This window comes from Zosterops lateralis (assembly GCF_965231275.1).
Source record: "Zosterops lateralis genome assembly, chromosome: Z".
NCBI classification, from domain to species: domain Eukaryota; kingdom Metazoa; phylum Chordata; class Aves; order Passeriformes; family Zosteropidae; genus Zosterops; species Zosterops lateralis.
In genome coordinates this window covers 79,515,660-79,586,537 of record NC_139800.1, presented here as the reverse complement: position 1 = coordinate 79,586,537, position 70,878 = coordinate 79,515,660, and the positions used below count along the sequence as shown (strand labels likewise).

The following is a 70,878-nucleotide window of genomic DNA, read 5'->3' as shown; positions in this document are numbered from 1 at the left end:
GGTGGTGGATGCTACTGGTGCAGTGAAGCCTCAGTGCTGTGTTGATATGTGAGTAGAAATTGAGTTTTTTCCTAATAGACAACATTTTATTACCTTAATTTCTTTCATTATTTAGGAGGCTGTAAATGACAGCATGCATGTTATAATGTATAAGTTGGATAAATATATGTTTTCCTAATCTCCCGTATACTTGTGGCTCTGATTTTTGCTGTTCTTTCCATCTAGAGCAGCAGTATTATAATGTTGGAGATATATCTTTCTTTAATTTTGCCTTTGGGCATAAATAAAATGCCAGTAAATGCATCTTGTAAGGCACGTTTGTAAACCAGAGCAGGAGTAATATGAGCCTCCTGTGAGCACCTTTTTGTTAGAAATAACAAGAAAAGCAAACCCCCCAGGGCTGAGATTTGTTTGTGGGAAATACTTGTTTGCAGATTGGCAAAATGGAAAATGTATACTCAGTTCTACTGAGCACATTTTCCTGGGCCATGTTAATAATGGTAGTTTTGCCTACCTTTCACCCTGACCTCCTGTCTCAGATCTCTGTGCCTCCCCTTTGTCCCTGTGCTGTCAGGTGTCCCCCCAGTCACTCAGGACAGGAGGAGGCTGCTTAAGTGACCACAGCAATGTACAGGGTCTGTAGACTGCTGAGAGCTGGAGCAGTGTAGGTGTATCAACTAAAATGTAACCGTAAAATGCAACTCTTTTTATCTTCTATTTGCCACATTATTTCTGTGCTGCTGTACAGATATCTGAAGTACCTAAAAGAGCAGACTGAACTTTTCGAATATACATTTTCCAAACTGTAAAACACCACCTGGAGTCTCTGGTTAACAAATGGCCATATACAGAAACCTTTTGTCAGATTAATAATAACTTTTCTTGGGTAATGGCTCTTTATTCCTATAGACTGTTTTCCTTAGGTGCAATTTGAAAATGCCAAGGACTCGCCAAATGAAAGGAAGTTTAGAATGTGAAATTAGAAGGTTTCAGTAAGCAGGGGCAATAATGCTAAAAATGAAACTAAACAAGTCAGAATATATCACTGTACCACTGAGCTATTCCATTCTTTAGCAGACATTTACACAAGCTTGATTACATTTGGTTAAACAAATGGGTTTTATTAGATAAAGAAAAATAAGACATGCACATGTTCCAAGGGGATTTTTTTGTGCAGCAAAACCCCCCCATCCCATTCCAGTGGTTGCTGTCTAAGGACAGAAGTATTTACTGCTGGGATATGAGCAGTACTATGCAAGTGTGGCCATTTGCCAGATAAACAGATATTCTACAGAGCTTCCAATTATGCAATGATCTCTAAAAAGAAACAGGAGAATGTGTCTGTTTATAAGGGTCTGCAGAAAATATCTCCTTGCTTGGCAGCAGATACATGTTCTCCTAGCACAGTGTTATGTAAAGATTCTGTTTAGGTTGGTAGTTGAAAGGACTAGGAGTAGGGACACCAATTTAAAAGGAAGTGTTAAAGGAAGAAATCAGAGTTGATCTGCTGTGCTGATATGCTGAGGGCTGTGTGAATTAGGGCTGTGGGGGGAAAAAGCCTTTTGTTTTGGTGAAGGCAGTTGCCCAGCCAACACTCCACTTGCTGAAAGCCTGTCATAGGCACACTCCTTTGCCTCTGAAGTGATGTAAAACATCACTGCAGCCTCTGCTGAGGGGATGACTTGGTCTCTGTGTTCTGTGTTGAATAGTCTATTCAAACCAGACACCAGTTGCAAGCACTGGCTACGTGCTAATGCTTGTAGATGTCTTGGTGTGATATAGTTCCTTTATATGAAGACTGAAAAACAAAAATCCGTTACTTGCAGCATTTTAATGTATATGGTATCACAAAGATTGGTTTCTTGAAGCAATTTTAGGACTACTATGCTATGTTACTAAGGGTGCAGTCATTTCCCCTCATGAGATGGCAACCTTCTTATCTGTACCTATGTTCTTCAGATAAGCTGCTGTTATCTTGGAAATTTAGAACAGCCTCTCACAAAAAACATCTGGAAAAATAGCTGAAATCGTTATTTACACTAAGAGCTGGTACCACTTCAAAACCTAAATGTTGTAGCTTTTCAATGCTAGATATGTATTCTAATGATGAATCATGAATGCAGGGAGGAGGCAGTTGAGCACAGCACTGCTCAGAGGTCTGTTTTGCTGTTGATCAGTGCTATTTTAAAGCTGTGCTTTTTATAGCTTCCAAACATGCTGTCAATGGTGGGTTTCTGATTTTGAAAATCCCTAGCTGACTCTTGTCTGTAGAGGGAACGTGTTTTGCTTCGAGAAGAGTAGAATTGTAAAGCTTTGGGCCTGGTTTCCTTGAGAAGCTGGGCTATTGCTTGCCAAACACCTGTCCAACTCCTTTCCTTCCCTGCCCACTCCACTCCCCTCAATACCTTTAAAATAAATCATTGGCCAGCATCACACAACTTTGATACATGAAGAGGAGGCATCTTTCAGATAATTGATGTCTCATCAACTGGCAGCTGGGCCTCAGACTGAGGCAGAGATGGGCTTGAGACGAAGACTGAACTGTCCTGTTTGGCCAGGAGCATTTATATTTGGGAATTAAAGCAAACATAAGAAGGGGAGGGAGGAGGTAAGATCAAGTCTTCAAGAATATTGAGTAATGGAGGAGGTAATGGAGGTCTGGATTATTCCAGTTTATCTGGAGGAGGAGAGACAGAGGCCAGACTTTGTGATATAGGATATAATTCCACAGCAGACATTCTCCTTAGTAGTTCATCTGTTTGAAAATGTTGTTTTTCTCTGCAGTGTGATTCGTCACAGAGACGTTCGGGCTGCTTACTATGGTGTCATAGATAAATTCCGCCTCCAAGTGTCTGAGCAGAGCCAGAGGAAAGCTTTAGGGAAAAAGGAGATTATTGCTACTCTGCTCCCATCTGCAAAGGAACAACAACAACAAAAGGAAGAGGAGGAAAAACGAATAAAAGAACACCTGGCTGAAAGTGTCTTTTTTGAGCAGACTTTGTGTCAACCAGGTAGCTGATATTTTTACCCCTCCTATGTTCTGAATCAGTTTTGAATAGCCCAAGTGAACAGACTTAAAACATTTTTAAAATATAAACAGAAATAAATTTTAAAATAATTAATTTTACTTACCTGTAAGACTGCTGTCTTTAGCACTTGAGGGTGACAGTATACAAGAACCCAAACTGTGGCTATTCTGTTTATGCTGTCTTGATCAATCAAGACCCTTTGCTGCCCTGTGTTTGCATGTCATACCTTGGAGAGTGTATCCCCTGTACCTGTGGAGCAGGAGTTCTTATACAGACAGTGGGAATTTATCTGTGAAAGGATGGTACTGATTTTTTCCCTTGGGCTCTTTCAAAACGTATGCCCCTTCTGAGTTTGTTCCAAACTGTTAATCCCCCATTTCCTGATGAGCAGGAAATATTGCCAGAACATCTTCTGAAGTGCTCCTTGTTCTGTGCCCTGTCCTTTGTCTGTCCCACAAGAACAGAAGAGCACAGTTGGTGGCTGAAAACTCTTCGTGTTTCATGCACACAGTGAGGAAGTGAATCAACAGTCTTGAAAACCTAGGCCAGACAGTTAAATTGAGGGGGTAGGATATAAAGTGTCAAGTTGTACCTGAAATTAATCTAAACTGATTCTTGATGGTCTACATTCTTCCTACTTTTACTGATTTATACTGAAATGTTCTTGTCACAGTTACATTTTTTAGGACAACAAAAATCAATTCCAGAAAATAGATGAACCTCCTTGAGAGTGTTCATGTTAAAATTAATCTGTTTCACTATTTATACTGAGTTTGTTGGCTGGTAAAACACTGTATTAAAAAAAAACCCCTCATAATAGATATTAGTAGGAAACACAGTTAAAGCAAACCAACAAAGGTGCCTGGGCTCACAGAACAAAATGTGGTAGTTGCTCCAGGACAGAGGGCCTGAGCCATCTTGAACAATCTGATACTGGTCTTATTCCAAATGCTGTTTCTCTCCTTAGAAACCTTGTTGACTACATTATATTGCTTACTTAAAGAAAAGTAGTAAACAAAGAAACCACAGTTTTGCATGTAACCTGCAACCTGGAAATCAGAGATTTATGGAATTAAAATAGAGCACATATTGCTAGTCACTGAGGATAGGAGAAGTTGATAAAAACATTGGCTACTTTCCAGTGGGTCTTAAGGATTTGATTAGAGGTATTCAACTAACACGTTAACAGCTCTTTTCAAAGATGACACAGTGGGCCTTTGAGTAGGTTCCAGCTGTTAAAGTGCAGAGCAATAAAGACTATGAAGGACTCTTTATTGTCTGTGCTTTGCATTTCCTTATTCTGGTAGTACTGGTCTGTCAGCGTAGTTCACTCTCACAGTTTTTAAAGATTCAAATTTTACCATTTTGTGGCATCTAAACTGACTCTGGCTCAAGTGTAGCCCTTGAATCCTGTAAAGAATGAAGGGGAGCTGATCTGGCCCAAGAACTTGTGCTCCTGCTGCAGGCAGGTTTGTTTAAGAGGTGCGAGCAGTTACTGCCTGTGCATGGTCTCTTAACTGATTGTTTACTGATCACTGAAGGAACATATCGAGGAATGGAGTCAGGATGCACAGGGAAACCTCAAGCATTTCTGAGACATCCAGCTGTCCTGAGTGTGTGTATATAGCAACTGGGCCTGGCAGGCTCTGTTCCTCCAGAAGGGAGAGGTTTGGGAAGTCATGTGAAAACAAGTTCCAGCATCAGAACAGGGAGCAGCCTCCTCCACTGCAGAATGCAGAAGGTTTAGAAGGGTGGCTTTAAGAGTTGTCTTCCACCCCCTGCAAACTCCAGAGCAAATAGGAAAATCTGAGGCTATTTCAGCTCCAATATACTGCAGACATTTTTTGCAGGATATTTAATGTTTATATTGTTTAGATCTTCCTGACAACTGGTGCTGTCTTGCTTTTTCAGAAAACAGAACTGCCTCGTCGGGACCTAGTTTACTCACAGTCTTCCTTGGGGTGGTGTGTGTCGCAGCACTAATGCTACCTACATTGGGGGAAATGGAATCCCTGGTGCCTCTCTACCTCCACTTAAGTGTGAATCAAAAGCTAGTAGCTGCTTATGTTTTAGGTAAGTACTTTGGATTTTATAAACATTCTCCTGCAACGTTTTTGTGTGTGGAAAACTTCACCTGTCTTTGCCAGTGGCCTCGGGAAACTGGATGGAGACAAAGCACCACAATACATTTTGATTTGCATTTTGGCTTACATCTTTATTTGTAGCCATGGTGATAGCAGGCTAAATTAGTTATTGTGTTTTAGACCAGATTTGAGTTGATACCTATTGCACACAGGCCCCTACATGCTAATTTCAGGTTTATTTGATGATGGTCCAACAGCAGTCATCTGCCGACACACCTGAACGGAATGTGCTGTTTCTTACTCCTGCATTGCAATAGTTACTCTGTTGCAGAATGTAGAATGTGTTATTGTGTTTCTCCCTCCAACCCCCCCGGGCTGTTTTCTATACCTTCATTCTCTGTACTGTTCAATAAGCAGTTGATACGTGTAGCAGTAAATTGTTGCAAACCCAGTCTGAGACCGCTACCATCCGCAGTTCTTCCTGATTTGTAACTTGCTCCTGCAGTAGCATAGATGAGTTCAGCACTTCATTTGTTATGACTATTTCTCTGTAACTATTTCAGATTTGAAGAACAGTCACACTAAACTCAATTCTCCTGTCCCACTACCTGGCAGAAATGAGGATTTAAAGGAAAAGAGCTAGGCAGCTCCAAACTGATAGCTAGAGGTGAGGTAGTGATGGGGAAAGGTGCGAGTTCTTGATGGTTCGTGCACACTCTGCTGACTCTCGAAGGTCCATCTGCTGGAGTGGTTTGAAATCTCACTTGTGGCTCTTTGCCCAAGCTGATGGATTCTCAGACCAGGACCTTGCAGTAATCCTCACTTTGTTTTTATCTCTGCTTTTGAAAATTACTCTGGGTTCTGCTGGTGCTAGCTAGAGTTCTAAGCCTTTTGACTTCATACATTTGCAACAACTGAACCTGTCTGTAGATTGCCTATGATGTTTTTACTTCTTTGCTGGCAGCATTTTTAGTGCTCATGGACAGATTCTTTTTGTGTGCAGCTCTTGCTCATGTAGAAAGTCAATTGCTCTTGAGAAGTTGAAACCACTTTGCTCCACAAGGAATTACAAGTGGATTGTGGAGCATTTAATGGAAAGGGTTGTTATACCACACCAACAGGAGTATATGATATTTGAGAAGTATTTGATTTACAGAAATGGGTTAGACCCTTTATTGTCTGTAAGTCCCAGTACAAGTGGTGCAGGCTGTTCTCCAGAAGCCTCTGCTGTTCCTCTGTGATGATGGAATTGATCCAAGCTAAAGATCCAGCACCTGTGGCAGCTGGATTGTCTGAACCAATACAGACCTTAATAAATAGCTGAGCTGTAGTTCCTCTTTAAGGGATAATTTGCTGATCTAATGGAAGGCAGTGTTGCAGCTCTGTTCTGTTGTGCTTCTGCCTTTATCACCTTCATAAAGGAGCCAAGTTCCATCAGGATGGAGTGGCAGGGGACAAAATAGTCTCAGAGATGTCTTTATCCATAGTGAGATCTGTAGGCTTTAGCTGAGCTTTCTGCAGTGAAAGGCTGTTACAGTGACATCATCTGAGCCTGCAAGACAGTGAGATTGCCCAAGAACTGATAAATTGTTATTTTGGTGTTGCATAAGGCTGGAATTCAAGGAGCTCCTATGTCCTTCCATCTACCTCCCTTACCTTGTGCAATATAACCTATGGTTAAGAACTGCAGATTTGTACCTTTTCCTGTATCAGCACATAATTAAAATGAACTTTTCAGTGTGTCATGAGTAGGTTTATTAGCCCCTAGTTCCTGTTTTCATCTGATTTTAATTGTTTTTAACCTCTGTCAGAGCAGTCATTTTTTTCCTCCCTCTTTAAAGGTCACAACAAAGAGTCTGTTGAAAGCTCCCTCTGCAGACTGACAAGGAAGCTTAACATCTTTGTCTAAAACTGGTCTTTGATCAGTTATTATTCACAGAGCAGGAAAAAAAGCCTTGGAGCCTTCAACTGATCTGCCTTAGTGATGATTCAGCATTCAAATGACACTGCCCATAACTGGCTCCCATGAGAAATGGGGTTTGGGTGCTAGTGTTACACTTACACAAGTCACAAGTTCAATGTTAAGATTTTCCAGTAGAGAAATCAGTAATTGTTTGGAGTATTTTTATCTTCTTTGACATTCAGTTATTACATGCACCACACATCAGTGTTGATTTTTGACTATATTAAAGTTTGGAGCTATACTTATAGTATTTAAGTGTTTATATAAATGCATTCTGCATGTATTTATGCACTTTTCCCATTTTTCTGGCCTGTGACGGGGTAAACTCTTTATTTTAAATGTTTTATTTTGAGTGAAATAGAAGTGTTTAGTTCTTCATTCTTGTCTTTCAGGTCTCATCACCATGGTTATTTTAAGAACATGAGCAATGAGTTCATAGGATGTCAAACACCTTACTGTATATTCACATCATGAATGTGGACTGCCTTTTACTCCCATTTGGCTCATTAAGATGCTAGCAAAACTGTTCAGTGATTTAAGAAACCTTCAGAAGTGTAATATATTTTAACTGTGTATAATAAATGAAAGACTCAAAGCACTTTGCGGTGCTTCTGTAACAGACAGCTATGAAATGTTCAGTGATACCTGTGAAAATAATTTGAAAAAAAAAAACTTTTATATCTATGCCTACTGTAAAAAAAAAATCCTTATTAAAACAACATTTGTTATTTTTAGTCTATGTTCACATCAGTGCGTGATCACTATAAAAGCAAACTGTTTTCTGTAAAAACACTCATTTTTTTTTTGTGGTTGTACCTGCCGAGGCTGGCACATAGCACTTGTGTATATACATACCAGAGGGCTGAGAGTCCTGGCTGATCATTGAGGAAAATGAAAAATTCCATCACTGGAACTATGAAATAAACCATGAATTTTAGGTGAAGAAGTAATTCTCAAATTTCTTACTTCATCATTACCAATATATCGTTGAATGCTCATTTTCTTACCTGGGGAAATAATTCCTTGCAACAGCCATTTTGTACCACAATTGTTAGACAATAAAAACAAGTCTTATAATCAGATCCTTTCATTTCTTAGGGATGCATGGAAGTGGCATTAAGGAAGCTGAACTTGTACTAATACAAAATACACAATTTTTTCTATTTTAGAGACCAAACCAAGTGAAATAGCAAAAGCATTTCTCTACATCCCTCCCCCTACAGCTACCACAGAGACTTTTCTATAAGAAGCTCCTGCTTAAATGCCAGTTTCATATTTGAGGTGAACATTAATCTTGTTTCATACAACAAGTATTTCCCTTCATTTGACATTTCATTGTCGAGATGTTAATTTTAAAAGGGCAGCTATTACTGCGTTGGATTCATACAGACAAATCTTTGTTTGTAAGAGATCTATAGAGTATGCTCTGATATGAATAATAAAATTTGGAAATCAAACCTTCTTTCCCCTGCATGTTATGGGTCACTTTTCTGCTTGCTCGTGAAAATACAAAGAAACCGTGCAAAAAAGTGTTTCTTAAAAAAAAAATAAGAAAAAAAGAAGGAGAAAGAGAAGTTGAAAAAAGTTGTTAACCACTACATTTTTTCTTATATAACGCTATTTCAGTTTGATTCTTGGAAGAACTGGGATTGTGTCATCCATCGATCAGCATCAGATGATAAAGTCAAACATTAACATTCACTAAGAAAAAAACCAAAAAAGGTTCCCAGCTGGTTTAGAAGGCTGTGTGCCAGAGCCTGCTGCAGGCACAGCACTTCCCTCTAGCACTGAGCTCCTGCCTGGTCAGTGTTTTCCTGCCACTGCAGGGCTCTGTTCCTGTAGATTCACTGTCCCTCAGTGAACTCTGATTTTCACCAGGTGGTTTAGTTCAACCTGCTACTCCCTGGGGAAGGGTGAGGGAATGGAGCAGAAGTTGGGCAGATAAAAGTGCCGTGTGGTATCTCATCTTAGCACCCAAAAGCCAGGCTGAACATTTTGCCCAAGCTGATTAAAAAAGCCCAACACAAACCTTTTTTTTCCCCCTGTATCCTGGCATTCCGGTCATGGACTGGGATCATGTTTTGCCAGACAGCTGGAGAAGTGCAGAAGTGATAATCTCACCTGTAGGAACTCAGAGTCACTGAGTGACTGTAACCAGGTCTGACACCTGCAGCTGCCTCAGTCCTGCAAATGATTGGTCTAGAAAAACACCTTGACCAAAGAAATCAGGAACAAAAAGGCATCATCAACCAAAAAGACTAAAAACATTGGACCAGTACTTTGTCAAGGCAACAGAGGAGCAATACACAGGGAAAAAAAAAAAAAAGAAAAAAAAAAAAGAAAAAAAAAAAAGAAGGAAAGGAAAAAAAAAGAAGAAATGCACAGAGGAGTAACTCAGCAGATGCAGATAAAACTGGTGCTTGGGTGAAATAAGGATGACAAGTGTGAATTCTGACTTCTTTCTCCTTCAGGGAGGTTGCAGCACACTGCAGAACGACAGATTTATCCCAGTTTGGAAAACAAGACCTGAGGACTGTTTCAGTTCAGCACTGAGAGAGAACATATCAAATTATGTTACAGCATAGTCATAGGGTGCAGTAGTAAAATTTTACCAGGTGGATACACAAGATTTGGAAGATATTTCCTGATTTTATGTATATTTATGTGCATGCACATACCTCTAGTATTTCTGAAACTTAAGAGTTTCAGAAAACACTGAATGCCTTTGGAAACAAGACCTGAGACACTGAATACACCTCTTAGAAACACCAGGAAAAACAGTTAAGTGTTCACGTCATTTCCCGTATTTCCTGACTCCTAACACAAACAGTCATTTCCTTGCAGTGGGCAAGTATTTTCAGCAGACAGTTGGGAGGGCTTTGAGATCATCCAGCAGAAACAATCCTGGTGTTTACCCAGCCCTTGCTGTGGCACTGATATCCCAGAGGAGCCGTGCTGGCAGCAGGAAGTGGGAACGCTGCTGAGATCATTTTGGGGAGCGTCACTCCCAGTCGCTTGGTACATGATCTTCTCTAGGTGTTTGCACTTGTCTGGATCAGAAAATCCTGAGGTGATCATGTTTCTCCAGAGGGGTAAATCACGGAGTGCTTGAAACTTCAGGAGACCCAGTGCACTGTTACAGAGCTCCAGGGATTGAAGGGGCTGCCAGGGAATCAGTTAATTGCACCAGGGATTGCAGCTGATAATGGAGCCCCAGGGAGCTGGGCCATCACCTGGAAAGAAATCAGCCCCTGCAAAGGGAAAAGCTGAGCTGCTGCTGCTGCTGCTGCTGCTGACATGTCTCAAGACACGCCCCAGGAAGACAATGGGGCGTTGCTGTCAGATGAGAACAGTCACTGCTCCTCTTGAAACTGTTCCACAGGGATGTCTGAGCAGCTCCAAGAGGAGCCCATGCACAGAACTATGCCTTCAATAAAAAAAAGCAGAGAAATCCTGCAATCAGCTAATTAAGAACTGTCAAAGCCAATCATATGTTATTTCGTCTTATGCTCATATGTGCAAGTATCTGATAACCAGCAAGCCTAAACTGGAAAGAGGCTGCCAAATAGGTTTGGCAATAAATCATTTTATTTTAGTCCTCATTTGTCAATGTACATTTAAGACACTTCACTTTCCTTACAACAGCTTTCCTTATAAATGCCAGGTTCCATTGCCCCTTTCCTTTTTCAGGACTGTGAACCTCACACTTCAAACTTACACTCAGGGAAACATCAAATGTAAGGGTCAGGTCTTTAAAAACCACTTGTACAGGCAGCCTTAAAAAACCCCAAACGTTGAATCATCTTTGCCAGGTGGGTTTTGAGTTGTTGGGTTGGAACAGCTCAGGTGCTTTGCCCTCTGACTTGCATGAGCCCCTTTGGCAGTGAAAAGAAGGGAACACACTTTCCCTACAAGGCATGCAGGGCTGAGCAATCCTGGTATTGACCCTCCTGCCAGCTGTGTGCAGATAGAGGGGCCAAGTGGCTGTGGAAAACAGGTTCCCTCCTGTGTCCCCGGGAAACAGGGCACTCTCTGCTTGCTGCAGTGTGGGGAAGGCACCACCTCTCACTAGAGCTGGAGGAGAAACATCCAAAGTTAATAGTGCTGGAGTCTCTTTCCCTCAGGCATAATGTGCTGCCTGAGGAAATTAAATTAAGACTGAAACCACTGAAGGAGAGTGAAGTTCACTGCTGCCAGCAGCCCATCACTCACTCTTTACTGCCCCGCAGGAGCTGGTGAGGATTGGGAAACCATCGCCTTGCAGTGAGCAAGAGCATTTACAGATAACGACCTCAGTGAAAGGAGCCGGGAGAACAAGTGAATCCTCCCAAAAGCAGAGCTGGAGGAATGAACACAGGCAGGCGACACTTGCAGCATCACAGCTAAAGCTGAGTAAGGGTATGCACTCACTCGCTTTTGTGTGTATTTTTGTCTTGTTTAGAAGATCTCCACTGAATGCTAACGAGCTGTTGACTTTGGATAATGAGCTGTAGCTAATGCACAATCAGTTCTAGGAAATCGGCAGAGCTGTATGACCTCACTGACAATATAATGTGGAATTACATGCAGGCAAAGCTACCACACTGGTCCTGAAAACATCAGAGACTGCATGCAAAGAAATAATTTAAGGAAGAGCACAACCACAATTACAGCTATGGGTGTCTCCTCACTGTGAGGAAAAAGATTGGTAAGAAGGTCCACCTGAGTAACAGGCACCATGTAATGCAACTTAAATCCATCTTTCCAGTTTAAAAAAAAATAATAAATTAGCCATAAAATTTTCAATAGCAAAATATGATTTACAGTAACAAAGTGAGACTGTTTTTCTGTAGAAAACTGCACACTCGGTGGCTTGAGGTATAAACATTAGATCAATTAGATGAACATTTGCTTTGACAAACAAAAAACCACCATCAAGAGACAAAACTGCAGTGGGGCTCTGGAAACACGTGTTCCATCAACATCACCAAACCCATTTGTGCCTTTCCCTCAGGAATCGGCCAGGAATCTCCACAATCCAAACCGACTGCTGAAGTGAATGCACTTAAAATGAAAGGATGTTGATGTATTTTTAGCAGGAAGCTTCTTGGAGTGATTTCAGTGCCAGCTGTATTTAAACTGGCTTAAAAGACAACACAGTGCCCGATTTCTGTGCCACAAACCCCGACACGTGCTATGCACGTCATGGGTTTGACTTTTCTCCACACAAGAACAAAATTAACCAGGAGAACCACATTTCCCAAGATTAGTCCCTGCAGCAAAACCTACTTCCTCTTGAGCAGCTCTTCCTACCTGGGTTGACATTCAACAAAATTCTAAACATTTAAATACAATTATTTGTCATGGCAGGAAGTCTTAAAATAGCAAGTATTTTCTAAGGCTCTTACAAAGCAAATAAAAGAACAAGAAAACAAACTAAGAGAAGAATTTTATTGATAAATGCCAGATTTGTCTGAGGAATCTCTGTGGCACTGGGGATGTCTCAGCAGTTCCTTGAGAGACACAGGGGAGCCAGCACAAAGGCATGTGGAGACTGTGTTGGGTTTTGGTTTGAATGCACCCGACTCCTCCCCCCGTCTGAAATTTCTGCTCCCCAGCCAGCTACTGAAAGTCAAACGAGGTTATTCTCCTTCAGTGGCTACATTTTTTTTTTTGCCTCCTCTCCCATGGTTCTACCACAACGCCTCAGTGGTGGAAGCAGTCTCAGCATGTGTGTGAGGTCTGAGTCTTTGGGATGCAGGGTGTCTGCCTCGAGTGCTCCATGCCAGAGGAAAGGAATCTCCAGAGCGAGGCCTGGGATGGCTGGAAACTGCTGTCAAGTTTATCAAACAAGGATGCTCCCACCAGATATGCAGAAATGGGAAGGTTCCACTGGTACAGGTAAAACAATCACCCCTAAAAAATGCACCTGAGGTGACAATTTTTACATCCAGTTACTGAAAAGGATTCTTGCCCAATACTCCTCTCTGTGTCAGTAAGGTTTTAATTACTGTACTGTGGTTGTAAACATTCAGTTGCATTTACAAATATTTCAACTTGTTGCTTCCAGGAGAAGAGGGATCAACTTAAACTCCATCTGCCTGTTGGTGATGAGAAAGGTTGCTTAAAACAGGATAGGAAGAGCTCACACAGTTTAATTATGACTCCTGAAGCTCTCTATTTTAAGTAAATGAGTTACGACTCCAGCATATGCAAGAGTACAACAGCATAAAGTGAACATTTCTGAAATGACGACTGCTAAGAGAGGCACAAGCTGTTCTCAAGCTCATGGGAGTGCTGGAGGTCCCCCCAGTCACTTCACTGGCAAATCATTGCACAATAGCAGGGCTGGACTCACAAACAGCACTGATACTGGAACCACAGCACACATCTATAAATGGAAATATCTCAGTCTCACCAAACTTTGGAGACTTGTTTTGTTTCTATGGGTTGGTGATCATTTACATTCAAGCTTTCTGAAAAAAAAAAAAAACGGTGAGAAGTAAGAATTTAGGATTAAGTTCTTACACTGATCTCAGGAGGACCTTGGGCAGCTGCTCAGCTGAGCACTCAGGTCACCTGCCTCACTGGCAACACACAGAAGTTCCTGCAAGTCAATCTAGCTGAGGCAGAGGCTCATTTTTCCTGGCATTTGTATCTCTCTTCCAGAGGGAAGTATCTATCCCTCTGCTAAATGCAGCAACCACTGAGGGGTTCATTCCAAAAATACAGCCCCCTGAGCACTGGCACAGTTACCAGTGTTCCCTCAGCAACTGTGCTGCTCTGGAGAAGGTGGAAGGAAGAAAAACACGCATCACTTGTCAAGGAAGACACAGAGGCCCAAGATCTGATTTAACTGCCAACAAATCCTACAGGATAATTTTCTACCAGACCAAGCAAGTGCTGAACCCAAGTGTGATTTTTGGAAGGTCCCTTTCATGGCAGAATCCCAGAGAGAAGCAGAGGCAGTATTAAAAGCATGGGTTACTAGACAAGTACAGGGTTGATTATGTGCATTGTATAACATCCTGATTTCCTGAATCCAGATACACATTCTATAGTATAACTGGTTCCAAAACCTTTCATTTCAGTGGAAAAAAACCCCTGTATGTGTCACCAAGACTCCAGGGAGCAAAACTGCAGCTTCTTGGTGATGTGGAGATAACACACTGAGATGCTTGCCCACAATTTCAATGCAATTTCTGTTTTGCAAAAGCAGGGAAAGGAACAGATACAGATAAATAACTATTTCACTCTTGTCCAAGAGCAAGAATTGACCCAGAGAAGTTGTGGACTCCCCATCCCTGGGACTGTTCGAAGCTGGGTTGGATGGGACTTGGAGCAACCTGGTCTGGTGGAACATATCCCTGCCCATGACAGGGGGTGGAATGAGATAATTTTTAAGGTCCCTTCCAACACAACCCATTCCATAATTCCATTATTAATTGGCCTATTAAAGCAAACCACAAAGACTCCCCACTGCTTCCCAAGAGTTAAGACCTTCAGTGCTTCCCACCAGCCAGCAGAAGCTTCTGTCTTCCAAACTATTTCAGCACGACTTCCTCTAGGTACAAACTAGGGACACACATAACTTGTATTCAAAAATGTTTGGGTTTATTCTTCTTTATTCCTAGAGTTGTCACAGACCTGCGAGACAGTATTGCACAGGGGAAACACGGTAACTCTGCTGCAGATTTTAATATCTACTTGCCTGTTAACTAGACTGGGTGGAAGCAAATTACAACAGATATTCTGATTTTAAAAGAAAGCATTTAATCCCATAAGGAAACAAGAACATGGTTATCTAAAAAAGTGCAGAAACAGCAAAACACATTTATTTTTCCATTTATTGGCACTTATTTGAAAAATAGCATAAATATCCAACAGAAAAGAGACAAGTTGACCCACACTCAGCTATTAAACCCCCCTATACTGATGTGTCTTCTAACAGAGACTGGAAGAGACACCAGGAGGTTCATTCTTAAGAAATAAGCAAGATGTAAAATAAAAATAAAATAAAAAATAAAAATAAAAGAGTCTTGCTCTCACCACAGAAGAGTGAATGCACAGCAACTCTTTGGCACAAACCTGAAACTGCAAAGCCAAACTTTGCCTCAGCAGAGAGAGCAAACAGAGCCCGGCACTCCCGTGTGCATCTGCTCAGGGACAAAGGGCAGCTGGACTTGGGGAGGGACTGCAACCAGGAGGGTGATTATCACAATAATTTAAGAGGAATGATACCAGAAGTAAACCATGTCGTATCTTAACTAGAACAGTCAGACTATTAAATACATTCTATTTCCTCTCTACAATAAGGACACACAGAAATGGGTCACTGGCCCTTGGGTCGCCAGGTCTTTGCACTCCCAGTCATCCCTTTCTCGTTTTGATGGCTGCTGTCAGTCAAAGCTTCATCCATGTGAATCTTCCACAGCAGAGTTCAGGGCAGGTTCTTCTCTTACTTGAGGAAGTTTCCACACTTTTCTCACTTTATGGCACGCTACAAAGGCTTAGCATTTAAAAATTAAACGTTTTGCTTCATTCTTAACCTCTCTGGAGAGAAGGTTTGAAACCACACAGCACAGATGCACAGACATGTACAAAGAGGGACTCAGCTGGGGGAGCTCAGCTGCACAACCCCAATGAGGGTGTCACTGCAAAATCCCAGACAGCTGTCCAGAGCGGGGGGGTCTGCAAATTCTTCCTCCTCGCTGGGGAATTTCAGAGTTGAGATCAGGATGTGCCTCAACACACTGACTTTTCAAGCATCTCAGATTACCAGATTCCAGGCTTCCAATCAGCATCTGAAGTTTTCAACAGCAGAAATGACTTGATGTCACTGTTTGAGGAAGCAACATCAGGAAATTAAATACATATTAAATATATTTTATGGCCTCAGGCTGTTAAAAGGCATTTAAGATTCCTCACCGTACCTGTCATATATGATGACAAATACTGACTTAAAATAATGCATTTCTGAAGTACTAAATACTAAAATTTCAGGATTTAATGTATTGTCACTATTTTTCCTATTAAAAGACATTTAACAGAGCATCTACCACTCCTATACATCATCTAAATGGGGAAGAAAGAGAAAGAAATGCCAGATACAAAAACCCAGAATAATGTTCCGCACCTAATTTAGATTTAGTCACAACAGCAGTCATGATCATGAACAAAATCCAACATATAAATTTGACAATTCACCAATTTGTTCTTTTCTGACATCCACTGGAACACAGAATTGATTAAGAGCCAATCAATAACAGAACACAGTAATATTAATAATAATCAATTTCCTCCCTGCAATATTCTCCGTATTTCATATGAAGAAGAAGAAAAAAATATAAATATCTAACACTCTGGGAATAGAAACAATTAGTAAGCTGTTTCATTGGTTTTAGGCTGAGGACAAATGTGAGTTTTCTGCTCCTCCACAGGCAGGGAGGACACAGGCAAGCCAAATCCTCCAGAAGCAGGACGTGTGCAGTGTGTGTAACTCATGCCAAGGAGATCACAACCACTGCAAACCAGCAGCCTGCTGACTGACGTGAGCACCCGGCGTGTCTGCAGCCCAAATGCTTCTGTATCGTAGTAAACGTCATACAAATCACTAGAAAGGTGAATTCCTCCTCAAGGAACTATTCTGGAAGTTTTCTAGAAGCAATGACATTGCTGGAAGTTCCTATGAGGAACAGAATGGGTTACACACAACAGAAAGTCTGGGCAATATCCCGGTGTCCATCGGCAGATTCCTGCTCTCAGTTCATTGGTAACTTGGCCATGAGATCCACGGGCAAAAATGGGGATCTGGAGTCAGAGAGTGACACTGGAGAGTCTGTGCTGGTGCCAACTTCAGCTGGGGAGTCACAGGAGGAGCCTGCACTGCTCCTGTTGTCATCCAGGGCGTGTGAGGACAGACTGAAAGCACAGCGACACCGGGGCATGAGAAACGAGGGGCTGGCCCAGGGAAGTGCCCCAAACCAGCCCCAATCATCACAAAGCCACTCTAAACACACAGGTGCATCTCTGAAGGAGCAACAAGCCCTCTGATCTGAAATACACCTGCAGCTACACACACAGTCACTTCCAGACCCACACAGGACACTCGGCCCATTTGCTCCTTTGCTCAGCCAAAAATGGGGCACAGATCAGAAGTTCCAGACCTAACAATCCACTGCCAGCTTTGCTCCATCCTCAAAGCCCTGGGCCAGCACAACAGCCAGAGGCCTTTTTGCCAAGAGAGACACTGATAAACTATCCATCCTCCATTGTACAATGTATTTCACATGACACAAATTCATAAGTACAGCTGATCTATCATCAGCAATAGCAGCAAAGTGATTTTTTTTAAATTACCATCTCCTACACCAAGAGGCAGCAATTGAACCCACACTGCTATCCCCACTGTAAACAGGGTGTGCAAAAAACCATATGATTTTAAAGTACCTTTAAAACATCTATTTTGCTATTGCCACTCAAAGCTTCTGCATGACTTGTACATCAGCTGAGAGGCAAAAAGACAGAAATACTTTGAACAACCCTTGACAGCTGTGTGAGCACACTCTATATATAATTAACCTTTTGACTAAAACACTAGATCGAAATCCCTTGCCATTACCAATCACTACAATTTTCAACAAAGTACTTTTTTATCTCCTCCCTGCTCCTCTGACCCTCCAGGGAGGATCAGACAGACTCATGTTCCTCTGTGACTAAGAACAAGGGAAAAGAAGAATAACCCTATTCACTCAAAAAAGATCAGTGTTCACATTTGATTGCAATTTGAATCAGACTCCAAAAGCCATCATCCATGAGGTATCTCTTCCTAAACATGCTCAACACCTCAGTCAGGCCTAGAGTCTGCAGAATTGCAGGGAATATTGCTGTCTGTTTACTGTGATAATTTCAGTGCTTGTAACATTATGAGATCTCTATTAAAAACAGAGAAAAACAAGCAAAAAGACCCTTCAAGCATTATCACTGCTAGGAAAAAAAAATTTGTAATGCTTCTGCTGAAAGGGATAATAAACATTTACCATGCCCCAAGGTCCACCTGATGTGCAGCCTCGGGGGTTAGCATGTTGGTGGATCCTTGGAATAATCTTTTTGGGTGATCTTCCATCTCTGTCACACCTTTGGGAAGAGATACCAATAAAAATTACAACTCACTTAAACTAAAATCCACTTTCAATGTACTTCTACAGAGCGAACAGAGCAGAGGTTCAAACTTCCAATATTTCATATGTAGAACATAGAATTTAGATGCTGGAATTTTAAAGACTTTCTGTTTCCCGGAACCATTTTGTCCAAGTTTCAGTGCAGTTTAGTGAATAATTAACTAAGGCTTAGGTATCAGATATTTATTCTTCAGTAGTGAAGAAATAATCCTTTTGTTTCAATTTATCCAGCTATCAGTTCACTGACCAGCTCCACCAGAGCAGAGAAGCTGGAAATAAGGAAAAGGAAGAAGCCCCAGGATTATCATAAAACCTTTCTATTGACTGATTTCCAAACACTCTACAAGAGAAAAGGATAGATATATGCTTAAATAGACTATGACAGAACTTAGATGAAAGTGTTTTAAAAGTTGTCCCAGAGACAGAGGTGTTCTGTAATAAAGGTGAAGCTTGAAGATATAAAAATAGGTGCAATAAAATTTCCAGAAATTAAACTTGAAGAAAAATGCAAAAAGACAGAGAAATATTTTCTAAAAAAGCTGTAAGGTGCCTACCAAGCCTGTGCATCAGCTTTGGGTTTTGAAGGGTTATTTGAAATGTAAGTACCTGTGTGCTTCAGTAACCAAGAATTTCAAAGCTTTCTGTTTAAGTTAAATATACCAGTAGTTGTATTTATTGTTTTGTTAAGCAGGTTACATCAGATTTTTTATCACATCTATATGTCCACAGCAATGGGGAGGAATTAGAACGAAACTATTATTAGCTTTATGAAATTAAAAGCTTTATGGTATAGTAAAATCTAATTTAATGATTTGTCTGTTTCATACATGTTCTATTTCTAGTTGCTTTTTGAAGTATCAGAATTTGGACAGAATTATGAAGGAAGCTATATGAATTATTATATAACTAACAAGTTGTCCCACTGTATTTGCCAAACCTAAATACTGTACCTTTTCTTTTGATTGATCCAAGAACACTTGGTCGAATGCAGTTAATTGGGCTCTGGCTTCTCCTGCTAAAAGAATACAAACGCTGCACTGAGACCACCATTAAAAGAGAAAGATTGATAAAAGAATCAAGAGATATTTAGAAAACAAAGTACTGGGTAGAAATCACTAAGAAAATAGGCAGTAAAACAGCTTATCCAAAACAAGCCCTTTTTTTTTTTTTTTTTTTTTTTTTTTTTTTTTTTTTTCTCTGAAGATAGGCCAGGAAGCACAGAACTGAGCAGGAAATGTTTAATTACATTATTTCGCAACTGGGGGAGTATAAAAGTCTCATCCAGGCACTGACTACATCTCAGTTGACAGGCTGAACTGTGAGGGCCTGGTAAAATTTAATTGTATGCCCACATCCCTCAAAGGAGTAACAAGCCCTAAATCTGTTTGTGTTTTCTTTCCCTCAGAACTCAATTACTAAAGATGTGAATGAGAGCAATATAGAGACTACAGTGGCAAGACAGATGCCACAATGCAGCCCATTTCCCAGTGCTATGATATGAGGATTTTGACAAATGTTTTACAACACTGTAAAATCTAAAGTCTGTATCAGTATATGAAGTTGTGCTTGTGCTCAGAAATCAATTATGGATACAACTAATTCTGCCATTTCAAATGCCTACTACAAACAAGCTACATCTGTTTTCTATCACTGACATGATCTGGTGACTTACCTTGAAAATCTCCTTGTTGGACTTGGGCTGGGACTTGGAGGCAACCCACTGCTGCTCACCAGACTTTGCAAAGATGGTGAGAAACATTGCTGGGAGGAAAAAAGTTTATGTTATAAATACTGTATCACTCCCGTGTGGTAACAATTGACGCTTAACTGCAGGGAAATAAACAACTCAGTATCAAATTCAGCAACCAGTCACTGGGTTTACTGAGACATCAGTTTTTGCTACTGAGAAAAAAGCCCCTTAAAATTGGACAGATTCCATTTTCATGCAGATTTATTTCACTGTACTCTGGTTAAACAGACTTATTTGGTTTTTATTAACCACAGCCTAACAGCTGAACACTCCACAGAAATTCACATCCACGAGATGAGCAGCTGGTATTTTCTGGTTTTGGGTTTTAGAGGGTTTTATTTACTCTCTAGTTTCCTATTTGCAGCTGAGGTAGAAAGGAGCAGGTGGCCTTATCTTTTGCTACTAATTTGGTTGAATTTATTTAACTCTACTTAAGATAAAACCACATTTTGCTCACCTTTCCTATTCCTCGAGTAGGTGAAGGAGCTGGAGAAACTGGAACAAAGTCTACTTGCTTTGGTGATAGTGATTTTTCAAAATCATTGTCACTCTGTAAACAGCACATATAATTAATCTTATGAGCAGGTACCTTAACAAGAAAAGGACTGATTGGTGTGAAATCCCAAAGTTATCCTCCATCATATCAACAATTTTTAGGTAGACATTTATGAGCTTATGTTTAATGAAAACAAACAAACAAACAAGCCTTAAATATTACATGGAGAATTATCAGAACATGTAAGAAAATTTGAATAAAATTTGAAAATTGAACATCCATGCAATTTCCTTTTGACACAGCAGCCCAAGGAACCCACATGTACCTTGAACAACTGATAATTCTATGCCTTGTTAGTATGCAAAATTGCTGATCAAAAGCAGTGCTACACTAACAACTTAACTGCAGGTCAAACTATCAAAGGAAATGTTGACATGAGAGGGTCTCTAGTGTCCTGATATTGATGACAGAAACACAAATTAAAGCATGAATGCATTACCAGGCTCAAGCTCTCCTCCCATGAGTGGCTCATCTGCATTGCTACTTGCACTTCTCTATAAAGAAGAAAAGAAATGTATTGTCCCAGGCCCACAGACAGCTGCAGTGACTGTTCTGCTCTGCCTTAGTGCTCACCTTTCATGAACTGTTTCTCTGTTCAGCAAATTCATTCCTTCTTCCTAAAAGATTAGCACATGAAGAAGCAAGGTAAAAAAAAAAAAAAAAACAAACCCAAAAAAACCCACAAATTCCACTTTGTCCCAGCAAATCAGAAAAGCTGTGGTTTCACTTCACTTTGGCATGTGGAAAATTTATTTCAACTCGGTTAAGCAACAGTAACTTCGAGTTCTCATCCAGGGAAAGGAGTGAGGAGGAGAGGATGAGAAAGAGATGTAGCATCATGTAAGAAGTGCTTACGTGAGCTGGTTGTTTCCCAAGCAGCTTTATTTTCATTACTAACCAAGAGGTAGCTACAAAACTGAATAACGATACTATGAACCAGAAATTCTCCACACGCCAGAGCGTCTTTATTCAGCCCTGAGTAACATCATTTTACAAAGGGGACACTAGTGCAGATAAACCCCAAAAACATGGCTGGATTCTTACCTTACTCTGGATTAGTGACTAACTAGACACTTGTCAGCATCTCATTTGCAATACAATGAATTTGCACACAATGAATTCAGGAGTCAGTGAGGTTTTTTTTTTTCCTAAAAAAACCTCCATAAAATATTATCAAAATGGATCAAATATATAAAATTAAACTGAACATTAACACCAAGTACAAATATGATTCAATTTCCTCTCAGGCAGATACCATTCCTTAAAATTAACTGAATGATAGCCAGTTTGTTCAGTGAATGAGTGGGTTCCCTAATTCAAGAGTAAAAGGTCAACTAAATATCTTCACAATCCTCATCATAAGTAGGAAGAGTCTAACCTGTATAATTTGCTCAGATTTGAAAGAGATCAGAAGTGAATCACACAGGCTCTCAGTGAGTATATAGGACATGGAATTAATTCCAACTAGTGAATCTAATGCTCAAACACAATATAGAAAATTATACTGTTTGCTTTAATAAATGGATGATACAAATATGAATGTAGAAGTATTTTCCAGAAGATTGAATTATCAAATTTTACTTCAGGTAATAGAGCAGAGCCACAATAGTCCATTCCTTTGCTCTTAGCATATTTTGCCTTTTAACTCCCTGCTCACTGCAGGAGGGCTGGACCAGATGACCTTTAAAGGTGCCTTTCAACCCAAACTAATTTATGATTCTATGATATTTACATATTAATCCTAAGCTTTTTTATATTAATAAAAAGACCTGTACAGCTGACCTGAGTGTTTCAGAGTCTATTTAAGCCAGTAAATTATTTACATAATGAAAGAAAGCTGTTATTTTCTTCAGGATTACTGTGCAACTACCTTAAATAACTGAGGTAGGAAGCAGAAGTGCCTTCTACCTCCCAGGCACCATACCCTAAAAATGCTGCCTAAAGCATTAAATTGTTTTCTTAACTTTTGACCCTGTAAAAATCAAGCCTATCCATTGAAAACTAGCCGGCTAAAAAAGAATTTTTTTTAAAAAAATATAATCTCCAAGCCAATTTTATAACCGCTCTACTGTCAAAAAGTGGAGATATAAAATGAAGGACACAGAAGAGCTTGAGCTTGTTGATTTTAAAGCTGGAGCCTCCAGCCTGCAGTGTGCTGGCTGGGAGCAGAGCTATTTGAGCCTGCTCAGATATTCCCCACACCACCCCCCCTTCCCCAGTGTTTGCTCTGCTGCCCTTCCCCCTCCCTTCGTGCTGTGACAGCACAAGTACAGGGAGCTGGATAAGAAAATTATACAGATGAAAAATAGCCCAGCCAGAAGAGTACAGACTATTTTTCAGCCAGAGTGTTTCCTTATCCTGCTCATTTTCTGGCTGCACAAAAGCCTTGTGCCAACGCAAGTTAAGGAACAGCTTGTTATTGGCCTCGAATATTTATGCTGGCACTGCTGCCAAAAACTTGGTGAAACTTTACCCTAAGGGTTTACATTAAAGGTTTCCTTTCTAAAATGTCAATTTTAAGAATCCTCTCTCTGCTCAAGTCTTCTCCTCGCTGTAAGATGCATTTTGCTTCATGAAACGTGGAACTGGGCAGACTGTTTGAAAATAAAATCTACAGGCAGTTGAAGGACATTAAACATTGACTGCAAAAAAACCCCAGCCACCTATAAAAAACCCATTTAGAAGAATCTGTGCTTACTTGTTTGATTTGATGAAGGCGGCTGCTGGGAATACGGATGGGGGACGATGGGACAAACTGCAAAACAAAGTCACACACGATTGAAAGGACAGCACAAGGGAGGGAAAGGTGCCACAGAAATGTTAGTAAAGTAGTATTGCCCCAAACTAAAAACAACCCAACTTAAGAAAAACCCCACATCACTTATAACATTCTCAGTGTATACACACATAACCTACATAACTTACTTACTAGAACATGTTAATATGTATCTCCACATTACACTGCTTTGTAAGCTCACAGATGCTAACTGGCATCAGCCTGGCCTCCACTCCATTTCCAGGCAACCAGAACTGACAGCTTTCCCCACAGAATGGAACTGCTTTTCACCAGCACACTGTCACCCCCACTATATATGTTGGCATAAATATTTCCCTTTATGCGATTCAGAATATTTATTTTCATTTAAGTAAACCACGAAGTTCCCCAATAGATCCTTTAAAAATACAAAGCCAAAACAATGCATTGTACAAAGAGGTTCCTGGATTGTTGTCTGCCTATAAATGAGTCCTCTGACAGGTGAAAAAAATCAGCTATTAGAAGGCTAACAAAGAGTTAAACACTTTCTTTATGGTTTCTCAAGGCCTTCACCAATTTGGGTGAAATCAGACAAGACGTGACTAAAAATGGCCTTCTGTTAATGCTGACAGTTTTGCATCAGGATCACACTGGAATGCTGTGATCTAAAACTGCACACCCAAAACCGAGTAATTTAAAGTGATTATTTTCTCAAAATATAATTTTCTTTCATATACTTCCCATCCCTCACATTGTCAACCCTCAGTTGATTTACATCACAGCCATTCAGGGAACAAAAATTCTAAACCAAAGCCTTGAATAGAGCTTTAACTTCTCTTCAAGATGACAATCCTTCCAAAAAACGAGGTGTCTTTTCTAAATGGATGTGTTCAGAGAGTAAGGCTTGCGTTATTATAGGTGTTTTTATGGTTCATTCATTATAAGGCTTCATCTGCTTCACAAAACATTACTAGAGCTCCTCATCATGCTGAAGGTGGAGAACTAAAAAACATTCAGTTAACTGTTCCTGCACCATCTTCTAATCAGTGCCACGGAGAATACAAGGATTTTGCTGCCTGACAGGGTAAGTTAACACAGACTGTTAATGCTTCATAAATCCAGAACCCTCCTTCTGGAAAAACAAACATGAAGACATCACACCCTACTTCTCACAAAAGAATTCAGCCTGTCAGGCTCACACTAACATTTGTGCCAGAATTTAGTGATTGTAATACATAATACTAAACAGCTATAATATCTTGATTTGCTACTTTTAAAGTCCAGTTCAGGTCAGCTTTACCATTATACTGGGTTCCCAAAAATCCTGTGCACCTCATAAAAATTCCTCCAAGCTGTACCAGCCAATGCAGACCTTGAGCTGACCTTGATTCTCACACAGAGAAAAGGATTTGGACAATAGTGCATTCCTGCCTATTCAGTCTGTCATTCCACAGTAGAAATGCATTTGTTCCACTCATTATATTCTAATTTTATGACTGTGATCCACATACTTTAAGGTTTAGCATTTATAGAATATGTACAAAAGCAATGGTTTGCAGTATAAAACAAAAAATATAAAGATACAATTAAGCATTCCTCTGCAGGGCCTGATGCACTAACACAGCTCTGAGGATCCTACACCATGTTTCCAACAAGTCATCATCTTTGCTTTGTCAGTGTGTAAAATTCACTTTTGCTCTTTGCATCCTTTGATTTAAATCTTGTGAAAAGAAACCTCTGCCATTTCCAAAGGATACTTGCTAAACTAAACCCATTTATTAAAATTATGGCACTCAAATCCCCAATGTTTAAAGAGAGCAAAAAGCTTAATAAAAACATTACAAACTATTAGACTGTGACAGGGAAGAGAATCACCTTCCCCCTCTCCTCCAGGGTGTCAGACACTGTGTTCCAGGGCAGGAAATGTCTCAGCAGTGCCAGGCTGGCAGGAGCCACTGCCCAGGTGAGCAGGGGCTGCCCCAGTGCCTCTGCCCTGCCCTGCAGTGCCCTCTGCCTCCTGCCAGCTCTGCCGCTTGTGCGGCTTAAAAAATATAAAATTAGAAAAAAATTAACATCAACTTCTGCTGAAATACCACCTAAACATCTAACCACAGACTCAACTGCTCTGCTTAAGCAACAAAACAAAAACCCCAACCGTGCAAAACAAAGAAGAAAACCCCACCAAAACATTTACTCACTGGTATCTCCTGGAAGAAAAGAGCTGCAGATACTGAGCCCAGTTAACCCTTCCTTGGCAATTACACGCAGTGTCAAAAAACTGCAGATGAAGCCCCAGCCCAAATGGCACCACTGCCCCTGCAGTGATCATTATAAACCAGCTGAAGTCTGAGACTTGGAGAAGCTACTCCAAAAACAGATTGTGGAATTCAGCTGAGCAACTGGGACAGCACTGAAGATGGAGCTGATGGTGCATGACCTTCAGTTTCCAGAGATTTTAGCAACTCCTGCTGTTCCCCTCCCACACAGATTAGACAAAAACTCTTCAACTTTAGACGAACTCTTCAACTAATCAACTTTTTTTCCCGTAAAGTTTAACAAAACATAAAATTTAAGCTGTACTTGTAATAAAGAAGTTTCAGTTGCTTACTCAGTCCTTTGACCCTCTTACAGTTTACACTGCAGTAAAACTTGGATTAGTTTTCTTAAATACAAAGAAGTGTGTTTTGAAATACACTTTATCACCTTCTTATGTGAAATTTAATTTACAAAAGTAATTGTGATCTAGCTCCTTACTGTATCTCTAACATCACAAAACTAAATGTACTTCTTTGCTCTAGGAAGAATACCAGAGAAGGTTGCTTAGGGTCCTTGATGCTGAAAATTTAATTTTATCACAAAATCATTTCTATGTGGATGATCCCGGTTTAAGACCACGGAAGGACGAGAATCTCTAAGATCCTTTCCAATTCCACCCTCCCTGCCATATTCAACAGAACCATAACCCAAAGGGGCATATCAAAGCAGACAAGATCTAGCAGTCAGTGGGGAACTTGATTTTTAGTGTAAGAGTAAAATTTCATGTATTTTGTCAGCACTGGTCAGCTGGGAGTGAAGAAGAAGAACACTTTTTAGTAACATTAGTGTGAGGGGAAGGGTTAGGAACATCATCCCATGAAGATGGAAACACTGATTAAGTCCAGAAGGTTGCAACATTTATGAGGGACAGGGAGAAGAGCAGCCCATCAGTGAATTAGCTCCTGCTTCCCAGCAAAAGTTCTGGGCAAGGCACCCTGAATTAGCATCTTTTTAGCCCAACAACTGAGGATCTTCAGGAGTAAACACAATAAAATGAGCTTTTGTCTTTGTTTTTTTTTCTCCTCTTGCCTGACCACAAGCACAAACAGATTTACACTAAGCTGCTGCCCTAAAAGTATGAAGAAAGAGACTTGATTAAGAAATCTTCACCATAACACTTTCCTTCAGTTTTTTCATCCCAGCAGGAGAAAAGCTTTTCCACCAATCTTTCTTACACATAACTATTCTGATTCTGTTACAGACACAGACTTTGCTGAAGTATTTGTCTGCGCTTTTTTCCTTAAGCATCAGAAATCATTTAAGACATTGATTACTGTTAACAGCACAGTTATACAGTTAGTTTTCTTAGCAACCTACCTTTCCCTTGGAACATCTATTTTATAAGCAAAGTTACGACATGAAACAATGAAACACAACGTTAAACAATGAAACACAAGCATTCTCCAGGCCAAATGATCTACAAGCAACATTTCATTACAGCTACAGCACATTAATGCCACAGTCCGGAGCCTTGATTCTGAAAACAGCGTGGTGTCAGTTTCACAGGCTGCAGAGTAACTTTGTTTATTGCTGTTTGCAGAGCTCTGCCCCTGCCGGGGCTGCTGTGGGAGTTTCCTTACCAGGCTGTGCCGGTTCATGACGGTGGTGCTGTTCCTGCGGGTGCGCAGGACGCTGCCCTGGAACACCTGGGAGTTGTCGCTGCGGAAAGAAACAACAGTCAAATGCAAAACCCGTTTCCTCCACGGCAAAAAGCCCCACAAACCTCTTCATAACCAGCTCAGTTCCAAACGCTGTGACAGCTCTCCTGTTGAGACAAAGCACTCCAGAGACAGGTAGGTAAGAATTCTTTCAGCTGGTTGGTGGAGAGTGCAAATCGACTCATTCATCCTCTGATTCCCGGCTGCTTCAATTAATGATTCCAATTAATCATTTTGTGTCTTCAGAATGACTGAAGAATTGTTTAGACTGCGGGGATTTGTCATGTTTGGAATGGCTGCTGCTTGTATGTTGCTCCAAATGTCATTCAACAGAACAAATGTATTAATGGCTTGTAAGCAGTGGCTGAAAACAGCTCTGATACCACAGGTAAATCAGAATTTAAAAATACACCATCTTGATAAATTTTATCACTACATTTAATATCTTCTGAGCATTTTCCCAGGAAAGGTTAAATTAAACTTGCAGCAAACCCAGTTTTTAACGCCCCCCACAGCAACATATCCATTGAAATGGTACAGGATTATTTATCTGACACAAAATGAACTTATTTCTCAAGGCAATTTTAGTTCTATTGATTCCTAAAGCAAGTTTTACTGGTCATGTCATCACCAGTGTTTCAACAGCCAACGATCAGCATTTAATGAATGCGGCTGCAGAAATAAACTAAATTTTATGGTTGCTAGAAAAAAAAATTTGAGCCACAACCCTATAATCCTCATGCCCAGAAATGAATGAGGAACTGCACAGGTGAACAAATCCAAATGAAAGGCTGTAATTAGATTCAAATTACAAGAATTCACATCATATCTTTTTGTTTCTGCTGCTAACTTGGGACGAACAAAAGACCCCCACAAATACAATTTCTTTAAAACTAACCTGACCAGCAGCAGTGCCTTGCTGTGAGAACTGACAATCCTACTGCACTTTGATGACACACCACTGTCAGAACCCTCTGGTTCAAAACATATCAGTTAAGACACATAATTTTTAGACAGCTTTTATGTAGCTGTAAATAAAAAAAAACAAATAAAGCTTATAGTATGAAATAAAAGCCAACAGCAATTGGCATAAGCACTGTATTTTCTCCTTCTCCAAAATGTCAAGTACATAGGACCAGACACAGTTTACAATTTTCCAAGAAGTTTCACTCAGCTGACACCCACCAGAGATCAAACAGCTGCCATCTGACAGAGGTGGAAGGGGAGAAATTGAAGGGATCCATGACATGATGTTTGGAGATGAGCTTTGGCAGAGGCCAACAGCCACAATCCTTTTCAGTGTAAGCGTGCTGGCTGGCATGCAAGCACAAGACAAACAGCAGATCCTGAAATCCAGGGGCTGAGTCAAGAAAACAGGTTGGAACAATCCTGTCCCACGTTACCACAGCCTGTGTCCAATATTCAGTGCTAACTAACAGAGAGGGAGAGGAAAAAAGACCTTCAAATAATGCTATCTTTAATCTCCCTTGAAAAAAACACCAGACCTGGTCAGATCTCAGAATTACTTTTCACACAGAACTACAGTTCCCATTAAAATATTTTTTTTTTAGAGTCAAAAGTTCTGTGAAAGGTAACTTTTATGATCTAAAATATTCCACTTACAACTGCTCTCTAGATCTACAGCAACACATTTTCCAAGTTCCTTACTAAAAAAATGAAGAAGTCAAAACAGGAGGCAGAGGAGAAAAAGCAAGCTGTGTGAGAGCAAGAGCTTTTGTTTCAGTTTACCCAACAAAGCCATTCTGGGAAAAACTGAAGTCTCTTGCCAAGAGCTGCAATCTTGCAAAAACAGTATTCTGGTGGAAAATTCCAAACTAACAGGCAAACCACTGCTACCACCTCGGACTAGTTGAACAGCATTTCAGTTTTATTTGTATGAACACCTCACTCATAGTGTATGCACAGTGCCAAGGCAAGAACTCAGGCTTCTATCTGCCCAAAGCCTGAACTAAATAATTTGTTTGGATTTTTTTTTTTTAAGAGTCAATGGTCTTACAATTTCCAATTTACAAAAGGCTGGTATTACAAAAACATCTTTGATTAGTTTACCTGCTCAGAAACCTCCCAGGGGAGAGCTGCCATACACAACTCATCCACACTGCATCGAAATGTAAAATGGGAGTTGTTTCATTGTGAATATGTAAAAGAATCAAAATTACATTCACTTAACATCAAATCATGATGGAATAGGCAAGAATTAGTATTTCATCTGGACTGTCAGACATTGTTAACCATTTTGGTAAAAGAGGTATGTGAGATTTGTTCACCACTTGATATCCAGTTCCTTACAGAAAAATAAAGGGAAAAAAAAATAATCAATCCACCAGGAAGGACAAGGACCACCTCACAGCTGGATGGAAACCACACCATGCAGCAGATGGAGCATCTCCCAACTTCTCAACAGCCCAGAGGAGACATGAAACAGCCCTTTGGGTTATAAACTTGCCCAAACAGAACTGTACAAGAAACTCTACCTGTCTGAAACTTTCACCTGCCCCCTGCCTGCCACTGCCACTTTCTGTCCTGCCAAACACCCAACCCTCCTGCAAACTGACCTGCTGGTGGCCACATCCAAGCACGGCACACTGTATTTCTCCCAGAAATGCACACTACAGAAATTAGCACCCAGGAAAATTCCTGCCCACCTGACACACCGCTCTACACTAAACGCAAAACTTACGTCAAGGTCCCGTGAAATTACCTCCCTGACCAAACTCGCGGGATTGTGCCGAGAGCATTTACTGCAGTGACCACACACAGAGCAATGATTTATCCTGCCCAGAGCTGGCCCATCACAGAAACCACCGCGATTTTTACTCGCTGTGTAACAACAGCCACACAACTCTGAGGCTGCGGGCGGCGTTTCTCCGCAGAAACACGGCAGACCTCGCTGAAAAACAAAGCAAAACCCAATCCCCATCTCCCCGGGCTCCCGATATATTCCCTAAACCCCTCCCAGGCCGGGACAGCGCTGAGGAAATCCACTTTTCCCTGGAGCATCCCCTGGGCCCCTCACCTGAGCCCGTGGATGAGCGGGGCGCTGTTGGACCGCCTCAGGCCGCCGCCCTCGCCCGGGCCCGCGGCGCTCCCCGGCGGCAGCTCCAGGTCCAGCTCCATCTTCTCCTGAGCCATCGCGGCGGCTCCTCCCGCTCCGCCCATCCGCCGCCTCACGCCGCCGCTGCTTCCCTGGCCCTGCCGAGCCCGCGGGCGGGGGGGCTGCCGCGGCAGCCAAGCCGCATCCCGGGGGCTCTGGGGGGCGGCTTGTGCCCGCTGTTTTCCCGCTGTTTTCCCGCTGTTTTCCCGCAGAGCCCGGCGGGCCCCGGGGCGCTCTCCCCGCCCGGCCCCAGCGCAGGCGGGCCCGGCCGCAGGGCGCAGGCGCGGGGCTGAGGGGAGCGGGCGGGCTCCGGGCTCTGGGGGCAGGGGAAACACCACTGACCGCTCAGCAGAGAAAATACCGCCCCGAGCCCAAACAGAGCCGTGCTGGAAACGCCAGGGGATGGGGCAGTGCAGGCCTGGGCGGCCCCAGGGGGAGAAGATAAAACCAGGCTGCGTTGCGGCCCTGGTTTGTGTCTAGAGCGGGTTGGGAGGTCAATGCCACACGGGCTGGTGGACGGTGCTGAGGCTCCCGGCTCTTGGGGAGAAGTGGGGAGTCTGGTTTGCCTTAACAGGGCAAAGAGATCTTGGAAGAGATCTTAAAAGCTATTTTGATCCATCCCCCTGCCATTGGGTAGGGGCATCTTCCACTATCCCAGGTTGCTCCCAGCCCCATCCAGCCCAGCCTTGGGCACTTGCACTGCTGGGGCAGCCACAGCTTCCCTGGGCAACCTGTCGCAGGGCCTCACCACCATCACAGGGGAGAATTTCTTCCTAATATCCAATCTAAACCCACCCGCTTTTGATTTGAAGCCAATCCCCTTTGTCCTGTTAATCCAGGCCCTTGCAAATAGTCTCTCTCCATCTTTCTTTTAAATTTCTTTCAGGTACCAGAAGGCCACATTAGGTCACCCCGAAGCTTCTCTTTTCCAGTTTTGACAATCCCAGTTTGTCTCAGCCTTTCCTCATAAGAGAGGTGCTTCTTCTCTTCATCTGTTCATAGTGAGAGCTTCAGGCAGTCTTCAGGAACAGAAATAATGAGAAAAAGTGATTATGAAGCACTAAAACATTTTTTCATGGGCTCCATGCTTACTAATTTATCTAAGGCTGATGGCATTTTGTGACTATGGCTGACTTCATTTTACTCACAGGGGCATTTCCCTGGAAGTATTAAATATCCCCCCCTTCATCACCTACTTCATGCCCACCAGTCCCTCTGTATCACTGTACTCACCTATCTCATTTTATCAGTCTCTGTTGCCCCTTGTGAATATCCATCCTCTACCTGTATCCTCCCAAGGCTCTGTTTTACATGTTCTCTCCTTTCTTCATCAATCCCTCTTGCCATGGTGCTGTTTATCTAACTGAACAACTTGTAATTTCCTTGTTTCCATCATTCTGTTCCACAGCACGAACTCTCCCAGAGGCACCTCCCTTTACCTCATTACCCTCCCCAGCCCTTTGGAGGGTCACCCTGACAGTCCCCTCTTTCCTTTGTACATAAATTCCCATTAAAGTTCTCTTGGCTACAGTAAATCCTGGTCAGACAGTAGGATGATGTGCCTGGCACTGGAAAATTTGAGGACATGGAGAGGATGTTTTTGAGCTCTCAGACACATTTTGGATATTGTTGGCTTTTTCCTTAACAATATCCTGGTACATGGCACTTGAAACTGTTTGCTGCCCTTAGTGGCAAGGACATAATATAATAACTCCACAATAAAAATAAATAGCAAAATCCACATAGTTCAGTGCTGTAGTCAGATCCTGTGGGTGGCTTTCCTATTAAGAGAACCAGCATATTTCTGAAATTTCTGTTCAGAGCTAGAAGTTTTGCTCAGAACTTCCAGCTGAATTGCTTTTAGGCAATTCTGGCCATGGAAAATGAAGGTATGGAAGCTGTTCCAAGCTGTGAAATGCTTGTGCTGAAGCACCAGACAAAGAGAATGGTACAGGTCCTGTAAAAGTGCCACATTGCTTTTAGAGAATGGCAGCAGTGGTGACTAACAGTATATTCCTTTTGCAGCTGCAGGTCCTAATTTTCCAGTGATTCAGACTGGGCATAATTATTAGAAATTGAGCAAAATTATTTAGATATTTATGTTCTCAGTCTTTGCAGGAGATGGCAATTCTGTATCACCTCACAGAAGGGTGTCATTTCCAGCTGTGATAGGCCATAGTGTGAGGGGCACAGGGCTGTGAAAGGTGCTTCTCCTCTGCAGTAATACAAGATAAGGATTTTTTCTCTTTTTTTTTTTTTTTTTTTTTTTTTCAATATAAATACATATTGAAAAAATCCTGTAAATATTTTAAATGTAATCTTATGAGTCTTTTAACTCAACTCCATGCATCTTTGTGCATGTCAGCCCAAAGGTCTTCTCCAATAGTACCATTTCAGTGGAAGAAATGTAAGTATCAACAACAGTTGATGAGACACAGAGTCACCAAACATAGAAAAATGGAATATGCTCAAGTCAGTCTTCATTAACAAAAAATGCAAGGAGGTATCATAATTAATATTACGGTACAGAAACAAGAATTCCAATTAGTTATCTAGAAGCACCCATCTTCAATCATTTTAAAATAAGGGAATAATTAATCTAGACGTGTTCCCAACTAAGGTAGTTGAAATGTTGAAAAATCCTAACTTTTCTATCTTAAGAGTTTCAACACCTAGCACTGTGGCAAAAGAACTGTTTTATCCCAAGAGAAAATGAGGACCATTTTAAATTTAGTGTTCGGAAAGACCCCGAAGCTCCCTGCATGTAAGAGACAAATATGCATGATGCAACCTATTGCAGAAAAATACTGCAAAGCAAGCACAAACTTTGATGCTTTGATCACCTGGAGTGGGTTTGCCCAGGCCAGTCTCAAACCTGAATACAGTCAAGAATTAGGATCACATTTCCTAATGAATTTTATGCCAGATTGCTGAAACCTGAGCAGACTTTCATTGCAATCAAAGCCCTGGAAAGTGCTTCAGCAGCTAGGGAAGGCTGGGGAGAACACTGGGAAAGCCTGAGGGACTTAGGTGGGAGAGGACCAAACCTTGAAGGAGGTTGTTAAACCTTCTCGCACCAAGACGGGAAAAAGGCTCCTGGTTTGTGGCCGGGGTGGGACTCGCAGGCCGCGCCCCCGGCCCCGGCCCCGGCCCCGCCCCCTCGGCGCGCGCGTCCTAGCGACCGTTGCGGCGTTTCAAACACACACACGCTCCTCCCACAGCCAATCAGCGCGCTCAGCGCCCCCGGGGGCTGTCGGGAGCTCTCCCGCTGCTAAAGCAGTGCCGGGGTGGGGAGCCACCGCGCATGCGCCTTGCCGGGCGGGGAGGCACCGCCTGCGCCCCGGTCCCCGCGCATGCGCAGTACGCGGCGGCGGCGGGCGCGGAGCGCGGTCGGCACCGAGGGAAGCGCCGGGAGCGGCGGGAGCGGTCCCTCCGCCACCGCGGGCAGCGGCACCGCCACCGGCCGCTGGAGCAATTATTGGCTGTCCCCGGGCCGCCCCCGGGATGCGGCGCTGCTGCGGCCGCCCCCCTCGCCGGGCCCGGCGCGCCCCCGGGCTGAGCCCGCGGCGCCGCCCGCGGGGCCTGTAGGGCCGGGGCAGCGGCGGCCCGAGGAGCCGCGGCGGCCGCCGGCAGTGGATGGGCGCCGCGGCGGGGCGGGGGGAGCCGGAGCCGCCGCCGCGATGGCTCAGGAGAAGATGGAGCTGGACCTGGAGCTGCCGCCGGGGAGCGCCGCGGGCCCGGGCGAGGGCGGCGGCCTGAGGCGGTCCAACAGCGCCCCGCTCATCCACGGGCTCAGGTGAGGGGCCCGGCCCGGCCCGGCTCGGCTCGGCTCGTCCAGACCCGGGGTCCCCTCTGCCCGCCGACCTCGGCAGGCCCGGCGCTCCCTCCGCGGCCTGGGCATCGTGTCCCTCGGCCTGGGCATCCCGTCCCTTTGCTCGCGGGCCTGCGCCGCCCAGGCCCCCCTTGTTCCCCCTCTGCTCACGCAGGATGCTCGCCGCTATCCCACCAGTGCTCCTGCTCGAGTAAAATCATGTTTTCAGCGCTGCAGAGCTTTAAGTAAAGCGCGCCCCCAAAGAGCCGCCGTTCACAAAACTTTTGTTTTCTCCCCCCTGCAGTGACAACTCCCAGGTGTTTCAGCCTTACGTGTTGCGGACTCGCAGGAACAGCACAACAGTTATGAGCCGTCATGGAATGGTGAGGAATCTCGAGCATGTCGTGTTTACACACAACGAGGGGTAATTGGAGTAGAGAAATGAAGTTAAACTTGATTTGTGTTTGCACTAAGTATCCTAGCAAGCTTCTAGGCTGCAGAATAAGCATTTTTTTTCACCTCTAACTGCAACCTGTAATGAAATAATACTGGTATGTTGACAGTGTGTCCCCAAGAAGACAAGAATAGTTGACATTGTGTGTGACTCCCCATATTAAGTCCAGTTTTAAAGTTAACTTAAGCCTGACTGTGTTAAAAGAGTAAGATTCTTTCAGAATTAAAAGTCTTGAAAGGGTGTTTTACTTTGTTGTGAAAATGGAAGAGGGAGAGTCACACTTTTTTGGCCTGTTTGACATAGTGCTCTTTTATGGCAAAGGCAGAGCACTAGAGTGCAGAAAATCACTGAAGTAAGAGGAATTTATTTGTTGCTCTCTGTGTAAGCCTGGTAGTGTACAATAATGCAGCTATTTAACTTTTCAAAGGTGTTGCATTTCTTTTTTTTTTTTCTGCTCTCTCCTTGTCATGTGGGGGATTTATGTGCTCCTTCCACTGAAATTTTTCTGTCTTGTCTGAGGGTAGTGAAGATTAAATATTGCTTTTCTCAAAACCTTGAAGTCCTGACGTAAGCTTCCTCTATGTCTTCTGTTCAGGAAAGGTGACAGGGATTTTTAATTCAAAGTCTTCTGTTGTGAGATTTCTTAAGAATCCAGAATTTTGGAGCTGATCAACAAGGTGTGACATTGGACACATGGCCATCCTTAGTGGGAACTATTGACCCATTTCTATGTGGTGTTGGAGTTCCACAGGAGTCAGATGCATAAAGTTGCACACAACTGAAAAATTGCAGAAGTTCAGCTTCAGGGAGTATTGTTCAAGACTGAGATTTCTCCTTTACAGTAGCCAGCTGGTTGTGTAAGGTGCCGTCCAGGAGTGTGTCATATCCTGGGCAGTGGGGGATTTTGTAACAATCACAGTTTCATTTGTAGTATCTCCTTTGTCTAAGTGGCATCTGTAGCTATTCGTGTACTTGAGATGCTGAGCAGTATCTGCCTGCAAGTCAGATCCGTGCCACTTGCTGAGTGAAACGAGGAATTTGTGAGTGATAGAACAAGTCTTTTCTTGCGGAGGTCAGTGCTTGCTTTTTTGTAACATTGTTTGAGTCATCCACATGTAGTTGTGCAGCTCTACACATTCTCAGGGAGTTTTCTGTTTTTGAACTCCCTAAGAATGTAGTTGACAGTAAATAGTGTGTATGCAAGCAGTTGTGTGTGATTTAATCATTGTGGCTGTCACTCTTTTTCCCCAGTTCTTGTCATCATCTCCTATTCGTATTCCTAGCAGCCGACTTCATCAGATCAGAAGGGTAAGTGGAGTTTTTATCTGTGTGTTCAGTTACAGAATGAAAAGTACTGTAGGATATTGAAGTACTTGCACAGTGGGGGTTTCTTTTTATTTTTTCTATTTTTTTCTATTGAATTTTTCAAGAACTAAAGAAAACAGAATATTTCTTAAGACTAAATTTCAACAGGGAAGTGGCCTTGCAAGGCTGATTGTTGTGTTTAAGCTACCTTGCATTTTTGAAGTATTTGATTTCAGAGAAGCAGTGAGCTGCGCTGGTGGCTGTCCTGTCTTTCTGTAGTAGTTCTGCTGTTCATATTTCAATCCTGATGGCAAATAAGGGAATCATGAGTATTATTTGAATCACCTGTGGTGAATCAAATGTTACAGGGAAACTTACAACATTTATCTCTTGCAGGAGGAAGGAGTGGATTTAATGAACAGAGAAGCAGCACATGAAAGGTGAGTGTTACTGAAAGAAGGTGATAAAATAGCCAGAGTTATCCTCTTTGTAGGTACTGATGGGGTTTTTTGTATTCTAGGGAAGTGCAGACAGCAATGCAGATAAGCCAGTCATGGGAGGAAAGCTTGAGCCTGGTAATCTTTTTATAGATGTTTCCTATTTAATTCTACTTTTACACTGAAATGACAAATTTAAGGGAAAGAGAGGAATTAACTGTGAAAATAATTTAGAAGAATTTAAGCTCATCTGCTTTAGATACTTTGTGCATTTGACCCAATGACTTTCCATCAGAAGGTTGTGCCTTGGATTTCAGGGTGATGTCCTTGCCAGTGTTAAGTCTGAAACTTTGTATTCACAGAGCGACAATGACTTGGACAAGTCTGAGAAGTCTTTTTCCCCAAAGAGAATAGACTTCATTCCAGTTTCACCTGCACCTTCACCTACAAGAGGAATAGGAAAGGTAGGATAAGTGAAATACCAAACTGAGACAATATTTCAGAATTCTAGACCAAGCTGAACTGTCAAGACGTGTAACTTCACAATTTTTCCATAATTTAAAAGAGCCCTGAACAAGACAACAAAACAAGCACTAAAAAAGCCAAATCCATATGTTGTTGATTTCTTAGAATCCAATGGCTGCCATCTGGGGGCCTGCAGAGTTTAAGGATGTTTCCAGTTACTGCTGTTTGTGCAGTGTTCAGGTGGGCTGGGGTTCTGATTCTAGGGAAGCTGGAAGAGGTCATGAAAATAGTCATGGACAGGATCTCCAGGTGCAGAAATGGGGGGATTTTGGGGAAGGAGGACCAAAATTGACTGCAAATCTGCGTGGTGAGAGATGAAAATGTGTCCATCAGTTATGGAAAGGAAGGCACCAATGCACTCTGAAGGAGGAGTTGGATGTGCTGAACTTGTGCTGAAAAGTGGTGACAGATGCCAGAGAAAGAGATGGATGTTAGATAAACTGCTTTTCCAGTGAGGACTGGAAAACTGGAATGTAGCACAGAGAAACTGGCACCTGGGTTTAAAGATGGGCTGCTTGACCTTGTTTGTGCCCTCCTGTGTGATTCTGCTTTTGCACAGAAAAAGGAGCAGTCTGTGGGCTCCTGCCAGATTGGTGCATGTAACAGCCACCTGGAGTGCTGGCTAAAGCTGTTCCTGGGAAAACACTGGTGCTGTACCTTTGGAATTCTGAATGTAAAGCACCAGCAGATAAATTGACAGAAAGATTTATGTATTGAGTTAGAAGCATTCATGGGCTAAGATCAAATTAGCTGCAGAATCACAGAGCTAAATGTCCTGTTTTAGTCTGGAATATTGTCAGTTTTTCTGGAAGTATTTTGAGTAAACTTAACTGTTTAACAAGCTCCTTGATAGACGTAAGTCCTGAGTACTGTGCTACTGTTTCTAAATGTAACAAAGAACAGAAACAATTCTCTTATATAGAGAACAGTGTCTATTTCAATTTTACTTCTCTTGTGGGTTTCAATTTTAGCTTAATCTGAGCAGAATTCCATGGGCCTGTATGTTTTTGTAAGTTAAATTCTAATACCTGTAAGATTGTTTGATAATCTGTGTCATCTGTTGCTATGTTTTCTTTAAGAATAAAAAGGGAATAGAAGAAGGGATGTTTGTTTTGGAGGGTGGAGTGTAACATGTGAGTATTTTGAGGGAGATTCTGAACTATCTTCATTTGAACTTCTTGCAGCAATGTTTTTCACCATCATTGCAAATGTTTGTGAGCAGCAATGGATTACCTCCAAGCCCTATTCCCAGTCCAACAAGGCGGTTCTGCAAGTAAGTGATCAGTGTCTGTTGTGCTAACATTGGCATTTAAGCCAAAGATTAATTAAAGTTGATGTTAGGGCATTAAAAGAGACTTGAGTTTTACACCTGCTGAAGCACTGCCACATAAAAATGCTCTGAAAGTTCAGCTTTTACCAATGGCAGCTCTATGTGTGTGTGCTCTTAGAGAGCTTGTGTCAGCTTTAAACTAGAATTGGTAACTTGAGGGGAAGTTCTCAGGTTTTTCAAATTAACTTTGTCAGCAGATTAGTTTTATATCAAAAAATAAATCAAATACAGGCAGCCTGTATGTGTTATCTGTGTATTTAGATTCCACAAGAATTCCAGTTGTGCAGGAGTAGTTTTGAAGAATGCTTCATGTGTTGTGCTAGTGTTGTTTTGATGCAAATTGGAATCTTTACAGGCCTGACTCTCAGTATCCTCTCTTCAGCAGGAGGAGTCAAAGTCCAATCAACTGTATCAGGCCCAGTGTTCTTGGCCCTATTAAAAGAAAAGGTATGTGTATTTACCCTACCAGATGTTTTACCACGGGTGTAGTTTTCTAGCTGGATCCATTTTTTGTTATTCTGTAAATGCAATGCACTTGTATCCACAGTGAATTGGAATTTGCCAGGCATAACTCAAAAATACAATGTAAAGTAGCTAGTCTAAAACACAGGAATAAAATACTTTAAAAACATCTACTGCTTGACAGAGGCAAACTTCATTATACATCAGATTAAATGTCAGAGCTTACAAATGTTCATAACATTCCTACAAGTACCACTGAACAGTGCACACCCTTCAGATCATCTCAGGAATGTTGCTTATCATGCAGTATCTTCTAAACTTAGTACTGAATGTTTGTTTTCACTCTGAAAGTTCAGAAGGTGAGTGTTTAGAGAAATTGAAAAGATCAGTGCCCTTTCCTCCTGAAGGAGGGAAAATGCATTCTTTCCTGGAACTGTTCCATGTTAGAGGTTTACAAGTAACATCTCCAAACAAATCTCCACAGTAGAACTGAAAGAATGGGATGCTCTTAGAGTGTGCCTTTAGCTGTGCTTATCCTTTCTGCCTTTTTTTTTTTTTTTTTTTTTTTTTAACTTAGGCATTCTTAACTGCACCAAAAACATCCTTTTATTGTACAGGGCTTACATTTAGGCTTTGAGAAAATTTGCTGTTTGTTGTTTGGCTTTTTTTTTTTTTTAGTCCTGCTTGTCCTGTCAGATAAAGAGCATTGTCTGACTGATATTGATTTGACAGAGGAGAGAGACAAGTTTTCTCATAGATGTCACTTCTCCCTTGGCTTTTATTTTCTGTCAATTTTAAAGACACTAAAATTGAGCAGAAGTTTATTAAGCTGAATGATGAATAAGGAGTAAATATCCACAGTTACACTTTACACAAATTGTAAAAGCAGTGCAGGTAGAGAGAGAGGCCTTTCCTCACCAAATCTACATCCTCCCATGGAGCATCTTTTACCAAGTGGAGATACGAGTTTTCCTTTTCTTACTTGAAATATCAAGGAATTTTCAAAATGCTGCCTAATTTTGAAACATCAAATCCATTTAAATGAACTTACTTTCTCTTCCTGTTTTTTTCTGAATTTTAGCAGTAGATTTATAGTAGGAGAAGGAAAGCCATGAACTGAAGAACTTTTCACTGCCATAGGGAATTAATACTGGTGGACTCTGCAATGTGTTGTAGCAGTGCAGATTTGTCTCTCTGAAATGTAAGGGGCTAAAGTGTTATCTAAGTTGGTGTTTTGTTCATTTTTCTGCAAGACCAAGTATTATATAAATGTGTTTTTCCCATTCTGCTTCTAGAACCAGTTATTCCTTGCCTTAAGACAGGAATGTATCCCTGTGGGTTGAAGGAAATGAAAATTTTGGAAGTTACCAGTCTTCTATAAAATGCAGCAGTGTGATTCTATTGCAGAATGTATAGGCTGGTTTCTATAATGCTTAACCTCTCTCAGGTTTTCAAACTGACTCTGCAAAGTGTAGGTAAAAAGCCAGAAAAATTATTACCATTTCATGATTTTTTTCCCCCCCAAGTAAGAATGAAAATATACCGTAGGTGAGAGGGTTTTTTTTAATTTTCAAGTTCATGCTATTTTCAAATATCTGTTGTAGAGCAGCTATTAGTGAACCAGCTCATTCTCACAGCAGATTATACTACACAGATTACATGAATTCTCCCCATCATATTTAATCTCTTAATGTCTGTAGATGGTTACAGGTACAGAGACAGTCTGATCCACGATGAGTAAGTGGAAATGCTTCCACGTGACAGATTTATTCCATTCAGCTTTCCTGTAAAAGTGTACCCATGCATTAGAATTTCTTGTACAGGGGAGGGTGAAGCTGAACCCAGCTGCCATTCTTATTTTCATAATCACCATTTCAAACTTCATATTTTGATTTATGTCAGTTACCCCATCTCATCTGTTACTTCAAACTAAGTCATGATCATTAATTTGCTTTAGATTATTTTGTCTGATAGCAGTACAAGAAGGAAGTTTCATGTCTTTGAGATCATTGTAGCCCTTCAGATACTGCTGAAGTTTTAGCTAAGGATGGGCTGGATGGTCTAACAACAGCTATCATCAAATTAATGTCTTAGCCAGGTGCTTGGTTGGGTGAATTAGAGCACTTGTGTTACAAATGGAACCTTGGAGTGTTGTAGGTTAAACCTTTATCTTATAACAGACAAGTATTAAATGGATATTTCAGAGGCTCAAGTGAGTTTTGATTATTTACACTGTTTTCCTTAGGTGAAATGGAGTCTGAAAGTCAGCCAAAGAGACTTTTCCAAGGAACAACCAACATGCTTTCTCCAGATGTTACACATCTGACAGATCTCAGTTCATGGTAAAATATTTCGTGTGCCCTGAAATGCCAAAACAGGGAATGTGCATTTATCACAAGCTTTCTAGTTTGTTTTTTTTTTTTTCCGAGAAAAAAAATACTTTGTGTGTGTCTTGCAGATGGGTATTAATGGGAGCTGTCCTGTGGTGGTGTCCTGTGGCAATGGTCCTTTGCCTTTGATCAATTCTTCCTGAGCAGGCTCTAGCCTAGATTTTGTGTTTCAAAGCTTTTACACTGAATATAATTGTTACAAAATCTCTGCTGATTCATAAGCAAAGTTACTTTGCTTCATCATTACAATATGTTGTAGGCAGTGGTCATACAGTGTCTGTGGCACTTTGCTGAATATTTACAAAACGTGTGTGAGTACTTAATTGTTCTTGTCCCTAAGTTCATGATTTTTAGAGATATCTTTTTTTATCACAATCTTTATTACGATCATAAAATACCAAGGTCTTTTTGTGTTGAGTCAGATACTAAGTATTCAAAAATATCAACTGTCATTACTATAATTTCAGTTTACCTACAGACTTGAAACTATTTAGATGGTTTTTTCCATGTTGCTTTCCCCTAAATTGCAAAAGCATCTATTTATGCGCCCTCTGGGATCTTGTATCTAGACTTCAAATCCAAACACAGGAATTCTGTGAGGAAAAATAGGTCTCAGTCCTGCTTTGAGTAGTGCCGTGTTAAAGAGCATACCAGCTAATTAAAGACATCTTTGCTGCATTGCTGATTAATTAATTCTTCTTCCTTTACTATAAGTTTTTTAAGGTTTTGTACTTATTTGTTGTCACCTCCTTTCTACATCTGATTAAAATCAACTTCATAATTTGTTCTGCATGTTAAAAAACCCAATAATTCTGCTCCTCATTCCCGTGAGGAGCATGAATCTCTCTAACATGCTACAGAAAACAAGGAGTTTTCAGGGCTGCCAGTCTTGCAGTAAAGACTGAGTGGTAGTATAGGTCTCCTACAAATCCTGTCCAAGGGGGAAGCTCGTCAGCTTTGCTCAGAGCCTCGTGCCCCTGCACTAAAGGACCTTCTTCCCTTTCCCCAGCCTGTCCTCTGATATTCTGGATGGGAGCAGCAGCAGTGTTGGCTCTTCCTCTGATTCCCTGACTAAAGGCAGCATCACCACAGAGTCTCCAGTGACCTGCTCCAACTCCTGCTCCTCGTTCATTCTGATGGATGACTTCTCACCCAAGTGACTTTACCGAGTCCTGAGTCAGTGTCTGGCTGTGCTGTCCCCTTCCTGTACACTCGTACAGAGAAATGAACTCTGATCCTTGAAACATTCATATGAGGTTTATTAAAAGGAAGAATTGTTGTTACTGTAATCCTTGGCTACTTTCCAGTGATTTTTTTTTTTAATTTATCCATTTAATGGACATTGTAGACCATATTAATGTCTGGTTTTGCGAATTTTTAATTTTTTTTAAACAAGATGTCTGCTGATATTATACTAACTCTTGCTTTCAGGAACTTGCAAACACTTTTTGATTCCAGGAATAGGTATCTACCTATTAGTGTTGCAATTTTTAGGAATGTACTTCTATCATTATCATGGTCATTATGTCTAGGGAAATAACTTGGTTTGGAAGGATTTGAAAATACTAATTTATTCTCTGGCACTTCTACTATTGAGTAAAATTATTCCTGCTTTTTTTTTTTTTTAAGTCACTAGCCTCAGATTCCTTTATAGAAGGGAGAAAAAAATATTTTATTTTCTTAGTGCTGCTAGCCGTTTTTTTAAATTCATTTACAGAAGACCACATTGGGTGTGGAAATCTCACTCTATTACATTAAACTAAAAACCCCACAGTAAAATAACTAATGACTGTCACTTTTGCCATCAGTGAAGAAATAATAATACTCTGCAAACATGATTAAATTAGCTGCATAGTTCTCTTCCCAGAACATTTGTCCTAGAGATTGTCTGAAACAAGGTCATTATTCAGCAAGATTTGGCCAGGAAAAATTTAATCCACACCTCGACCGAAGACATACAGTGCAGATAACTAAGTTATTTAAACTACTGTGTAGGAGAACCATGTATGGCACCATCGATGTCTCCTGTGGCATTGAGGTCATAAGTATTTTTGTGCCTTAGGGGACATTGTTACAAAATTATGGAATGTAAACCAAGAGGGGTGGGTGGGGAAAGTCCTTTGTGTACAGCTTGTTTATAGAGTGCTTACCCGAGTCTGTCGGCGGTGCTGCTTCCCTCCGTGTTCCTTTCCGAGGTGTGCAGGTGCTGGGGGCAGCCACGGGGAGACCCTTTGCAGCTGCTCTCCGGGCAGAGTTTGTCCCTTTGTTGGTCATGAGCAGAGCAAACAGCTCAGCAGATGTTCTATTCCTAAGGAAAGGCTTTGGATTGGACACGAGCTCTGCAAATTGCTTGGTGAAGGAGTTCTCTCTGAGCTCTGAGTAGTCTTGATACAGTACCTTAGTCAGTCTGAGGTAGGAACAGATATTTTACTTTTTAAAGACTAAAACGGGGCAAAATAAATCCGTTTGTAATCTACTGTGTTATGCTATTTATTATTTATAACTCTGTAAAAAGTCTGTGGTGATGAATTATAGTATTTTTTTATGATTGAATAAGTTTTTTATGTTCAGTAATTGCTGGCTGGTTTGTATTTAATACGCAACATTGTCTGCCAGAATCATAAGCTTCCATTTTTGAATGTTTGTAACATAAATGCTTTTGTTACCTAAAAGTACAACTTGTGATCTTTCTGAAAGAAAATAGCACTGAATTTAAAATAAGGTTATGTGCTTTAGATGTGAGCACAATCTCTGGCAATATTGTCTGGCTAAAAGGGGAGGGGGAGAACCGTAGTTTTTTCTGTTCTGAAGAAGCCGTTGGGTATCCAGAAGACGTGTACATACCAGATTATTTTTAAAAGTGTTTCCATTAAATTGTAAGAAGTACCAGAATGGGCCAACAGTGGCACTATTATTTGTATGATCATTTCCACCTGTGGAGCATTAGTTCCCCACTTCAAATAAATGTGCATATTGTAAAATATTGTCCATTGGTGCCATTTTTAAATGAGCTCTACAGTATTGAATGTTAATTTTGTTTGTATATGCACAGTGCTATTTCTTGAATTTTTGATGTCTTAAGTCACCTAATTATTTTTTTTTATTCATGCCTGTATCTTCTCAGCCTTCTTGGTGCTTAAAGAAGGCTGCTTTTCCATTTGCAAAACAATGATAAAGAGTCTGTGATAAAATCCAACCCCGTTACCTGTGCCCCAGTTCCCTCCTACCGTGCTTCTCCTGTGATGTGGAAATCTGAACGAGGGGTGGCAGGTGGGGGAAACCTATTGCATGCTTTCTTAAACCTGAGAAGAGCATAGCTATTGCTTAATTTTGGCTGATTTACCTGTACAATTGATGTATTCCAGATCTGTTTGTTAGTGGAGAGTCCTCTCTGAGTGCTGGCCTCTGTAAACATTCGAATGTAAAGCTGCATAAAGCGAGCGCACAAATAGCCACTCTTGTTACAGCAGTTTTGGTTTTTTTTGTAGTGTTCTGGCTATTCCCCACTCTTGGAAGGTCTTGTAAAAGGCATTGCTCTTTTATAAAATATATACATAATGCACACACTCGCTGTGTCTGTTGTTTCAGAGCTAATGGGTGTCGCCGTGTAATAGGCCCCAGGTTCTCTTTCAGGCTCCTAACACAACTTGTTCGTTTTGAAACAAAGTTTTCTGATATGCTGATTATTGATACCCAACTGCATTTGAGTTGCCACTGCTTCAGGGGGTTCATTGATACTGTAGCACACTCTAAAACTGACTAAAAGTTGCATTTCTGGATTTGTTACCTGCATTGTCTGAGGGAATTAGGCACCAAGTTGGGAAAGAAGCCAGGTGGTGCTTGTAGTCAGCTTTAATTGACATTTAACAACTGGTTTTTATGACTTCACCAGACTTATTTCTGCTGAATTGCCATGATGAGTGGCTGAGAATTCCTGTCTTTTCCCCACTTCCTCCTTTTTATAAGGGATCATTAATGCATATCTGTAGCTGAGAATCACAGTGATGAGTTACCTTTAATGTAATAGTTGAGAACTAAGTTACAATATCTGTGTAATTCAAGCAGTATTTTTGATGGACTATTTTTAAATGTTAATTAGCACGGTATTACACCAATAGTTTTTGTACAGCTCATTCACCAGCACTGCCTTTAGCTCATATCCAGAGCACCCTGAATCCTCACTTCATGGGCTTAAATAAATGCTGGAAGGATTTTATCAGTGCTTTAGAAAAATGTGTGGGTCAGCTGTGGAACTCTGTATGTTTTGATAATATCAAGTGTTCTCCATCAGGAAATGGATCACAGTGTGCATGTTTCATTTTCCTTCATTGAATTTCAAATTGGGAGATCATGGGCCCAAAAGCCTGTATTTAAGGGGCTGTTTTTCTGACTGTATGTGATTAAATACTTTCTCCTACAATGAAAGTAATTAAACTGTCAGTGGGTGAGGATGTAAATCTGAGTCCTGCAGACTTTATTGGAAAACTCATTCTTGAAAGGCTTGAGGAACTCTATACTGCATAAAAACACTAAAGCAGGATTTTTAAAAAAAATTATTTTGTAATTCATGATAAAAATAGAGAACTCATTTTAAAAACTCAAAATGCTAAAACCATTTTAAATGCAAGGCTTTAGCTTGGCATGTTTCTCCAGACAGGTCCACATTGGGGGCTGTTTGCAGAGGTGCCCTTGAGCAGGCTCAGGCAGATTTGAGAACTGAGGTTCTGGTGCACAAACACAATAGACTGGCCCAGGAAAATTGTTTTTTTGCAAATATTCACATTCTTATCTGTAGCCCCTGCTAATACTTTGTGTGACAATAAAGATGAGAACTTGTTTTTCCTGGAAGGAATTTCATCAGCATATAATTTTCCTGGTAACTTCAGAATAAAAAAAGCTTTGCATTAACATGAGTTCAAGAATTTCATGAAATCATAGGCCTGTTGCATTTGCTTTTTTGGACTAAAGGCCAAGGAATATTTTTGGAGCTATACAAACTGCCCCTTGTATTCCAAGGCTATTGCATGAATGGCAGCTGTCCACAGTAGATGAAAAGGAACTTTGCCTAGCATTGAGTGTTTTAGTCTCTCTTGAGGCTTGTTAAATTGTCCTTAGCAAATGCAGTGTAAGATGGGTCACTGGAGGTACCAGAAGACCCAGGGAGAAGGAAGGAGTGACTTGCTTCTGTAACTATAAGATGTTTAGCCTTGAGTTAATCTTACCTATCTAATTTTCAAAGGAAAAATGCATTTTTCAGACAACTGAAACTTTTCACAGGGATCTGCCCTGTTCACACTTAGAGGAAAAGGCTCCTTGTGGGCAAATCTAGGGCTGTTTTGTTTAATCCACTCTGAAAAGTGAGAGCTGTGCTTGCCCATCAAAACTGGGGAGTAGCACTGCCTCAGTTCCAGCTGGTTTTGGGGAGGGCAGGAATTTGGTGTTTGGGTTTCCTTAAGGGCTGGTTATCTAATTCCCAAAGGTCCCAACAAGGACCTTTGTCATCAGGCTATAATCTGAAGCAGATCATTTTTAGGGCAAGTCTGTTTTCTGAGGAAGTAATTAGAATGCAGAGTTGGTTTAAGGGTGACAGCTGGGGTTTGCTTCCTGCTGCAGGGACAGGGCTGCTGTTCCTATAAATGCAAAGGCACAGAAACCACTGTAAAGTGTCCCTGCACCTCAAGGCTATCCCTTTATCTCTTTAGAGTGGACTGGGCACTTGGCGGAAGTCTCTTGCTTCAATCCAAACCCTTTTTGCATTCAAGCTGCTTTTTATTACTTGCTCTTAGATCTTAAAGCCTTGTGGTTTGAATCTTGCCTCTGATTAGCATGCCAGGGCCAGCAATTTCTCTTAAAACCTGGAGCAGTTTGGTTTGTTGTTCTTGCATTATAAAATTTGGAGATGGGGAGGAGGTGAGTTCTTGCTATTAGCAAAGAATGCATGTTAGCTTGGATGATCACAAAAGATTGTGGGGGTTTAAAAGAAATGAGACCTGAAAACAGAGAACAAAGAAATGCCTATTTTTAGTGAACCAATTCGGCTGGTTTGGTACCAGGCTCTTTCTCTAAACACAGGCAATAGTCTTTTGAGCATATTTTTAGTAGCAGCAACAAAACCCAGTGTGCTTCCACCTCCAAAGTAAAGTAATAATTTATTACTGAAAGACCACAAGTTTTGTTCATCTCCAACCAACCGGGCCAGGTCTCTCCTGGTCTCTGTCTAAGTTTGCAGTAACAGTCCCTGTGATTCAACAGGCCAGTTAGAAACACCAGGCTGTCAAACAGTTCCTGTCTGTCCAAAAAGCATCATCTTACACTGTACAAGAGTTCTAACACTGTTGTTCTTCCTTGGCTTATTTCTGAGGGCCAAAGAATTTTGTTGCCTTTTATAAAAGGTAACAATTATGATCTGCTCTTGATTACTATAGGTTGTGTATCTTACTGAATAGCTGTGGTAAAATTCCTGGTGGACCCTTGCCTGTCTCTTATCTTGGGGTATAACAGAGTTTTGTATTTTAGATTATTTTTTAGATAATGCGATGTTTTCTGGAAGAAAAATCCATTGTGTTTTGATTCTGCAAGGTGTTTGGATATAGTTTATTCAGAAGTAAGTCCTATTTGACAACATGAGTTAAATGAATCTTGGAGACAATGACATGAAATTATTTTTTGCAGAGGACTAGTGGCTTAAGCCCTGCATTACATAACAAAACCTCCTACATTCTGCCACCACTTTTGAGCTACCACCAAAGTTGAGTAAGCTGGCAGAAGCTCCCAGCTATTATTTGTGTTTGGATAGTTTAGAACACAGATTACGAAAACCCTATTGTGCTAGAACAAAAATATTTTCCTTCCCCCAAATAATTTGCAATTTAAGTTTGTCACGAGAACTGTAATAGTTTATCACTGCAACGTGTGCTCAACTATTTTTTCAGTATGCAAAAGTTAGGGTTTGTGATAGGCAAGTAGGAAGCAGGTGGTATTAAAAACTGTGGGCCCAAGTAAAATAAAGAATGTATTGGAAGTCAACTAATCCAGCATCTAAATATCAGTGTTGGTTCTAGTCTCTGACAAAGCTCTACAAGCCCCTAAAATTTTGGAAAAATTCAGCTACTGCCATAAACCTCACAGCTCTCTTTCCACCCTAGTTAATGTCAAAACTGCCCTATCTATGACCAGAACCTCCATGAATTTGGAAGAAAAATAAATGTGAAAAGTGGGAGCTAGAACAAAAATGCCTGTGTGCCTATGATGTATGAGTACTGTTTTGAAAAATGCTGCAAGGTACAGTGAGCTGGGACAAATGTGCTTTGAATAAGGGTTGAGGATGTGCTATGTAGAGTACGTGTAACATCTTGTTCATGTGCAAGAACAGACTGTGAAAGAAACAGCTTTGTGTGGGAGAAGCAACATCAAAGGCCCTGAAAGAACTACTGCTGTAATAGGAAACATTTGTCTTTGAGGACTCTTTTTGCTTCTGGTCACTTCTTGTTTTTTTCCTCTTTTTTTTTCCCCCCTCCTGCATTAAAACATAGCAGCTGAGCAATGAAAGGAGCCATGAGCAGGGTGAGCTGGATGGGCAAGAAGGAGGGATATGGAGGGCCAGCTGAATTTGTATGGGATTGCACAGCTTCCCTCCCACCCCCTTCCCATGGAGTTTGCATCAGCCTTAAAGGCTGTTTTTGTGTTTGTGGGACAACCAAAGCAAGGCTGGAAGCTCAGCTTCGTGTCTTTAGCTGAAAACTTAGCACACAGGATTGTCAGCTTCTGTCAAACATGTCCTAGGTGTGGGCAAAACTCATCCTGGGTGCAGAGCGGGAATGAGTGGGGAATTAAGGGTGTGGGAATGGGACAGAGGTGCTCCAGAAGCTCTGGGCACCATGGAGCTGGTGGGACTATAGATAAAGCACTGTAAGTGAGCAGGGGCAGGAATGTCACCCAGCAGGAAGGACACAGCCTGGCAGCAGGCTGGTGCACACACTCGGTGTGGAGAATGTGATGGTTTTTCCGCGGAGTGTCAGGGTTATCCTTGTTGCTCATGCTGAGGGGAAAGGCTGTGGTACAGCTGAATGCAGGCAGCAACCTACCCCAGCCACATCCTACAGCCTGCGCCTCTCGGGGTGTGTTTTTGGGGGAGCAGCAGAACTTTTTCAGCCTTGCTTTATATTAACAATAAAGAACATCGACACAGAGTGAAGCTCAGTGCCAGGGAACAGCGCATCCCTGACTGCACTGGGAGCTTTGGACCAGCTGGGAGAAGTCTGTGAGGACCTGGATGGCCACGGGATGGCGTCTCGCGGCTTGCAAAGCACAGGACGGTGTTTGGTGAGCAGTGGAAATACTGCCTGAAGTGCTCCGAACTGCACTGACCCTGCAGCTCCTGTTGCTGGAAGCTTTTAATGTTTTTTTCCTTTTCGCTTGCAAGGTAGCCTCTTCCTTTCAGAGTCAGCACTAACTTCCCAGAGTGAAGGTTTGGACTTCTTCATGCTAATAACCTTCAAGTTGATTTTTAAAAAGGTTCTCTGTGGCTGCAAGGATAACACAACCCCATGCTAGAGAGGACTTGGATCAAATTTACTGACAACCTGAAATGAATGAATAGGCCCTGCTCACAGCAAGAGAGCTTTCCTATGAGTACCTTGCACACTGGCTGTTTTCCCAGCCCTGTGTAGCCTTTCAGGAGCCTGCTGTGGCACGTTTTGGTTGGGTTTAGGGGATTGCAGTGTACAAGCTGGGGTTTTCACCAAGTGCTGATGCTGCAGTGTTCCCATCAGACTGCATGCAGGAAGCATCTTCCTGTTATTTCTCCAAGTGGGCACACACAGACCTGGATCTTGGAGAATGGAGAGCAGCTTCAGCTCTGTAACCTGCAGCACACAGGGAATGTCTGCCTGCATGGAGAGTGTCCAGCCTGCTCTGGTGCCCTGTCCAGGTGAGTGCTCAGGTAGGGCTGGCCAGAACAGGTGTCAGTGTCTGCTGCTGCTTTTGACAGAGATTTGGTTATTTACTGAAAACCAAGGTGAGAAACGGGGCAGCAGCGGCTCTGGGCAGTGTGTGAGAGCTGCCTGCAGGGTCACAGGTGTGGAATGGGATGATCCAGCTGCTGCCCTCCAGCCCTGTGACCTTGTCCAGCCTGGAAAGGAGCTGGGGAAAGGTGGGGGAACCTCATGATCTTCTCAAAGGGCTTTGGAATCCCTCCACAGCAAGTGCCATGCTGAGGCTGAGTCCTATCAGCACTGCTGCTGCTGGGAATTCTGGTTTGGCCCTTGGATCAGTGACTGGCCCTGTTGTGCCTGTGCTGCACGTAGTTCTGACTGGAGCTGGGAGCTGTTTCTCTGCTCTTTCATAGTTTGCCTTCTCCTTTGCACGTCTCCAGCAGGAAGTGCAGATTCAGCAGGCATTGTATGCCTCAGCAGCCTGCCAGCTGCCTTGCTGAAGCTAATTCACAATTCAAGTCACTCCTGATAAGTTTGCAAACAATGTGCAGTGATTTCTGAGCTAGATAGCAGCTGAGCTGAGCTCCTCCACTTCCAGCCTGTCACTTGGACTGAGCTCTGCACTTACCTTGTGAAGCTCATGGGTCAAATGTGGCCTCAATATTTTCTGCTTCTGTGATGTTTCATAAATATCTTATTTGTTCAGGAGTAGCTCTGAGTGTCATCATTATTATTGAAACCCTCCAGTGTGCGGAGACACTAAGAGGGCATATGGTTAGTGTTGGTTAAATATGAGTTAGAAATTGAACCCAGGACTTCTGACTTGCAGTTTAGTTCTTTGATCAGTGAATAATTGTGTTACCCCCTTTATAACACTCTGAAAGAGCCTGTAAATTTCACTGGGAATAACTCCAGTGAAAATAAGAGCAACTTTTTTTTTTTTTTTTTTTTTTTTCTTTTTTTTTTTTTTTTTTTTTTCTTTTTCCTTCAGCTAACTTCATGTGGCAGCCACTGGAAGTGTGCTCTGAGGAACTGGCCCAGAGGAAGTAACTCTGCACTCGTGGCTCATCAGCCCTGGCAGGAAACAGCAGGTCAAAGTTAGAAGGAACTTATTTAAAAGCTGAAGAGTGAGTGGTGCAGCAACCACTGCAAGAAAGCAGGAGGAGTTGGGGTTCCCTGTCTCAGTCCTTACTCCACTTCCTCTCTTCTTGTTCACTTCTGTTTAACCAGAGAGATGCCAAGGTGATGATATGTCAGGTGAGAATTTGTAGGTGAGACTCTGCCCTCTCCTGATCTGAGCACAGCTCCCTCTGGAAAATGGGGCTGGTGCAGAAAACACACTGTTTAATCTTCCTCCATGTGTTTTTATGAAATGAAATTAAATCCTCATGACTCTATATCTCAGCTTGGCAGATACTGGTTTTTTTCAGACACCTGTCAGGTCAGTAGCCACAAATGTAGCAGCCTGGAACTGCAGGGTTTAACCATTCTGTCCAAAAACTGGTACAACACAGTGGTAGAAACAAGAATATATATTTCTCCTGCCCAGATGGCAGCAGAGTTTTTTCCTAGGTAGGCTTTGGGAAGCCTTCTTTGGTGCACTTTCAAACGGGCACAAGGTCACATCACAAGCAGACTTACATTTTGGAGGGTATTTGTCTCTGTGCAATGAGTTGGGTCAGGTTTTTTACTCCTCCTTTGGTATTGGAATTGAAAATTCAAGTTGGAGAAATGTGAAAGCAATTGGGCCTAATCCATTCCTGTTGTTACCCCTTTTGTTTTCACTGGAGTTACTCCAAGGCTGAATTCAGCATATGATGAACAACATGTTCTCCAAAGCTGGAACTTAGGGGAGAAGGTTTTAGGGATGATCACGCAACTCTGGGGCTCCTTCTCAAACAGCTGAAGCTCCCACAAGAGGGACAATATTTGGTGAGTTCAGATTATTGAATTTAGTACAGCATTCTAGTAATAAGCCCTCTAGTCATAATAAGGCATTATTATCCCTTAGAAGAATGACTTGAATAAAACCCAACTGCTTGCTTAGATTAGATGGAAAAATACTGTTGATCTCATTTACCAGTCAGTTGCACAGATACCAACCTTGAGCAAATGGTTCTGAGCCTGGTAATCCTCATCCTGCCTCCTGTCCTCTCACCTTCTCTGGGGTCAGCTCCTCTAGGGTTGCTGCCTGTGAAATGTTCACTGCTCTTCATCCACTGACCATCTCAGCTGCAGCCCAGGGAAGGCTCCAGAGAGGCTACAAAACCTAATTCTGCCTTGGTTAGATGGAAAAAGGAGGGTGCTATAAGCTATGGAGAAGCTGAGTGTTACTAGCTGAGGACTAAGTGCTGTTTGTTTGAGTTTAGGGGTGGAGGTTGGGGTTTGTTGGGTTCTTTTTGTTTTTTGTTTTTTGTTTTTTTTTTTTTTTTTTCAAGATTAAGGATATTGCTGTTAAGAACTAAGATGAAACTCTTTACAAATTTGCAAGATTAACTAGTCCTCACTGCTGGTTAATTCCTCCTTGTTCCTGTGAGCTGCTGGAGGGGTCATGGCAGAGGCAAGATCCCCATGGTAAAATTAAGCTTTTCCTTCTTGGAGAAATAACCATTAATGCCTCTCTGGCTCACTCCATTTCATTTACTTTCTAAACAACTTCAATCACAAAGGGCTCCAGGAGGGGTGCAGTGCTTCCAAAGAAAAGGCCTGCATTACTTTCTCCAATTTAAGAGAGTCTTGTGAAAGTTGTGCTTCCTGCCCTTGCCCAGAGAAAAGGATTTAGAACAGATGCTCCTGCTTTGTGTGATTTGGAAGGTGGAGGGTGCACCAATTTTGCTGTGCTTGGGAGGCCAGGGCAGCTTTTTGCTGAACAACACAAGTCCTGGCTGACAAATAGAAAATCCAGGAGCCAGCTGACACAGAGATTCCCTTCTTTCACGAGCTCTGGTGTGTTGGAGCACGTCTCCTCAATATCTTTGCTCAGTCTCCAGTGCCACAGCCATGGTATGCCCTTGGTCTTGCTGAGGTTGAGCACTTCTCTGTTACCCTTTGGTTTTCACCTTCCTCCTCCTTTACTTTACTTGTGACCTGGGGATGCCAGCTGCTCTCCCTGCTGCTGCTCTTTCCAGTCTCTCTCTATTTTCAGTGATCCAAGTTTGTACCTCCACAGCCCTCACTACCAGGGATGGTACAGAATGTGCTAAGAACAGAAACAGCACTACAGGAAGGGGCATTTATAGTGCTTATTAAACTTAATTAAGACTAGAGGAAGTGCTTCCTTAATGCCTTAGCTGATGCACAGGGTGAAATACTTTCTTCAGCAGTTAGATATTTAGGAAGTAGCAAGGAAGAACCCCTCACTTTTAAAACCAAAATAAAACAAATTCCAGTCTTACTTGTCTTGATCTGTTTCCTCCACAGCAGGAACTAATAAGCTTGTAGGGGTAATGGGCAATGAGATGCTGTTCCACTTAGATGTGAGGAGATTTTAGGGAGAAGGCAGAAAATTTGATGTATTCTACACAGTTACTGACCCCAAGGTCAATGGAACAAACACCAGGTTGCAAAGAAAAACAGAACGAATAGTTAAAATCTTACAAACTACAATGCAGAGGGTGAATCACACTAAACTTTGGTTGAAGTTCACGTGGCAAAGAGTATCTTTGTCTTCTAGGAACCACAGCTTCTACTGTTTGTCCTCCATGCTGCTCCAAGATATAATCACTTCCCCAGCTCGACTTAGTCACCAAGAGGGCTGTAATTTGGACCAAGGCTTCAACACTAAGCCAAGCATGTTTTACTTGTGACCTGGGGATGCCAGATGCTCTCCCTGCTGTTTTTGCTCAGCTGAGAAAAAAACATGTTTTTGCTCAGGTGAAGCACAGGGTAGAGGTGGATTTTCCCTTCCATGGCTGTAGTTCTGCAGGGCACCGAACACAATATAAATGTCTGGATTCATACAACAGGCATTTGACACAGTTCAAAAGTTGGATGTGTGCAGATCTTGCTTTCCCTGAGAGTTCAGCACAAGGTAAGACTGTAGGCTTTTGCCTCCAGCCCTGGTGAGCTCTTGTTTTGTCTCCTATTTGGGCCTTCGCTTCACTTCCCTTCAAGCACTTGGCTCTAGGAATTGTGCATCTCGTCTTTCACTTTGAAACTCTCTGTTCCTACTGGCTACTGAGTCACCTGGGAATTGAAGATCCCAAGTGTTTGGAAGCTACAAGATATTAAAAAAACAAAGGCTTAAAAAACTGTATTGTCTTAATTCCTGGAGGAGGTGGATTGTAACTCATGTCCTTGAATACTCTGCTTACGCACTCAGCCCATTTATCTTGTAAACTAAAATTTTGCATATTTTGCCATATGAAATATTTGCCCAAGAACTTCCTTCTATCCCCAGGTCAGTAGTAACACCTGTGGTAAAAGACTGACTTCTTAAAAATCTATCAGATCTGGGTTAACGACACAGACAAGCAGCCTGGTGTGGGGAGTTGGTAGGGGTGTTTTGGATGAATTATTACAAGATCTCACACTGTACTCATTCGATTCAGGCATGAACTTTCCTGAAGCAGGGAATTTTGGGTTCTGGATTCAGCTGTGAGAGTGGAATATCACTTTCCAGATGAGCATCCACACTTCTTGAAGAAAATCCCAGTTCAGTCTTGGCCATCAAGGCACTGGATATTTTCCTTGATGCTGTTCCAGAGCTCCAAAGGGGCTCTGTGCCCCAGAGAGGTTGTGACTTGTCTGTGGGCTGTTGGTCAGACCTGTCTGTAGAGGCCACTGGACCTGAGAACATCGAGGGGCACATCAGGGCCAGGGCCTGGTGAGTGCTGCAGATTTTATCTTTTTTTGTTCCCTTTAATTTTGCTGTAGTGCTCGGCCATACTTCAGGACTTCCAAGGGCTGCTACTCTAATCTCCCCAGCAGGATTACTGCCACTGGAAATCATGAGGGCTTGGACCAGCTATCAACTTTATCAGGAAAGCTTCTTCCCAGCCAAGCCAGTAAGAGCTTTGCTGAACGGGAATCTTGGGTTGAAGCTGCTCTTCTCATATTTCACAGATGACCTCAATGAATGATTTACTAGGAGAGTAAAAGATTAGCCAGATTCCTCCAACTGCATCTCAGGTCATACAAAGCACTTGGTCTTGGGGGAGCGTGGGCAATTCCTATTTCTTCAGCCTCATTAGACTGTTTTACAGTGACTAATTGCCCTGCACTCCCTTTCCCTGGGAATCTGGTGTCTCCTGGGGGAGAATCCACGTTCCTCACATGAGCCTCACCCGTGTCCTGGAACAGCTGTGCCAGTGCAGGCTGCTCCACTTGGGCAGGTACCCAACAGCCTTGAGATGTGGTGTCTCCAGCTGGATTTTACTGCAGAGGTTCGTGTCCTTCTGGGAGAGAGATGGTAAGGAGAATACTTAAAATATGCAATGAAGTGTTCCCATAAAATTATCAACAGCTTTGCTGAGTCTTCCTGTGGAGAAAACAATCACTGCAGAGTTCAAGTGAACAGAGGTTTGGGAAGGGCAAAACCTCTGGCTTTAACATTTTAACTAGTCTCCAAGGCTTGGATGAGCCCTTCTGGAGGAAGGGAGATTACCCTGTGTTTGCCTGTTGCAGAGTTTCTCACATTTTTCTCCTTTACACTTGGCAACCAGACCTCTGTATCTGTCTCTCTGTGGCAATTTTACAGAATATGGCTGATTAAAAAGACTGCACTACTGATTTAAACAACCAAATTGGAAAAGCAGGGTTTAAAGTGGACCAACTTTTTCCTTTAGAGTGCAACCTGTTAAAGATCTTTTTTAAATTATTTACAAGGGGTCTCACAAGATGGACGGATCATTGCAAGTAATAATTTGTATTACTTCTGTTGTGCTTTTCTCCCCTGTCCACTAAATCAAAACACAACAATGAGAGCACTAAAGGGCTTGCAGGGAGGGATGGCCCGTTGCTATCAATATATGAAGTGTACAATGCCATAAAGCCTAAAGCAGTATTGGCATGTGCTGATCTCCTGTGAACAATCTTTGATTTACAGCTGTCAGAGATGAGAGCTCTGGGGCTCGCTAGGGGAATCAACCCCTGGCAGAAATGCTTAAAATATTTGGAGTTTAGCCAAGAGGCTAAGAAAAGAGGGGTTTGTATCTTCCTTTCTCTCTGCTGTGATCTCCTCTCACACAACACTTAAAGCTGGGCAAGACACAGGGATGAGAGGAAACAGCCTGGACAGCTTTGTCCCCAAGACATCAAAAGTCCTTGAAGACCCACAGTCTGCCCCAGAAATACAAGCAAAATAAAATTTGCTACTTTTCTGATTTTGGCATCACCATTTGGACAGAAAAATTGGAGCTGAACCTACACCCTGGCAGCTCCTCTTGGTTGAACCTGTGGCATAAAGGAGTCCCCTTGATAAAAGCTCCTCCACCACAGTCCTTCAGGGATAAAATCTTGCTGCAAGTTATAGCAGGGTGAGGGAAGAGTTATAAGAAGTATAGGAACAAAAAATCCTGTCTTCTTCTCAGTGAAGGTAGAAATAAAACATTTGTGCACATTTCCAGGACAGAACATTATCTGCCACCAGTGGTGTCTCATATAAATGAGTTGTGCATTGGCATTTGTTGCACAGTTTTTCAAGCCTATCAGTCAGCAGAGCAGACCTTTATTTTGAGATGTGTCCTCCCCATGATCCAACTGGCCAGTAGGAGCAGAATATTAACACCAAACATCACATTAAAAGCAAATGGCATCCTTTGATGTTTAAATATAAAAAAGGACAGCCTGTGTTTATGAGGGCAGCACCAAATCTCAGGGGATTACTCACCATGGCAATTTTTTGAGGATATTAAGTCACTCACACAGATTTTGTCCATAGGCTGCCAGACCAGGAGGATCCCTGGGGTTGTCTGAATGTGATCTCCCACCAGTGACCATGGAAGGCCTTGGAGCCCTGCAAGCCCCTATCAAAGCCTGAGACTCCCCTTCTCACTGCCAAGCAGATGAGGCTGTTGATTGTGGTTTGAAAAGGCACTGTCAAAAGATGGACAAATTAACAGGATGAATTCAAAGTTGTGAGAAAAGACTGTGAAATGGTGATTTTCTTTAATTTTTGAATATCTCTCTTACTATTTTCATATGCAAGATTGTTGTGCCAAATGTATCAAATGGACACCTGGGACCCCGATGTCACACTCAGAAAAGGTGCTGGGTTGTGATTCCAGGATCCCAGTCTTTTCCTGTGAATCCCACCACGTGTGCATGTCTGGAAGCCTGTGTCAGCAATGGTGGGACAGCTCTGCAATATACAGCTAGAAAACTTTCCTCCTGCAATGCTGTCTTGCTTTTTATTCTATTCCTCCTGTTATTCTATTCCTCCTGTCACTGCCAATGCAGCAGTGGATGTGCTGCTACAAAAGAGGTTGTTCTCTGCTCTTGTCCACACACAGATTTAAGACACCCCTTTTCAAAGGCAAACAGGAATTGGGAAAAGCAATAAGCCAAAAACTGAAATAAAAATGTATTTATGAGATTACCTAAAGTGCATGCTTCTTATTATTTTGAGGATTCTGCCTGAACCACCATGAGGGTGATTGCCTGGGAGCAGAGACAGGCAGGGATGAGAAAGGAAACAGCTGTGATCCCTTTTTGGAGTGTTTGCTCTTATTCATCCCCTTAGATGTATCCCAATGTAAATAACCTTTCAGATCACTTTACAAAGTGATTGCTAAGTAGGTCTGAGGAGAAGGAATTCTGTAATGCAATAATTTCTGTCTTTTCTCCTCATTTTCCTGCTTGGTCATAGAGAGGAAATGTGGCTGGTTGTTAATTTGAAAGCATTTGTAGTGGTGAAGGCACAATAGATATGAAAGTTCACAGGACTCTGACAACTGCCAATGTATTGAGGCTTGCAGATGAAAAAATGAAAACTGCCTGTAAAGGATTCCCATTTGTCATGGAAACCCCACAAAACCCCAGGACAGCTGCTTGCCTGGGATCTGTACCTCATATGTAAGGAACCAGAACAGACATGTACTTTATTGCACAAAAAGTACAACCCCCCCGAGACAGGTAAATTATACTTTACAAGGGAAAAGCATCATCTAGAATTAATGTTTTCTGTAAAGATGATTTTCAGGGTTTGCTTACTATCCACCATAATCAAAAATATGGCTTAAAGTACATAGATTACAGTCTTTTATATTCTAATGCCCTAGTACCTTCTCTGGAGATGGATTTGGTGGTGCTGCAAGTGTGACTGGAGAGTTGGTGGGGTCTGGTTTGGCAAAGAGCTCTCCTGTTGTTGAGCACAACAATGAAACAGGTGGCAAAATCTTCCTGGGAGATGCTGGATCTGGAGTCTTTCCTCCCCTCAACCCACTCTGAGTTTTACCTTGTTCCCCACATCAAATAATTTGGTGAGGTTTCCTTTGAAAATTAGAAAGAAAAAAAAAAAATCAAACAGTCCAAGGCTGAGGCTTCACCAAGCAGTTGGAAATTAGGAAAGGCTAAGCTGTGATGCAAAGGTAACACAAATTGCATGCAAGGAATGAACTCTGGAAAATCTCCCTCTGGTTGTTTTAAGATACGTTTATTTTTCATGGGGCATCTTTGCCCCAAGTCCATCCTTGGACTTCAGTGTGACCAGGTTGCTTGGGAGGCTGCTACAAATGGCCCCTCAAAAAAACCAGGGGTATTGCTGCGAAGTTCAGGGAGGAGAAATAATCCCCCTCAAGCTCCCTATGACCCTTCTTTTTGGTATATTTTTAGCAAAGTCTCCTTTTAGTCCAGTCTGTGTCAGGAAATTCTGTACTGAGCTTCCCACTGTGCCACTCTGTGCTGGCAACGTCACAAGGGCAAAGCACCTCTGTGTGGAAGAGTTTATCTAATATTGATTTCCTTAACTTTGGCTGATCCAAAGATTTCCTCCCATCCCTTTTTCTTCTCTCCACTTTTTGGTTACTGCTTCAAATAACCAAACCCAGGAAGACAGCACATCTTGTAGAACAGGGGTGATGAAATTATGAAAATACAATGGCAAGATTAAGCCAGTTGCAGGCTTAGTGTGTGCAGACATAGGAAAGTGAAAGAATACTGAAGGAAGCTTTCAAAACTTTGTTTCTTTGCCAGAGCTCAATCTCCAGACACTAACTTAGCTGTGCTAGTAATGCATTTAAATGTGTTCCTCTGTTAAGCAATATATTCCCTGTGGAGCAGCTCTGGAGCAGCTGTTAGCTACAGGCGTTCCGCAGGCTGAGGTCTCTGGGTCAGGAACACTCATCTGCCACCAGCACAGCCCCCTGCACTGCTCCACACATCTGTGCTCTGTCTTCAGGCAAGGTGAGTTCCAGGTTTCAAAGTGCTGTAGCTCAGCTGCTGACAGAGGCTGAAGGCAGCTGGAGTGCGTGCTGCTCTGCCAGGGGGAGATGAGGTGTCTGGAGCCCCAGCACTGTCCTGTGTCACAGCTTCTCTGAAAACAGCCCTGGCTTTGCCATGAGGAGCAGTGCCTGGCTGCTGCACACTCACTGCAAGTCACATAGCCTGCTGCTCCCATGCATTCAAACACAACACTTCGTTTTCTTTGAGCTGGTCTTCCTTTTCCAGTGCCTTCAGGCTCACAGGGTGCCCACGGCCAGCTGAGACACCAGGGGCTGAAGGAGAACAACCTTGACTTTATTGTTGTTAAACCGAGAGATTATATTTAATGTAAAAGTTATTGTCTTGGGCAGCCTTCATCTCACCAGTGCACAATTCCAGAATGCTTTAAATTAAGTCTGGAGGCTAGAAGTGTGTTAGTCATTGCCCATACATCTTGGGGGAAGCAGGGCTCTCTAAGGTTATTGTTAGCATTAGGCATCTGGTTTATGTTTATAATGATTTATTCAGCGATGGGAGACAGGTAAGGAGCTATTGTGAAAGACAAACTAGAAAAGATTGGGTTTTTCAAAGCTCTGAAGCCATTGTTAAATCAAAGTTGTCTGACTTCAAAAGGAATATATAACTTCATTAGATTCTTTAAACAATGTACAATGCTCACAAAGTTGGCAGCTATTATTAGAGGCAGAGTTGGTAGCACAGCCTGCTCTGGAGGTTCATGTCCCTTCTAAGTACAAGATCCTGTTCTTATGTCATGACTCTGCCTTTTGAGGTTTTTTTTTAGAAAAAAAAAATTCAGCCAATACTTCAATGGCCTGCAAGAGCCAGGGAAGAATACATTATTTTTTTCAGTGTTAGAATAATTCAGGAAATCCTTTCTTTGGAAAGATCGAATGCTTCCATACTTTGAAAGAGAGACTTGAAATCCAATGTGGGAAGATAGGCTTTGTGCTAAAGTGGGCATGTTGCCATTGCCATAAGGCTCTGGCCACAGTTTTTTCAGTTTTATGAGACTCTGAAGAAGTCTAGTTTGTGTCTGTGCAGTGGGGCTTTGCAAAGGCTTAGCTGAGATTAGAGAAGAGTCTCTGCTCGTGTCTCCTCGTGCCTGGCCTGTGCCATTGGTGGAATTGGTCTTTCTCAGCACCAGCTGCTATGCAGCAGGACTTGGGGAGGGACAAGGGGAAGCCCATCCACTGCAGTGCTGACATGCTGGAGCAGAAATGGGGGCTGTGCCTGGGAGAAGGAGCCATTGGGACAGGGCAGGCTGGGAAGGACAGGCTGAGAAGTTCTGGTTCCTTGCCTGTTTTATCCCCTCTCCCAGCCTGATGGGTATTCCCTTCCTCTCATGCCAGAAAAGACACTCACAAGCATTAACCCTCATTCCCTCCAGGCGTGGATCAGGCAGGGAACACACCACTGGCTGCAGCTGCCCCAGGTTGTGGAGCTCCCACCTCAAGGGCAGGAGGGCAGCCTGGGCCCTCCTGGGATGTAGGTAAAAGCTGCATCTGGAGATCCTCTGGTTGTTCACCTCACCCACTTTTTGGATCAAAGATGCTGTTCTGGCTTGCAGCTGATGCACTCAGCAGGTTCAGTCTCCACAGTGGCAATCCCAAGCTTCTGGACAGGGGCTTCTCAATTTTAAGTGGCACAGAATAGATAAATCCTTGTCATCACTCTCTGCCTTGCTCCAGACTAACCTTCCTTCCTGCTGAAGAGCCGTGGTGAAGGTACACACAGGGCTGGGCAGCCAGAGGTGCCAGCTGCCAGAGCAGGCTGGAGATTTCCAGCGCTTACTGTTTGCCTGCAGGATGAGAAACAGGTCTATGCAACTATAAACTGCACGCAGGCATTGGATTTACTCACCTGTTTTTTTTCCCACTGTCCAGAACACCCCTTGACCCAGGGGATGACCCCACCTTGGGTTTGCCACCTGCCGAGGAAAAATTCAATAAAATGTTGTGGATTTGGGAGGAAAACATTGCTCATGGAGAACTTACCTGGGCTCTGCTACAAACTCAGCACTCCTGTGTCACCAGGTTCAGCCAGTTCTGGGCAGAGTCACCTGTCAGACCTGCAGCCATCCCACAATGGGAATAAACAACCCATGTTTTGCATGATTGCCCTTCACCTGAGGCGAACCCTACAGGCACCACCCATCCCATTGATCCTTGTCCTGGCCAAGGCACCACCTCACAGATGTGCCTGGGCTGGGGAAGGGCACAGCGCACCCTGAATGCCTCTGAGTGACATCCTGCTGTGTGACACACACGGTGTGAGCACCAAACCAAGACTTGGAGTGGGGAGGTCGTGGAGCTGCTGGAATAAAGTCAACATCCCACTCCTGCTAGAGTCAGAAAAATGTCCCAGCACTGGATCCACCCAGATCAGCTAGAGCAGGGCTGCTTGGCCAGATGACAGGCCTGGCTCTCTCTCCAAAGTGGATGAGTGCCAAAGGGGATTTTTCATTTCCAGATGCTTTTAAAATAAAAATAAAGCCTCTGCTGTAAACTGGCTTTGAATGGACGCCTCCCCTTCAGCCAAATAGCTGACTGATATGGGCAAGCTGACTGGGCAATAAAACCTTTCTCTGCAATCTGGTGCATGGTGAGCACAGGCCAGCCCTGTGCTGGGGTCTGTAGCTGAATGGAGCTCCATACAGAGCTGGGGGTCCCACAGAGCCAGCCCTTCCCATGGAGCCAGCCCTTCCCAGGGAGCCAATCCTCCCTACAGAGCCAGACCTCCCCCTGGAGCCAGCCCTCCCCATGGAGCCAGCCCTCCCCGCCACCAGGCAGGCAGACACACTCCCAGAGCCTCCCAGAGCCCTCTGGCTCCAGATAAAAATCTTTATGCACTCTTGATTTCTGTTTTGTTCTTCTGAGGGGAGGGGAAAATGCTTTGTGAGAAGAAAGTTGGCAATAGTGGAAGGGGAATGAAAAGATTGTGGGCGAGTGTTGTCCTGAACGTTCAAGAGGCGTGTGGATGTGGCACTTGGGGATGTGGTTTAGCAGTGAACACTGGGTTAATGTGGAGCTGGGTTAATGGTTGGACTTGAGGTTCTTAGAGGGCTTTTCCATCCTCAGCCACCCTGTGATTCTATCCTGGGGGGCAGGAGTGGTGACAGGGTGACATTGCAGTATGTGGCACACCTTGCTGGGGGTCAGGACACAGATGTTTCTAAGCCAGCCCTGGGTGAATCCCTCCACAAACAACCTAAACCTTGTAGCTGCCAATCAGCATAACCAGACTGGTAAATGAATTTCTAATGTCCCTGGGGAGCCAGCCAGCTGTGTTCCAGGGCTCTGGGAGCTGGGGCAATTCCTCCACAGCCCCCATAACCCAATTTTACCTGCCCTCTAGAGATTTGGGCACGCCCAGCCTGCATGGAGATGGCTGTTTCATGTGATCTTATTTCTCCAGGGTAGATGGAGGATGCTTTGTGAACCCAGCCCAAGACTTGTGCTATGGCTATCAAAATGTGGAGGAGATGGCTTCCACATCTCTGTCAATGCCAGTCAGGAAGGGCCATGGCAGGGACAGGGACACCTGGGGCTCTGCATCCCCCCATCACCTGCCCACTCAGCTCCTGCTGCCCATCATCGAGGGTTTCAGAGACATCTTTCCACTCGTGGGTGGAGGCAGGGGTTGAGCAGGAGCACACGTAGGGTGCTCTCCCCTCCTGGCTGAGGGTGATCTCTGCCCTCTGCCAGGCATTGTGTGACCCACACAGGGAAGGGGGGATGTGTCTAATCCTTGTTCTTGTTTCAAATGTCACTCGATTCCCTGTGGCACCTCACAAAAGACTGAATGGACAGCAAGCATAAAGGCAAAATAATCCTTATGCTGGGGAATGCCTTTGAACAGCCCTGGTCTGCCTCCACAGCCATGGCTGGCACGGGGGTTGACACATGGTTCTTGTGTGTCTGAAGTTTTGGAGGTGTGAGACAGGATCCTGACTACAATATTTGCATCTGGATTAGAATTCCAAATGACAGAAAACACATCTGTGGTGCTCTGTGTTAGTAATTTCTTCCTGACTTGATGTGCCTGGTGATTGAGTAAGAGCCACAACAAATTTGCTTTTTTACCCTGCTTTTGTTTGGCTTATTAATTACATCTCCAGTGACACTGCACTCTGGCCTCGACAGATTCGTTTGCGATTCCCCTGTGATATGCATGCTGTAGCAGCAGATAGCAGCACACCATCATTTAACATATGAATGGTGTCAGAGAGTTTAATCAAAGCCAAAATTGCTGCCTTTGTGCTTCGAACTCACTCGTTGTGACTGCACAAAGTGAGCCCAGCTCCCCAACACAAAGAGCAATCGCAGCCTGCCTCTTTGTCTACTCTCTTTGTATAATTTCCTGAACCCTGCCCTGTTCCACCTGCTCACTGGTGTTAAGCGTATTTGTGGATAATTTATATGCAGCCCATTCCACAAATGCACAAAATGCACGCGTTTTGGTGGTTTTTTTAGAGGAGCTGTGGGAAGGAGCCTCTCACCACGCATATTCCCCTCCAGTTGATATGTCCTCAAATCCAAATGCTTCATCACCACTTTCTGAGCCTTCCCTGAAACACCAGTTGTTGGGGAAGATGAATCAGGGAAACCTTATAAATATGATTGCTTAGCAAAAGATTCTGAAAATATGAAACCTGTAATTGAAATAGAAATGGAAGCTCACTTTGAGTTGTAGGATACCGAGTCTTAGTTACTATATAACCTGAAGACAACAGCCTGGCCAGATGAAGGAGAATCCCTTTTGATTGAACAATACCTTTCTGCTGGCTAAGGGATCCAAAGGTCAATGCAGCAAAACAGAAAAGTCTAAAGAGTAGTTTTTAGAGTTTAAAATATAACACAGTATGGTAATGCAGTAGTTCTTATAGGCTGTATGTAGATTCTATAGGATTTTGTGTCTTGTATTGGTTGGTCACTGTAAATTAGAATACTCATCACAAAAGGAGATGTAATGTATTGTAACCAGGACCTCGTGCTTTTTTTTCCCTGCTCTTTTCCTCTCTTTTCCCTGCTCTTTTCCCTGCTCATTACCTCTGCTCTCTTCCCCCTGCACTCTGACCCCTGCCACCATAGCCCATACCCTCTTGCTCTTTCTCCCTCTCTGGGACTTCCCTTCAGCCGAGGCTGGTGGCTGAAGGCAAGGCCCTTTCTACCCATGACCCTTGCAATAAAATCACATATTCTAGAACATCTCAGGTCAGCAGAGTTTCTTGTCCCTGTAAACCACGGATGCTCCTACAACCAATGTGTCCTCGTCCTCTCACCGGGAATTCAAACACTCTTCTAGGGGATGGAGGATAAGTCGCAATATTTTTTTTTTCTACTTTTTTTTTACCAAAAGCACTGTCAGGACAGCTGGTTGGGCTGCTCCCCAGCCAGTGCAGGGTGTTTCTGCGGCGCTCGCAGCCCTGACCCTGGGGCTCCCGGAGGAAGTGTGGGGTTCCTGGAAAGCATTGTTCTCGCGTTTGTTTGTTCCGAGCAGAGAAAAGGCGGAATAAAGGGCAGCCTAAGGGAGCAGCTCCCGCGGAGGGAACCCGGCAAACAGGAGTGTTGTAGGGGCATCCATGGACAGCTGGGAGAAGGAACTCTGCAGATCTGAGATATTCTAGAACACGTGGGTTTATTGCAAGAGTCGTGGGTAAAGAGGGCTTTGCCTTCAGCCACCAGAATCAGCTGAAGGGAACCCCAAAGAGAGAGAGAGAGAGAGAGGGTGTGAGGTGAGGGAGGTAATAGAGCTAAGAGAGCTAAGAGGGGTAAGAGAAGTAAGAAGAGTGCAGGGGTCACAGCAATGAAAGAGAGGTAAGAGAGAGAGCGAGGACCTTGTTACAATACATTGTATCTCCTTTTGTGTTGAATATTCTAATTTACAGTGACCAACCGGCGCAAAATACAAAACCTACAAACTTTGCATGCAGCCTATAAGAACTGCTATATTACCGTATCATTTTATATTCTAAACTCTAAAGACTACCTTTCTTATCTACTTTTTCCCTGATATCTTGGCAGGGTAGACAGGGGCTACATCCTTGGGTCCTTTTGTTTTCTATCCCTCAACCTAACTCCAGCTCATCCCCGTCTTCCTGCCTGCCATGATCACATCCCAAAGCTGCCCTTCATTTCTATTTCACTCATAGGTTTTACATCTCCAGTATCTCTCACCAGGCAATCACATCCGTAAGCCTTTCCTGTCCCATCTTTCCCAACAGAGTGTGTACCCTGGCTGAGCCTTCCCGACACCCTCACTCATCCCGCAGCTGCTCCATGCCTGAGCCCACCCTGCATGCCCAGAGATGCCCAGTGCTCCCAAAGGCTCCTCTGAAAGGACAACAGGCAGGGCTTTGCTGCTGGAGGCTCTCAGGTATGATCCCAGTGCAGCACTCAGGGCAGGGCTGTTTCTCTCACAAACTCTCTCCAGGTCCATCACCCCTTGAAATGTGAATGCAACCTCAGGGCCAGCCAGGCTGATGCTGGCTGTGTTTCAGGAAAGCTCTGCCCTCCGTTCTTCCCTTGAACTTACTCTTTAAGGTACCCATCACCCTCCTCCTGGTCCCCTGGGCATCCCTGTGACAACCCCTGGGATTTCACAGTCCTGCACCAGCTCTGCCAATGCTGCACCTCCTGGGATGTTCACTCCAGGCAAGAAGAGCACCACAAAAAAAAAAAAAAAAAAAAAAAAAAAAAGAGAGAGAGAGAGAAAAAAAAATAAAAAAGAAAAGGAAAAAAAAGAAAAAAGAAAAAAAAGTCAGCCTGTCTGCTGAGCTAAAGGTCCAGGAGGAGGAAAAACAAACACAGGAAAAGCCACAACATTCAAGAACTGGACATATCACTGGATACTTAAATTATGACAAGGTCCCTAAGAGCTGTGTCTGCAGAAATGCTTCAGAAATGGCATAAATTTTACATGAAGTGAAATAGTAGTGAGACAACAGTGTCACAGATAGCTTCTGTGTCTGGCTCTCAAAACAGCTGATGTAGTGACCTCCAGCCTGACAGAGCTGCCAGGGCCACAAAGAGCACACTGATACACAAAGAGATGGGGAAACTGAGGCACGAGTGTATGCCTCAGCTTTTACCACCAAACTGGCAGCAGGACAAAACTGCCCCTGGGTGCTGGCCTGGCACCCCTTTGTGTCCACTCCTACTCCAACCTCATCCCCATCCCAACTCCTGCCAGCCCACTCAATCTCATGTCATTTCATGTTCTCTCATCTCTTCCCACCCTATCCCAACCTATCCCGTGACTCTCCTTGTCCTGGTGAGAATGCACAACTCACCATGCTGGGATCATCAGTGACATCCTGCTCCAAGAGAAAGACCCACAGCAGCTTTTTTGTGCTGGAGAGTTCTGCAGGGAAAGCTTGGATTTGACCCTTTGCCACCCAGATCTTGTTAAATGTGTATCGAAAACTTCTGTTCTTCAATGCAAAAAAAAATTTTTGTTTTGTTTTGGTTTGGTTTGGTTTTCTTTTGATTTTTTGTGCGTGGTTTTTTGGTTTGGTTTGGTTTGGTTTTTTGGGAGCTTTGTTTTGGGTTTTTTGGTGGGTTTTTTTTTGCGGGTTGTCTGTGTGTGCATAGGACATGAATGAGAGTATGAGAGAACTGGGATTGACTCCTATTCCCAGGAGCTGCTGGCCTGACGTGGACAAATGGCTCCTTAAATATTGCGAAGACTATGAAAACTATTACTGATAAAAGGCAAGAAGCTGGGAAAACAGACTAGACTGGACTAGTTTTAGAAGCAGTGGCATCTGGACAGCATGAGAAATGCTTTGTATAAATTTAGTGCAGCTGATGTTTGAACAAGCAGTTTGCTGGTGAAGCTGAATTCCCCCAGCACACGCACCGTGACCAGCACAAACCAGCAGCTCCAATGCCCAGCCAAGAGCCTGACCTGTGCTCAGGTGTCACTCAGGGCCACCTACAACAGGGACATGAGGCTTCTACCAAGCAGACAGCACTTGAAGGGGGGGCTCTGGACAAGGATTTGCTGTGGTGCTGTGTCCCTGTGCAGATGTGTCACACCACGGTGCCACCACAGCAGTGTCTGTGCCAGTGGCCAGCTGGTCTGCTTCAGGTGGAGCTGGAGGCTGGGAAAAGTTTGTGGTCAAAAGAACTGATGCCTTGGGAAGGCTGACCTGAAACAGAGACTGCACAGAGCTAGAGAATAAAGTAGATATTTATTGAAAAGCCTTTAGGGTACACCTTGGGCAGGACAGGAGCCTGACCAGGACTACACCTGGTGGTTTTGTGACCATTCTAGGTGGACTCAGAATGGTCACAGAATTGCTGACTGGCCACAAGGTCGCACACTTTTATATGTTTTGGTCTGTTTGCATATTGGGGTTTAATTGTCCAATTACAGCTCCAGATTGTGAGGTCCCATCCTTCTTGTTTCTCTCTTCAGTCCACCCTTGTTTGTGCTTTTGGGCCTGAAAGTTGTCCTTGGTGTGCAGCAGGAAAAGGATTTGTTTTGTCTCCCTACTCTGTGAAGAGACCTCACTAGCACTTGATATGAGCCTCAGAACTGCACCCATAGGCAGCACAGAATCTGAAAAAGGTGAAAGCTAAAATTTAAGGCATCAAAACCAACAAACACTGTCAGCATTTTAAATAGCCAAACTATTTAAAAACTAAGTGCTGGTGATTCCTGACCACAGACAGTTTTGCCAGCCTGTATTTCTGCAGCAGCTGGGCTTGAGAGAGGGAGAAGCCCTGCAAGTGCAGTGCAGTGGTCCCCAGTAAGGGGACATATTCATCTTACATCCAGAGAGCCATTTAAATTGCTGATAGAAAATAGACATGGCCTGGGATGTATTTTCTCTCCATCCATGCAAGGAATTAATCTCTCTCATGTTGTTACTGATACATCTCTCTTGATTTTATCTAACAATGATGTGGATCTGGAATCAAGGTCCAGCTGACTCCAGGTGTGACTGAGGGGACATTGGCCTGGACCAGTGAGGTTTGAAGAGTGGGTGGCACAGCTCCCCTTTGCAGTCTTGTCCTGCACAGGATGAGGATGTTGGGGGATCCAGCCAGCCATGGCTGAGGGGTAGGCAGCTCCAGGAACTGCAGCTCCCCAGTTTACAGAATAATGGGATGGCCAGTGCAGTTATCCCCTGAAGTGGGTTGGACCAGACACTGTGGATACTGCACAAGGCCCAGGACCCTTTGCTGCTCATCCTAAGCCCAGATACCAGCCTGGAGTGGGGTTTTTGTGCAATCTGGCAGCAAAGTCCTCCAATACACCTGTGTAGTCAGTGCTGATGCCAGGGGTCTGGGAAATGGCAGATTTGCTACCGTGATCTAGTCACAGATGCTAGGTCCTGGATTGATGCATCCTCATCCCCACCAGCTCCACCACCTCCCTGCTTCCCTCCCTGCCTGATCTACTTTCTTCCTCATCCCCACAGGACACTGCAGATTGGACTTACCCTGCAGATTGGACCCCCTGCCCTCCTCTTGTCTTTGAACACAGCATGTCTTCCCCACTACTCCCAGTATGGCTGTGTGCACAGAGACTGGTTCCAGTCCTGGCAGGGTGAATCAGGTCTGCCCCCAGATCCCAGCAAGGGCACAGGGTGCCACTGAGCTGGGGGTGAGAGGGAGCCCAGCCCTTCAGTTACAGTAAAGGCAGCAGAGACACTCCTGATGTGTCGTGATAGAAGTAATGAAAAAGTGCCTGAGTTAAACCCTGGCCATCTGTCTCTGTTTTGCTAACCTGCTTCTCTGGTTGGAGCTGGCAGCTAGACACTGAGCTGCCTATGGACCTTTTCCAAAGGTTATTGGATGGAGTGTGAACCATCTTGAAAAGGCCTCAGTCCCCCAGACCAATTTTTTTCATGGAAAAAGCTCTGGGTGAGTTCTACACACAGCACTTGGGCACAGATAGGGCAGCTGTGTGTGGCTGGGAGCCCCTCAGAGCCAGCACACCCAGATTTGCAGCCCACCAGCAGCAGAAGAGGCAGGCACAGGGAGAGGGAACCAGGAACTGGGGAGGGGGTCTGGGCACAAAACCTCCTTTGTGAGGCCCAGACACGCAGAGGCCACAGCACCTCTGAGAGACCTGACAAGTCCCTGTCCCCTTGCCCAGTGACACAGCAAAGCTGTCACTCCCCTTCCCCACACTGTGTTAGCTGTGGTTGCTCCTTGTTTGTATTTGGGCATCCACTGAGTACTGATGAGAGCACTGAGAGCCCAGACTCACAGACTTTCATATATTTCAACACCAGTGATTATTCATCCAGTAATCTCAGACTGGAGTGTGGTTTTTATTATTTGCTACTCTTCAGTGTCCTGTTTAAAAGGTTTCCAGTCCAGGCACAGGAAGAGCTGCCCTGTGCCCAACCAGACAGACACGCACAGGCAGCAGAGCTCACTGGCACAAAATCCTTCCCAAACATCTTGGTGAGCACACAGCATGTAGAAACAACCCAGCTCAGCTTAGCAACCCTCATCTTTCCCCAAAGGAGACTCTGATTGCTATGGTGATGACCTCTGTCTCCATAACCAATCATTAAAACAGAGTATTTGTTCCCTATCTTCTTCTGTTTCTCCTAGAGGATACAGTCTTGTCCCAGGGTCAGCAGTCCAGTAATTCCTGTCCCTGCACACTGTGACCCCATGGGCAGGAGAGACATTGTCCCAAGGAATTGTCTCCAGCTGATGAGGAAAGCTCCTGAGGAAGGCAAGGGATACTGGGCTGGCTTAGAGTCAAGAACAGAGCTGCTCTTCTGAGCAGGAGGTCAAAGTATTTCCCAGAACTTCTTTGCCTGCAGGTGGGGGAAGAGCCTAAAAAGAGTTGATGCAGCTCGATGGTGTGTTGATTTTAGATCTTGTATTTTCCTATATATCCTTTGCAATGCCTCAGGTGCCACAAGGCAGGTGTGACATGAGCTGACAGCATGGAGAGATGCATCTGAGGGCAGCCAAACCTCTGTGTCATTCACAGCCCTCTGGCATCTCTGTGCACACCCTGCTCTGCAGACCTGGCTGGTTCCGCAGGTCCAGTGCAAAGGACTCACAGCTCAGGAGTTTAACAGAGCTGAGCAGAGGAACAAAGGCAGCAGATGCCTGTCCTGTGCTGTGAGTTATCAGCCCAGAACTCAGCAGAGGAGGCCCTGAAGAGCCCTTTGCATGTAAAGCTGTTGGATCTGCCACCTGCCCTGATTTTGGGTCCTTACAGCTGCCCAGCATGCAGGGAAGAGCTGTGCCGCCCTCCTGCCTCAGGCCACTCACAATAGCCAGTGCCTGAGAGAACATTTGGGCTCTGAGCAGAGAGAACAGCAAGCCAGTTGAAATGCTGCACTAAAAATAGCCCCATGTCTGAGTGGAAGCATGCTGTGGTTGGCTGGGGTTTCACATCCCTGAGGAAGCCTGAGCTGAGCAGGGACTCTTCACTCCCATTATTGTCCACCTTCCCCCTCTCCCTCCAGAGACACCCTGGGG

The 70,878-nt window shown here is 43.2% G+C and overlaps 3 protein-coding genes and 1 long non-coding RNA gene across 7 annotated transcripts in view; 3 read left to right on the top strand and 1 right to left on the bottom strand.

Moving 5' to 3' along the window:
* Positions 1–8,533, top strand: part of MOSPD1 (motile sperm domain containing 1) — a 13,990-nt gene extending 5,457 nt beyond the window's left edge. Inside the window, exons 3-6 of one of the 2 annotated variants that reach the window (XM_083884395.1) lie at positions 1–48; positions 2,785–3,011; positions 4,941–5,102; positions 7,469–8,533. The exon at positions 1–48 is cut by the window's left edge and continues 28 nt beyond it. In XM_083884395.1, coding sequence (XP_083740521.1) covers positions 1–48; positions 2,785–3,011; positions 4,941–5,102; positions 7,469–7,500 — 469 coding nt within the window. In that variant the 3' untranslated portion in view covers positions 7,501–8,533. Of the gene's footprint in view, positions 49–2,784; positions 3,012–4,940; positions 5,103–5,676; positions 7,417–7,468 lie in introns of those variants that run through there. The other variant, XM_083884396.1, reaches the window with a different exon arrangement.
* A 6,140-nt stretch (positions 8,534–14,673) lies between these two features.
* LOC310923158 (P2R1A-PPP2R2A-interacting phosphatase regulator 1) lies at positions 14,674–30,450 on the bottom strand (the record flags this gene model as incomplete). 3 transcript variants are annotated; one of them, XM_083884303.1, is made up of 11 exons in its annotated part: positions 14,674–15,894; positions 16,768–16,976; positions 18,095–18,191; positions 19,186–19,250; positions 19,908–19,996; positions 20,443–20,535; positions 20,981–21,035; positions 21,115–21,158; positions 23,240–23,296; positions 27,193–27,271; positions 30,308–30,450. In XM_083884303.1, the coding sequence occupies 10 exons, from the start codon at positions 30,448–30,450 to the stop codon at positions 16,817–16,819; spliced, it is 882 nt and encodes a 293-aa protein (XP_083740429.1). In that variant the 3' UTR covers positions 14,674–15,894; positions 16,768–16,816. The 3 variants fall into 3 exon arrangements, with proteins under 3 accessions (XP_083740429.1, XP_083740428.1, XP_083740430.1); XM_083884302.1 differs by having other exon boundaries at positions 14,674–16,976; XM_083884304.1 differs by having other exon boundaries at positions 14,674–16,976; positions 19,186–19,247; positions 30,308–30,423.
* A 3,600-nt stretch (positions 30,451–34,050) lies between these two features.
* Positions 34,051–42,688, top strand: PABIR2 (PABIR family member 2). The gene is made up of 10 exons (XM_083882880.1): positions 34,051–34,181; positions 34,501–34,579; positions 35,902–35,958; positions 36,352–36,395; positions 36,476–36,530; positions 36,755–36,856; positions 38,102–38,190; positions 38,630–38,694; positions 40,955–41,051; positions 42,109–42,688. The coding sequence occupies exons 1-10, from the start codon at positions 34,066–34,068 to the stop codon at positions 42,257–42,259; spliced, it is 855 nt and encodes a 284-aa protein (XP_083739006.1). The 5' UTR covers positions 34,051–34,065; the 3' UTR covers positions 42,260–42,688.
* Positions 42,689–55,181: 12,493 nt separating this feature from the next.
* On the top strand, positions 55,182–57,569 carry LOC310922398. The gene is made up of 2 exons (XR_014592417.1): positions 55,182–55,442; positions 56,913–57,569. It is a non-coding gene; the product is annotated as an uncharacterized lncRNA (long non-coding RNA).
* The last annotated feature ends 13,309 nt before the right edge of the window (positions 57,570–70,878 follow it).

Coding starts and splice junctions, on each gene's coding strand:
- PABIR2 (XM_083882880.1), top strand. CDS start 34,066: ATGGCTCAGGAGAAGATGGAGCTGGACCTGGAGCTGCCGCCGGGGAGC. Junction 34,580..35,901: donor TTATGAGCCGTCATGGAATG/GTGAGGAATCTC, acceptor CTTTTTCCCCAG/TTCTTGTCATCATCTCCTAT. Junction 35,959..36,351: donor GACTTCATCAGATCAGAAGG/GTAAGTGGAGTT, acceptor TATCTCTTGCAG/GAGGAAGGAGTGGATTTAAT.